Source organism: Thalassophryne amazonica, chromosome 14 (genome assembly GCF_902500255.1).
Source record: "Thalassophryne amazonica chromosome 14, fThaAma1.1, whole genome shotgun sequence".
NCBI lineage: Eukaryota > Metazoa > Chordata > Actinopteri > Batrachoidiformes > Batrachoididae > Thalassophryne > Thalassophryne amazonica.
The window spans coordinates 7,952,800-8,024,888 of record NC_047116.1 but is presented as its reverse complement, the minus strand read 5'-3'; the positions used below and the strand labels follow the sequence as shown (position 1 = coordinate 8,024,888).

The 72,089-nt window shown below is 43.1% G+C and overlaps 2 pseudogenes; both read right to left on the bottom strand.

The window, feature by feature from the left end:
- Positions 1–39,035: 39,035 nt before the first annotated feature.
- On the bottom strand, positions 39,036–52,190 carry LOC117525313 (annotated as a pseudogene).
- Positions 52,191–57,804: 5,614 nt separating this feature from the next.
- Positions 57,805–58,725, bottom strand: LOC117525312 (annotated as a pseudogene).
- Positions 58,726–72,089: the final 13,364 nt, after the last annotated feature.

Below are 72,089 nucleotides of genomic sequence, written 5' to 3'. Positions count from 1 at the left end.
TTTAGAAATACTTCTGTAACCATTGCCATCAGTAGATTCTTGAGAGAGTTTGTTGCTACCCATCATGAGATGTTTCTTGTGTCACACCAATATAATGAGACGTTTTATAGGTCATCAGTTAGGTCTGAACCAGCTGATATTAATTTGCACTGACAAAGGGAAAGATAGCTTTCAAATTACTGATAGATTTCAGTTGCTGTGTTGCCTTTCCATGTCTTTTTGCATCTCCCTTTCTTCAGGGGTTCAACTCTTTTTTTTTTTTTTTTTTTTTTTTTTTTTTCCTATCTCATGTCACATTATTACAGATAACTTAATTTCTAGACATTATAGTTTGATTTCTTGGTGTGTGTCGAATACTTGGGTTATTACCGACATGACATCTGGTGAAGATTTTGTCAGTTGCACCTTTAAAAATATATTTACTGAGAAAAATGGTGACGTGTTAAATACTTATTTTACTGTGTGTGTGTGTGTGTGTGTGTGTGTATATACGAGGTCTGTTAGAAAAGTATCTGACCTTATTTAAAAAAAAAAAACATGGATTTGAATCACGTGTGCTTGCGTGAGCCAACCTTGAACCTTCATGCGCATTCGTGATTTTTTTTTCACGCCTGTCGGTTGCATCATTCGCCTGTGAGCAGGCTTTGAGTGAGGTGTGGTCCACCCTCTCGGCGGATTTTTATTGCGAATAAATGTCTGAACGATTTGGAGCTTTGCTGCATCAATTTTTTTTTTTAGAAACTGAGGCACATCCATGTGGACACCTTTCGAGAAATTCATGTGGTTATTGGTGAAAATTTTATGGGCTTCAAAGACATTAAGGGATGTTGCTGTCGCTTTAAGGACGCCCACAGCAGCTGTGGGGCGCGCCGCACTCCAGCTGCCATTGACAGTCTGAACGACCATTTCATTTCTAAACGGATGGCTCTGTGGATCCCTGACCATCGTGTGCACTTTCTCTGGTTATCACATGAGCTGGACATCACCCATTTTCCTGCAGATTTCACTTTTAACAAGAGATTTTGTCATGGAAAGCCGAGTGGACGCTTCGCGCGTCACGACAGCAAGCGAGACAAAGAACACCTCCGTTTCGGAGTGCCAGAAGGACAAGCTGGGACATGTCCAGCTCTCCCCAATTTCTGATACTCACTCGACTGGTAAGCACTGAAAGACATGTCCCAGCTTGTCCTTCTGGCACTCCGAACCGGAGGTGTTCTTTGTCTCGCTTGCCGTCGTGACGCGCGAAGTGTCCGCTCGGCTTTTCATGACAAAAACTCCTCGTAACAGTGGAATGTGCCATTCATTTCCAAACTGGACGCTGTGTTTTATCCGGGACGTCGTCTGGACTAGCACAGGAATTGTGAAAAGACATTGACATCAGCACTTTTTCGGCAAATTGAGACAGACGTGCGGAGGAATTCTGCGCCGCACGGTGCCGCGACGCACAAAGCAACGCCGTGATGAAGCGTCACAGACCATGTTCTGGCATGTCCAGGCTCGTCCACAATTTCTTGGATAATCACTCGACTGAAAAACCACCGACAGCTGTCTGAACGCCATCTCAAAGCATCCTGTGAGACCAAAACGGAGGTGGTTTTGTCTCGCTCCAGCAGCGAATCCATCATGACGCGCGAAGCATCCGCTCGGCTTTCCATGACAAAATCTCTTGTTAAAAGTGAAAATGGGTGATGTCCAGCTCTTGTGATAACCAGAGAAAGTCCACACGATGGTCACGGATCCACAGAGCAATCCGTTTAGAAATGAAATGGTCGTTCAGCCTGTCGATGGCAGCTGGAGCGCGGCGCGCCCCACAGCTGCTGTGGGCATCCTTAAAGCGATAGCAACATCCCTTAATGTCTTTGAAGCCCATAAAATTTTCACCAAAAACCACATGAATTTCTCGAAAGGTGTCCACATGGATGTGCCTCACAGTTTCTAAAAAAAATTTGATCAAGCAAAGCAGCAGTCTCTCAGTTATTTCCCTGACAATGAATATCCGCCGAGGGGGTCGACCACTCCTCACTCAAAGCCTGCTCACAGGCGAATGACGCAACCGACAGGCGTGGAAAAAAATCACGCATGCGCATGAAGGTTCAAGGTTGGCTCACGCAAGCACAAGTGATTCAAATCCATATGTTTTTTTTTTTTTTAAATAAGGTCGGATACTTTTCTAACAGACCTCGTATATATACGTGCGTGTGTTACAGACTGGAGGCCAAGACATCATACATTTCTGTGGGCATGTAACAGAAAGCAGTAGTTAAGTCATTGACTACACTGGGTAGACGAGCCCTAAAAGAATTTGCAGACATTTTCATTGAGTACTATTTAAATCAACGTTCTTTTATTATATACACTGAATGTGTGAAGTACATGCACATAAACATGCAGGTAGTATTCACTAGTACAACTTGGCCCAGTACCTCATATTTCAAAGCATCAGTATTTTCAGGACTTTAGCCAGAAATCATGACTTCATGTGAGTTTCTGTGAATTTTTTTAATTCTTAAGTCTCTCTCAGCTCTCCTACATCACAAAATATAAACAAGAGCAATCAGAGATTGCCACTCTGACAGGCCCTATACCTTTATGGCCCCGTCACACTAGAGCAGGAATGCTGTACAAATTACACAAATTGGAAAAACGAGCAGAATTCGAGCTGCATTTGTACAGGACAGACATTCATACAGCTGTGTACGAATGCTGTTTGAATACCCAGAAAGTGGTTCGAAGCTGACTCGAATGATTTGTGCACAGTCAGAAAGCATCAGCTCCCGAACCCAGGTGGACTACCCAGAGTGCAGGCCGAATGCCGAAACAACACAAATCGTAACACAAAAAAATTAAATCAGAATAAAACAAGAACAATCAGAGATTTCTGATGTCTGCTAATCTGGATCCGGATCACATCCAAAATTCAGTGGAGCCTTCCATGCCCTGATATCTGTCTGTGGTGCAGGTGAGAATCTGTGAAGTAGTTTTGACATTATCCTCAAAAGCGTATAAAGTCAAACTTGACTTGCGTTAGACGGCTCCTGACAGACTGGCTGTTAGGCAGAGCGCTACAGCCTCCCATCAAGCTGGTTGTTCTGGATCTTTCCTTGCCACCAGAGTCCTTGTTGGGTGGTCAAGTTAGTGGGCTGGGGTGAGCGCACCCCCCTCCCACTTAAAGCTTCCTTTGTGCATGTTTCCATGCAACCTTGTATTTTCCGTAATTAAATCCTACAGTGATGGAAGAGATAGCAACAGGGTAGGCCCTGGATGGTGTTGTAAGCCCCTAGTTATCTCTCTGCATGTAGGCGGCCATGGGTAAATGGTTGTCGAAGGCTGGGATTGGAGCAGCAACCCTCCGTGGCAGCGCCCACAGTGACTGAGCAGCCCTTTTGAGGATCACACTGCTCACCTCACATGAGGCAGAACCTAGAAAAAATGGTCCAAAAATTGCCTGCTCCGTTCTCCCCTGGGTGGAAAACCGCATCCACCAGGGCATCCCACTTTGTGGTCAAAATCATAAGAAGTTTTCTTATCGACCCCTAGAGGTCGCAACCTGGAACATCTCTACTCTTCAAGATACTGATAACAGTAGCCATCTCCGCAGGTGGACCGCTCTCATTGCTGCTGAGTTTCAGCGCTACAGAATCGATGTTGCTGCACTCAGTGAAACCAGATTCGCAGATGAAGGCTCTCTGAATGAGGATGGTGAAGGTTATACCTTCTTCTGGAAAGGGGTCCCTGCTGATGCCAGATGCATCCATGGTATTGGCTTTCCAATCAGAACTTCTCTTCTCCATTCACTTCCTGAGTCTCCTGTTTGTATTGATGAACATCTTCTGACTCTTTGACTCCCTGTAGCTAGAAGTCACTATGTCACCCTTGTGAGCACCTTATCACCCACTATGACCTCTGTGGATGACTCCAAGGATCAATTTTATGAATCCTTAAGCTCCATCCTTTGTAACATCCCCCGCAGTGACAACATCATACTAATGGGTGACTTCAATGTCAGGGTGGCTCGAGTCATGATGTCTGGGGTGGTGTCATTGGGTGCCACAGTGTGGGCAGAGTTAACAGCAACAGTCACTGCCTTCTGACCCTCTGCTCTGAGTTTGGCTTGATCATTACCAACACCATGTTCTGCCTCCACAAGCTCTATCAGACCACCTGGATGGACCCTAGGTCCAAACATTGGCACCTCATTGACTACATCATTGTTCGGCAGGCAGATCTTCATAATGTGCTCATCTCAATCAATCAATCAATCAATTTTATTTATATAGCGCCAAATCACAACAAACAGTTGCCCCAAGGCACTTTATATTGTAAGGCAAGGCCATACAATAATTACGTAAAAACCCCAATGGTCAAAACGACCCCCTGTGAGCAAGCACTTGGCGACACTGGGAAGGAAAAACTCCCTTTTAACAGGAAGAAACCTCCAGCAGAACCAGGCTCAGGGAGGGGCAGTCTTCTGCTGGGACTGGTTGGGGCTGAGGGAGAGAACCAGGAAAAAGACATGCTGTGGAGGGGAGCAGAGATCAATCACTAATGATTAAATGCAGAGTGGTGCATACAGAGCAAAAAGAGAAAGAAACACTCAGTGCATCATGGGAACCCCCCAGCAGTCTAGGTCTATAGCAGCATAACTAAGGGATGGTTCAGGGTCACCTGATCCAGCCCTAACTATAAGCTTTAGCAAAAAGGAAAGTTTTAAGCCTAATCTTAAAAGTAGAGAGGGTGTCTGTCTCCCTGATCCGAATTGGGAGCTGGTTCCACAGGAGAGGAGCCTGAAAGCTGAAGGCCCTGCCTCCCATTCTACTCTTACAAACCCTAGGAACTACAAGTAAGCCTGCAGTCTGAGAGCGAAGCGCTCTATTGGGGTGATATGGTACTATGAGGTCCCTAAGATAAGAAGGGACCTGATTATTCAAAACCTTATAAGTAAGAAGAAGAATTTTAAATTCTATTCTAGAATTAACAGGAAGCCAATGAAGAGAGGCCAATATGGGTGAGATATGCTCTCTCCTTCTAGTCCCCATCAGTACTCTAGCTGCAGCATTTTGAATTAACTGAAGGCTTTTCAGGGAACTTTTAGGACAACCTGATAATAATGAATTACAATAGTCCAGCCTAGAGGAAATAAATGCATGAATTAGTTTTTCAGCATCACTCTGAGACAAGACCTTTCTAATTTTAGAGATATTGCGTAAATGCAAAAAAGCAGTCTTACATATTTGTTTAATATGCGCTTTGAATGACATATCCTGATCAAAAATGACTCCAAGATTTGTCACAGTATTACTAGAGGTCAGGGTAATGCCATCCAGAGTAAGGATCTGGTTAGACACCATGTTTCTAAGATTTGTGGGGCCAAGTACAATAACTTCAGTTTTATCTGAGTTTAAAAGCAGGAAATTAGAGGTCATCCATGTCCTCATGTCTGTAAGACAATCCTGCAGTTAGCTAATTGGTGTGTGTCCTCTGGCTTCATGGATAGATAAAGCTGGGTATCATCTGCGTAACAATGAAAATTTAAGCAATGCCGTCTAATAATACTTGCCTAAGGGAAGCATGTATAAAGTGAATAAAATTGGTCCTAGCACAGAACCTTGTGGAATTCCATAATTAACCTTAGTCTGTGAAGAAGATTCCCCATTTACATGAACAAATTGTAATCTATTTAGATAAATATGATTCAAACCACCGCAGCACAGTGCCTTTAATACCTATGGCATGCTCTAATCTCTGTAATAAAATTTTATGGTCAACAGTATCAAAAGCAGCACTGAGGTCTAACAGAAGAGCACAGAGATGAGTCCACTGTCTGAGGCCATAAGAAGATCATTTGTAACCTTCACTAATGCTGTTTCTGTACTATGATGAATTCTAAAACCTGACTGAAACTCTTCAAATAGACCATTCCTCTGCAGATGATCAGTTAGCTGTTTTACAACTACCCTTTCAAGAATTTTTGAGAGAAAAGGAAGGTTGGAGATTGGCCTATAATTAGCTAAGATAGCTGGGTCAAGTGATGGCTTTTAAAGTAATGGTTTAATTACTGCCACCTTAAAAGCCTGTGGTACATAGCCAACTAATAAAGATAGATTGATCATATTTAAGATCGAAGCATTAAATAATGGTAGGGCTTCCTTGAGCAGCCTGGTAGGAATGGGGTCTAATAGACATGTTGATGGTTTGGATGAAGTAACTAATGAAAATAACTCAGACAGAACAATCGGAGAGAAAGAGTCTAACCAAATACCGGCATCACTGAAAGCAGCGAAAGATAACGATACGTCTTTGGGATGGTTATGAGTCATTTTTTCTCTAATAGTTAAAATTTTATTAGCAAAGAAAGTCATGAAGTCATTACTAGTTAAAGTTAAAGGAATACTCGGCTCAATAGAGCTCTGACTCTTTGTCAGCCTGGCTACAGTGCTGAAAAGAAACCTGGGGTTGTTCTTATTTTCTTCAATTAGTGATGAGTAGTAAGATGTCCTAGCTTTACGGAGGGCTTTTTTATAGAGCAACAGACTCTTTTTCCAAGCTAAGTGAAGATCTTCTAAATTACTGAGACGCCATTTCCTCTCCAACTTGTTGTGTGGGCCGCTGAAGAGGAGGTACTGCTGGCCCACCACCACTAGAGGGCGCCCTGCTTGGAGTGCGGGCTCCAGGCACCAGAGGGCGCTGCCGCCTCACAGGAGCAGCCAGGACGACAGCTGTCATCCATCACTAGAGACAGCTGATCCCAATCAATACGGAGGTATATCAGCAGGACGGCATCTCCACCTCATTTGCCGAGATATCGCCATACCTAAGAGGTAACGACTCTCAGCCGTTCGTGAGTATTGTTCTGTACGTGTTTTTGCAGGAGTACCTGTTTAATCTCTGGACCGCAGGAGCTGGTGACTGGGAGCTAGGACTGCACTCCTTTTCCCCCTGAGAGATAATTGCTTACTCTGCACATTCTTGATTGTTGTTGCCGAGAGGTGGAGGTGGACTCTCCACCCTCCGTGTTGCTGGGTGCAGCCGCATCCACACCTGACTGTTTCTGTTTCCTGCCAGCAGTACCGGATCCGGCGAGCGGAGGCAGTGGCCACCTGGGAATTCGGGACTTGGCGGCTCCAGTATCCCCGGGGTCCGGTGGCGGAGGAGATCGGGTTGGTTCCGTCGAGCCTGCCCACACGACACCTTTGAATTAGACTTAATCTCTCTATTGTTATCAGTTGTATTTGTTGTGCCCTTTTTTCACAACAGTAAAAACAGTGTTATTTGATTCCTCCATTGTCCGTTCATTGTCGCCCCCTGTTGTGGGTCCGTGTTCCTACACTTTCACAACACAACTTACGGGTTATCTGCTTTAAGCTGCGAGTTTGTGAGTTATACCACGGAGTCAGGCACTTCTGATTTAAAGCTCTCTTTTTCAGAGGAGCTACAGCATCCAAAGTTGTCTTCAATGAGGATGGAAAACTATTGACAAGATACTCTATCTCACTTACAGAGTTTAGGTAGCCACTCTGCACTGTGTTGGTATATGGCATTAGAGAACATAAAGAAGGAATCATATCCTTAAACCTAGCTACAGTTCTTTCTGAAAGACTTCTAGTGTAATGAAACTTATTCCCCACTGCTGGGTAGTCCATCAGAGTAAATGTAAATGTTATTAAGAAATGATCAGACAGAAGGGAGTTTTCAGGGAATACTGTTAAGTCTTCAATTTCCATACCATAAGTCAGAACAAGATCTAAGATATGATTAAAGTGGTGGGTGGACTCATTTACATTTTGAGCAAAGCCAATTGTGTCTAATAATAGATTAAATGCAGTGTTGAGGCTGTCATTCTCAGCATCTGTGTGGATGTTAAAATCGCCCACTATAATTATCTTATCTGAGCTAAGCACTAAGTCAGACAAAAGTTCTGAAAATTCACAGAGAAACTCACAGTAACGACCAGGAGGACAATAGATAACAACAAATAAAACTGTTTTTTGGGACTTCCAATTTGGATGGACAAGACTAAGAGTCAAGCTTTCAAATGAATTAAAGCTCTGTCTGGGTTTTTGATTAATTAATAAGCTGGAATGGAAGATTGCTGCTAATCCGCCGCCTCGGCCCGTGCTACGAGCATTCTGACAGTTAGTGTGACTCGGGGGTGTTGACTCATTTAAACTAACATATTCATCCTGCTGTAACCAGGTTTCTGTAAGGCAGAATAAATCAATATGTTGATCAATTATTATATCATTTACTAACAGGGACTTAGAAGAGAGAGACCTAATGTTTAATAGACCACATTTAACTGTTTTAGTCTGTGGTGCAGTTGAAGGTGCTATATTATTTATTATTTTTTTCTTTTTGAATTTTTATGCTTAAATAGATTTTTGCTGGTTATTGGTGGTCTGGGAGCAGGCACCGTCTCTACGGGGATGGGGTAATGAGGGGATGGCAGGGGGAGAGAAGCTGCAGAGAGGTGTGTAAGACTACAACTCTGCTTCCTGGTCCCAACCCTGGATAGTCACGGTTTGGAGGATTTAAGAAAATTGGCCAGATTTCTAGAAATGATTGCTGCTCCATCCAAAGTGGGATGGATGCCGTCTCTCCTAACAAGACCAGGTTTTCCCCAGAAGCTTTGCCAATTATCTATGAAGCCCACCTCATTTTTTGGACACCACTCAGACAGCCAGCAATTCAAGGCCATGCGTGGGGCTGAATGCTGGACCTACCACCACCTCATTAGAAACAACACTACGACTCCATGTGTGGCTTCCTTTTCAGAAACAGCAACCGAAGAGGAGACTCAGTTTTCATGTCCTCAATGATCCTAGCACCAATGAAATGTTTTGTGATGCCATCTCCCACTCCTTGTCGTCCGAGTCCATTTGGGAGCCAGTGATGTCCTCTGGTGATTTAACAGAAGAATGGAAAGAGCTTTGTGATCTTTTGCTCACTATCTCCCAATCTACCCTTGGCTTCAACCTGAAACAAATTAGATTAATAATAAGCCATTCTAAAAAAGTCGACTCCACCGTGTCAGACTACCTGATAACTGCAGGTAGATTGTTCCAAAGAGTCGAACCACAGCAGGAGAAGGCTCTATACCCCACAGACTTCTTGTTCACCCTCAAAACACACAGAAGCCCTGCACCCTGTGAACGCAAGGGTTACACAGGGCTATCACCAATCTGGATCTCCCACTGACCTTTCTGGAGGTTGAGAAGCGATTGGGTCTAAAAACAACAAGGCTGCTGGCCCATATGGCATTCCTGCTGAGGTCTTTAAGTTTGGCAGACAACCACTACTGCAGTGTCTGCATAGTTTCATTACAGACATCTGGTTCTGCAGCTGTCTCCCACAGCAATGGAAAGATGCCAACATTGTCACAGTCTTTAAGCTTTAAGGTGATGAGGCTGACTGCGACAATAGTTGTGGCATATCTCTCTTCTCTGCAACTGGCAAGGTTTTTGCAAGACTCATGCTCGCCCCTCTTCTTGACCACTTCGTCGACAAAGTTCTCCCCGAGTCTCAGTGTGCGTTTTGGCAGAAGCGAAGCACTAATGACATGTTTTTATCACTCGACCGCTTCAAGAAAAATGTAGAGAACAACATCAAGATTTCTACTTGGCCTTCATTGACCTCACAAAGGCCTTCAACACTGTCAGCTGTGACCTCCTGTGGAACATTTTGTGCAAGGTTGGCTGCCCTCCCACTTTTCTGCCCATGCTAAAAGTTTTCCACACAGGGATGTCAGTGTTGCTGTTGGTAAGGCACAGTCCTCCAGCTTCAGTGTCAGTGTCGGTGTCAAGCAAGGCTGCGTCCTTGCCCCTGTGATCTTCAACCTGTTCCTCGTGTTGGTGACCCTTATTTCTCACCACCATATTTATCCTGCGGGTGGAGTTAGTATCAAGTACCTACTGGATGGAAGCCTCTTCAACCTTCGTCGCCTTCAGACGAAAAGGCTGATCTTCGGAGCCGATTATTGATTGACAGTACACAGATGATCCAGCCCTCCCCAGCTATTCAGCTGTTGGCTTACAGAGGTCCCTTGACATTATTACAGAGCCCTCTCATCGTGTCAGCCTTGTTGTCAACTCCAGGACTGACTGAGGTTCTACCTAGTGTCCCTGCAACAGCTGCTCCAAGCTTCTGCATCAGTGATGCCCGCCTCAACAATGTTGAGAGCTTCACTTGTCTAGGTTCCATCCTTACCTTCACTGGATGATCTCACGGATGAGATTCAGCATCGTATTCACCTGGCCTCTTCACCTTTTGGTCAGCTTAAGGAGCGTGTTTTTTCAAAGAGCTCTTGCTGTTCATACCAAGATCGCTGTGTATTATGCAGTCATTATTTCCATGATACTCAAGTCCTTCCACATTCGCCACCTTCAGTAGATCCTCGGCCTCCGGTGGTGGGACAGGCTGCCGCACTCTATAATTAGGAAAAGGGCTGGTGTAATCTCCCTGTAGTCTGTGCTTCTCCACCGGCAGTTAAAATTGGTAGGCCATGTAATTAGGATGCCTGCCAACTGATTGCCTCGCAAAGATTTGTACGGCCAGCTTACTGAAGGCAATCACTCCGTGGGTGGCCAGAAAAGAGATTGAAAGACCACGTCAAATCTACACTCAAAAATGGGCTATTCCCCCTGAGAGCTTAGAGGAACTAGCAGCTGACCGAAACACCTGGCATTCCACTTGTAATGCTGCAGCTACATGCTTTGACGAGGCCTATGACCGGGCCAACAACGACCAGCAGGCTCATTGACACCTTCGCAACACTGAGCCTCCGGCTCCACCCAGTTCTGCTCTCCAGTGCCCTGTGTGTAGTCGGCAAAGTCTGTCATGCCTTGGACTCCACAGCCACATGGAACTCAACCTGCCTGAATGAGTCTGCACGGCGTCATCGTCATCTGCGAGGGACAACCGAGAGATATAAAGTGAATCTTGATCCATAATTTGCATCTGGATCTCCTCCAAAATTTAATGGAGTCTTCCATGGCCTAATATCTATCTGTGGTGAAATCCAGGCAGTAGTTTTGACATAATCTTACAGTTCAGTTCAATTTTTCATTTATACATCAGCAAATCACAGCAAAGCTGCCTCAAGGCGCTTCACACGAGCAAGGTCTAACCTTACCAATCCCTATCTCAAGCACACAGGCGATAGTGGTAAGGAAAAACTCCCTCTGATGATTTGAGGTGGAAACCTCAAGCAGACCAGACTCAAAGGGATGAGCCTCTGCTTGGGTCACGCTACCAACACACTTGACAATACAAATATGTAGGAAATTTTGGGAGTCCATGCTGGTGTCCAGGATGGGAGGGCTACAGAATACACCCACTCCCACTTCTGGATGGAGCTGCACCGAAAACAGAGAGGAAAAAAAAACAATCATGCGGCAGAAAGATGACAAATAAGGCATAATTTGTCAGCATTAAGCAACAAGAAAAACAAGAGAAATTTTTATTCTTCTGACCTTGGCAATGTGTAATATCCTGAGCAGAGCGGAGAATTATCTGCTCAAACAAATTATATTTGTGACCCCCAACACTTAATAAGCTAAACTGAGATTTATAAATAAGAGCAACATCCCGCCTTGCTTCGCATCACGAGGGACGTGACTAAATGTATATGCTGGTGGGCAGGCTTCATTTAAAGGGAGGACAGCTGTAGGTTTAAGCCAGGTTTTACATAACCCAATCATTTCTAAGTGGTGATCAATAAGAGCAAGATAATATGAGCATTAATCAACAAAGATTTTGAGGATAGTGAATTTATGTTAATGAGACCCAGACTAAGGACCTCAGTGGGGTTGACATTTGAACTGTTTGTGTTTAGGTGTGGTTCCAGAGTAGCATATATAAGATCCCAAGAAGTAGGTTTGGGTTTGAGACATTCCACACACGTTGTAGGTAGCAGACACAAAATCTTTGATATTGTTGGAACAGCCACTGGGCCATCCTCAATTTCAACATCATCCAATGTAGTAAGGGGCATTAAGTTTGCAAAGAATGTCCCTCTATGATTTTTATGGACACATCTACGGAAGCAGGCCACAGTCTCAACTTGTTGAATTTCCCTCCCTGGCAGATAAACTGCACTATCACCATAGTGGATTTTCTGCACTAATTTCCCAGCTCAACTAATGGATTCCACACCCACATTTGTCATAAGCCTTGCAGGGTCTCTAATCACCTGCTCTGTGGCCTGCTTTAAGTTTCTATTGTTATTATAAAAATAGAACATTGCAGTAGTCCAATCTAGAAGTGACAAATGCATGAATCAGAGTCTCAGCATCAGCCATTGACATGATTGGATAAATCTTCGCTATATTTCGCAGCTGGAAGAAAGCAGTCCTTGTAATATCTTTAATATGGAGGTCAGAGGACAATGTAGGATCAAAAATTACCCCAAGGTTCCTCACTTTGTTAGTGTGATCTATGACACACGAGTCTAAGCTACGTGTTAGCCGGTCAAATTGATGCTGATGTCTCACTGGACAAAGAAACATCATTTCAGTCTTGTCAGAGATTAAAAGTAGGCAATTGCTAGACATCCAGCTTTTCACCGATGCAAGGCCATCTTGTAAGGATTTTATGTTGATGAGATTACCAGCAGTTTTCGGCATGTATAATTGAGTATCACGAGCATAGCAATGAAAAGGTAATCCCACAACGCCGCAATATGTTCCCAAGGGTTGGTATATAAAAGGAGAAAAACAGTGGGCCTAAGACAGACCACTGTGGAACCACAAATTTCATGTCATTAAGGTTAGAGGTAGGGTTATTGTCCAAAACACAGTGAGAACAACTGGTCAGGTATGATGTCAACCTTGCAAGGGCACTCCCAGTAATCCCAAGATGATTCTCCAGCCTATCAAGTATGATTATCCACGGTGTCAGGAGCAGTACTAAGATCTAACAGCACTAGAACTGTAGTGGTGTCCGAATCCATTGCAAGCAGAAGATCATTCACCACTTTAGTGAGAGCTGTCTCACTGAAGTGCCTGGATTACTTTAAGAAAATAGAAGACATTAGGTTAAACATATCCCAGCATGCCTCAACCCAGCCACTACACCCTGCTTTGAGGTGGGCACCATTACTGAGGTATTACCTAGGTTTACAGAATTTGAGAGTAACTCTCTTGGCATGCTGACGAAACATGTAACATCAACAAAAAGCACTACCTGTTTATTTGATTCTGTGACAACAAAACTTTTTAAGGACCTGTTGCCCGCTCTTGGCGACTATGCTGGAAATTATTAATCTTTCTTTAACTTCTGGATCTGTTCCTAAATATTTCAAAGCTGCAGTGATTAAACCATTATTTAAGAAACGTAATCTTGACCCTAGTGTATTGAAAAACTATCTGCCGATATCCAGTCTATCATTTTGCTCTAAAATTCTGGAAAAAGTGTCACGGCAGCTCGTGGACTATCTAACTGAGAATAATCTCTTTGAGCCACTGCAGTCTGCTTTTAGAAAATATTATTCCACATAGATGGCTCTCACTAAAGTGGTGAATTATCTTTTGCTTACAATGGATTCGGACGCCACTACAGTTCTGGTGCTGCTAGATCTCAGTGCTGCATTTGACACCATGAATCATCATATTCTACTTGATAGGCTGGAAAATCACTTTGGAATTAATGGGAGTGCTCTTGCATGGTTGACGTCATACTTAACCAGTCGTTCTCACTGTGTTTTGTACAATAACACTAACTTTAACCTTATTGACATGAAATTTGCGGTTCCACAGGGGTCCGTTTTAGGCCCTCTGCTTGTGTCCCTTTATACAGCACCCCTTGGGCACATATTGTGGCGTTTTGGGATTACCTTTCACTGCTGTGCTGATGATACTCAGTTATACATGCCGATAACTGCTGGTAATCTCATCCACATAAAATCCTTAGAAGATTGCCTTGCATCAATGAGAAGTTGGATGTCTACAACCCCTGGCAATAATTATGGAATCACCAGCCTTGGAGGATGTTCATTCAGTTGTTTAATTTTGTAGAAAAAAAAAAAGCAGATCACAGACATGACACAAAAGTAAAGTCATTTCAAATGGCAACTTTCTGGCTTTAAGAAACACTATAAGAAATCAAGAAAAAAAATTGTGGCAGTCAGTAACGGTTACTTTTTTTAGACCAAGCAGAGGGAAAAAAAATATGGACTCACTCAATTCTGAGGAATAAATTATGGAATCTCCCTGTAAATTTTCATTCCCAGAGCTGACACCTGCATCAAATTAGATCTGCTCGTTAGTCTGCATCTAAAAAGCAGTGATCACACCTTGGAGAGCTGTTGCACCAAGTGGACTGACATGAATCATGGCTCCAACACGAGAGATGTCAATTGAAACAAAGGAGAGGATTATCAAACTCTTAAAAGAGGGTAAATCATCTCGCAACGTTGCAAAAGATGTTGGTTGTTCACAGTCAGCTGTGTCTAAACTCTGGACCAAATACAAACAACATGGGAAGGTTGTTAAAGGCAAACATACTGGTAGACCAAGGAAGACATCAAAGCGTCAAGACAGAAAACTTAAAGCAATATGTCTCAAAAATTTAAAATGCACAACAAAACAAATGAAAGAATGGGAGGAAACTGGAGTCAACGTCTGTGACCGAACTGTAAGAAACCGCCTAAAGGAAATGGAATTTACATACAGAAAAGCTAAACGAAAGCCATCCTTAACACCTAAACAGAAAAAACAAGGTTACAATGGGCTAAGGAAAAGCAATCGTGGACTGTGGATGACTGGATGAAAGTCATATTCAGTGATTAATCTCGTATCTGCATTGGGCAAGGTGATGATGCTGGAACTTTTGTTTGGTGCCGTTCCAATAAGATTTATAAAGACGACTGCCTGAAGAGAACATGTAAATTTCCACAGTCATTGATGATATGGGGCTGCATGTCAGGTAAAGGCACTGGGGAGATGGCTGTCATTACATCATCAATAAATGCACAAGTTTACGTTAATATTTTGGACACTTTTCTTATCCCATCAATTGAAAGGATGTTTGGGGATGATGAAATCATTTTTCAAGATGATAATGCATCTTGCCATAGAGCAAAAACTGTGAAAACATTCCTTGCAAAGAGACACATAGGGTCAATGTCATGGCCTGCAAATAGTCCGTATCTTAATCCAATTGAAAATCTTTGAAGTTGAAGAAATTGGTCCATGACAAGGCCCCAACCTGCAAAACTGATCTGGCAACAGCAATCAGAGAAAGTTGGAGCCAGATTGATGAAGAGTACTGTTTGTCACTCATTAAGTCCATGCCTCAGAGACTGCAAGCTGTTATAAAAGCCAGAGGTGGTGCAACAAAATACTAGTGATGTGTTGGAGCGTTCTTTTGTTTTTCATGATTCCATAATTTTTTCCTCAGAATTGAGTGATTCCATATTTTTTTCCCTCTGCTTGGTCTAAAAAAGTAACCGTTACTGACTGCCACAATTTTTTTTCCTGATTTCGTATAGTGTTTCTTAAAGCCAGAAAGTTGCTATTTGAAATGACTTTAGTTTTGTGTCATGTCTGTGATCTGCAAAATTAAACAACTGAATGAACATCCTCCGAGGCCAGTGATTCCATAATTTTTGCCAGTGGTTGTATAAACTTCCTACTTTTAACCTCTGATAAGACTGAAATGATGTTTCTTGGTCCAGTGAGACATCGACATCAATTTGAGCCTAGGCTCGTCTGTCATATCACATTGAAAAAGTGAGGAACCTTGGGGTAATTTTTGATCCTTCATTGTCGTTTGACCTCCACATTAGAAATATTACGAGGACTGCTTTCTTCCAGCAGAAATATAGTGAAGATTCGTCCCATCCTGTCTATGGCTGATGCTGAGACCCTGATCCATGCATTTATCTCTTCTAGATTGGACTACTGCAATGTTCTATTTTCTGGTTTAACCGCAGTCGAGCATTAGGGGTCTCCAATTGGTTCAAAATGCTGCAGCCAGACTTTTGAAACGAAGCAGAAAGTTTGACCACATTACACCCATTTTGGCATCCCTTCGCTGGCTTCCATTCCCAGTGAGATCAGATTTTAAGGTTCTGCTACTAGTCTATATCATTTTTCACAGACTGGCACCTCCCTACCTAGCTGACCTAATCAAACCTTATGTACTGGCCCGGGCTTTGCCTTCTCGTAAGACTACTTTGTGTCCCTCAGGTGAATAAGAAGTCTGCGGGTCATCGAGCTTTCTCTTATCGTGCCCCTGTTCTGTGGAATGAATTCCTTGCTTCAATAATCAATCAATCAATAAACATTTATTTATAAAGCACTTTACAGCACCGACTGGTGTCCAAAGTGCTTAACATTAAAAACACAAATTCACAAAAATAAAACACATGGAATAAAATTTTAAAACAGCACATAAAAAAAACAGAGCATGTCACCTCCCCACTAAGTGTTAAAAGCCAGTTTAAATAAATAAGTCTTTAACTTAGATTTAAAAAGTGCTAGGTCAGGAATAGTACGTAACTCAAGAGGTAGCTCGTTCCACAGCTTGGGGCCAGCTACCGTGAAAGCATGGTCACCCCAGCGTTTATATTTTGACCTTGGAACATCTAAGTAAAGCTGGCCAGATGCCCTTAATGTCCTACTGTAGGTGCGCAAAGTTAAAATTTCAGACAAGTAGGGAGGTGCAAGGCAATAAATAGCTTTAAAAACAAACATTAAAATTTTAAAATGAATTCTATAATGAACTGGAAGCCAGTGGAGTGAGTACAGGATGGGCGTAATATGCTCACGTCTAAAAGTGTTTGTTAAAGACGAGCAGCAGCACTCTGCACCAATTGGAGACGTGCAAGAGACCACTGATTAATGCCCGAATAAATTGCATTACAATAATCAAGTCTGGAGCTGATGAAAGCATGAATCGCTGTCTCAAGATCACGTCTAATGAGAAAGTGCTTTATTTTAGCCAAAAGGCGAAGTTGGAAAAAACTACCTTTGACAACAGAGTTTATCTGTTGATCAGATCTCAAACAGCTGTCAAATATCACTCCCAAATTCTTGACAGCTGGTTTTACATAGTTAGCCAAAGCACCAAAATTTGGTGTTACCACATTTGGTATGCCAGAGCGCTCAAACACCATGATCTCCGTTTTACCATCATTCAGGTAAAGGAAGTTTTAGGACAGCCTTTACATCGCGAATACAATTAAATAATGATGACAAAGCATCACTCCCATTAGTCCTCCCAGGCAAACAGATTTGCAGATCTGCATAACAGTGAAAGGACAGATTGTGCTGGGTTATAATTGACCCCAATGGTAGAATGTACAAAGAAAATAGAATCGGCCCAAGGACAGAACCCTGCGGCACTCCACAAGACAGATGAGCAGTTGATGAGGAGAGGTCCCCAATCATGACAGAAAAGCTCCTTTCAGCCAAATATGATCTAAACCACTTAAGTGCAGTACCATGAATGCCAATAAAATGTTCTAACCGGGAGACAAGTACTGTGTGATCCACAGTATCAAAGGCTGCTGTGAGGTCCAACAGAACCAGCACAGCAGGATTCCCTGCATCCACTGACAAAGTGATGTCATTATCAACTTTTAAAAGTGCTGACTCAGTGCTGTGTCGCGATCTAAACCCAGATTGGAATTTTTCAAGGATGAGATTGTCTTCTAAAAATGATTGTAACTGTAAAAAGACAACCTTTTCTAAAACCTTAGACAGAAATGGCAGATGAGACACAGGTCTAAAATTGGATAAAACTGATGAGTCCAGGTGAGGTTTTTTAAGAAGAGGTCAAACCACAGCATGTTTAAAAGCAGCTGGAACAGACCCTGATCTAAGGCAAGCATTGCTAAAAGTTAGGAGACCCGCCCCAACAGTATTAAAAACGTCCTTCAGCACCTTAGCTGGAACAACATCTGAAGGACAACTTGTAGGTTTTGTTGGGAAAGTGTAGGTACACGGACCCACAACAGGGGGCGCAAATGAACGGACAATGGAGTAGGTCAAATAACAACACTTTACTGTTGTGAATGTGCACAACAAATACAACAGATTACAACAATAGACAAGAGTCAATTCACAAAGGTGTCGTGTGGGCAAGCTCGAAGATAGGAGACGCCTGTCCAAAGCAGAACCGGAACCACACGATTTCCTCCGCCACCAGACCCCAGGAATACTGGAGCCGCCAAGTCCCAAACTCCCAGGTGGCCACTGCCTCCGCGTGTCGGACCTGGTACTGCTGGTGAGGAACAAAAAGCAATTAAATGAGGGCGCGTTTGCACCCAGGAATCCGTACGGCAGGAAAGCTACCTCCACCTCTCGTTGGAAAAGTAGTCCACAATACAACGCACAAAGTCACAAAAGAATACTGTCAAACAGTCAGCTGAGGTACGTTACCTTCCAGGTAGAACGATATCTCGGCAAAGAGGTGGAGATGACGTCTTGCTGATATACCGATGCTGATCCGATGAGTGGTGACAGCTGTCATGGGTGATGAGTGTCAGCTGTCACCCCGGCTGCTCCTGTGAGGCGGCAGCGCCCTCTGGTGCCTGGAGCCCGCACTCCAGGCAGGGTGCCCTCTGGTGGTGGTGGGCCAGCAGTACCTCCTCTTCAGCGGCCCACACAACAGGACCCCCCCCTCAACGGGCACCTCCTGGTGCCCGACCAGGCTTGTCCGGGTGGCGGCGGTAGAAATCGTCCAGGAGGGCCAGGTCCAGGATGAAGCTCCTCTTCACCCAGGAGCGTACCCCTCCCAGTCCACCAAATACTGGAAGCCCCGGCCCATCCTACGGACATCTAAGAGCCAGCGCACAGTCCAAGCCGGCTCGCCATCGATGATCCGGGCAGGAGGTGGTGTCGGACCCGGAGTACAGAGGGGTGAGGTGTGATGGGGCTTGATCCGGGACACGTGGAAAACGGGATGGATCCGCAGTGAGGCCGGAAGCTGAAGCCTCACTGCGGCTGGACTGAGTACCTTGATGATCTTAAACGGACCGATATACCGGTCCTGCAGTTTAGGGGAGTCCACTTGAAGGGGAATGTCCTTAGTAGACAACCACACTGCGTGCCCTGGCCCGTACGTAGGGGCCGGGGTCCGCCGACGGTCTGCATGGGCCTTCGTCCTCATCCGGGCCCTCAGCAAGGCAGAACGGGCGGCACGCCACACCCGACGGCACTTCCGTAGGTGGGCCTGGACCGAGGGCACACCGACCTCTCCCTCAACCACCGGAAACAAAGGAGGTTGGTACCCCAGACACACCTTGAAAGGGGAGAGGCCGGTGGCTGACGACACCTGGCTGTTATGGGCATACTCGATCCAGGCCAGATGGGTACTCCAGGCCGCCGGGTGCGCGGCTGTCACGCAACGCAGGGCCTGCTCCACCTCCTGATTGGCCCGTTCTGCTTGCCCGTTGGTCTGGGGATGATACCCGGATGAGAGACTCACCGTGGCCCCCAGTTCCCGGCAGAAGCTCCTCCTGACTTGCGAGGAGAACTGGGGGCCGCGATCGGAGATGATGTCTGTTGGGATCCCATGCAGCCGGACGACGTGGTGGACCAGGAAGTCCGCTGTCTCCTGGGCCATCGGGAGCTTCGGGAGGGCCACGAAGTGGGCCACCTTGGAGAATTGGTCCACTATCGTGAGGATGGTGGTGTTGCCCTGGGACGGCGGGAGGCCCGTGACAAAATCCAGGCCGATGGGGCACGGGCAGCGGCTGGAGCAGTCCCGAAGCCCTGCGATGGTCAGCCTTGCCCCTGGCGCAGGTGGTGCAGGCCTGGATATAATCCCGGACGTCGGCCTCTAGGGACGCCCACCAGTAGCGCTGCCGGACAACTGCCACGGTTCTTCGCACCCCTGGATGACAGGAGAGCTTAGAGCCATGACAGAAGTCCAGGACTGCAGCCCTAGCTTCTGGTGGGACGTAGAGTCTGTTCTTCGGCCCAGTTCCGGGGTCCGGGCTTCGTGCCAGGGCCTCCTGGACGGTTCTCTCTACGTCCCAGGTAAGGGTGGCCACGATAGTGGACTCCGGGATGATGGGTTCCGGTGGATCCGACAACTCCGCCTTGACTTCATCTTCATGTACCCGGGACAAGGCATCCGATCTCTGGTTTTTGGTCCCGGGACGGTAGGTGATCCGGAAGTCAAAACGGCCGAAGAACAGTGACCAGCAGGCTTGCCTGGGGTTCAGCCGCTTGGCGGTCCTGATATACTCCAGGTTCCGGTGGTCAGTGAAAACCGTGAATGGCACGGACGTTCCCTCCAACAGATGTCTCCACTCTTCAAGAGCCTCTTTCACCGCAAGGAGTTCTCGATTGCCGACGTCATAGTTCCGTTCGGCCATGGGTCAACCTGCGGGAAAAATAGTCACACGGGTGAAGGACCTTATCGGTCTTCCCGCTCTGGGAAAGCACAGCTCCTATCCCTGAGTCCGAGGCGTCCACTTCAACCACTAACTGGCGACTAGGATCGGGCTGCACCAGAACGGGTGCAGACGAGAAGCGCTGTTTCAACTCCTTGAACGCGGCATCGCAACGATCCGACCAGGTGAACGGGACTTTTGGTGAGGTCAGGGCTGTCAGGGGGCTAACTACCTGACTGTAGCCCTTAATGAACCTCCTGTAAAAATTAGCAAAGCCGAGGAACTGTTGCAGCTTCCTACGGCTGGTGGGTTGGGGCCAGTCTCTCACCGCCGCGACCTTGGCCGGATCAGGAGCGACGGAGTTAGGGGAGATGATAAACCCCAGGAAGGACAAAGAAGTGCGGTGAAACTCGCAGTTCTCGCCCTTCACAAACAGCCGGTTCTCTAATAACCGCTGCAGGACCTGACGTACATGCCGGACATGGGTCTCAGGATCCGGAGAAAAGATGAGTATGTCATCCAGATATACGAAGACGAATCGGTGCAGGAAATCCCGCAAGACATCATTAACCAATGCTTGGAACGTCGCGGGGGCGTTTGTAAGACCGAACGGCATGACCAGGTACTCAAAGTGACCTAACGGGGTGTTAAATGCCGTCTTCCACTCGTCTCCCTTCCGGATCCGAACCAGGTGATACGCATTCCTAAGATCGAGCTTGGTGAACATTTGGGCTCCATGCAGGGGCTTGAACACTGAATCCAACAAGCGCAATGGGTATCGGTTACGAACCGTGATTTCGTTCAGCCCCCTGTAATCAATGCATGGACGTAGTCCACCATCCTTTTTTCCCACAAAAAAGAAACCTGCACCTATCGGGGAAGTGGAATTCCGGATCAACCCGGCAGCTAAAGAGTCCCGGATGTAGGTCTCCATTGATTCGCGCTCAGGTCGTGAGAGGTTGTACAACCTGCTGGACGGGAACTCAACGCCTTGAACCAAATCAATGGCACAATCGTACGGACAGTGGGGGGGAAGGGTGAGCGCCAGATCCTTACTGAACACATCCACAAGGTCATGGTACTCCCGGCACCGTCCCTAGATTGGGCGGGACTCTGACCTCCTCCTTAGCCTGGGAACCGGGAGGAACCGAGGAACCTAAACATACCCGATGGCAGGTCTCGCTCCACTGAACCACTACCCCGGACGGCCAATCGATCCGGGGATTGTGTTTCAACATCCAGGGGAACCCTAAAATCACACGGGAGGTAGCAGGAGTCACAAAAAACTCGATCTCCTCCCGGTGATTTCCTGACACCACCAGAGTTACTGGTGGTGTCTTATGTGTGATTGGAGGGAGTAGGGAGCCATCTAGTGCCCGCACCTGCACAGGCGAGGTAAGCGCCACCAGAGGGAGCCCTATCTCCCTGGCCCATCTGCTGTCTAACAGATTCCCTTCAGAGCCCGTGTCCACCAGTGCTGGGGCCTTCAGGGTTAAATCCTCATAAAGGATTGTAACTGGGAGTCGTGTGGCAATGTGGGTGTGTCCCACGTGAATGTCTCGGCCCACCCCTAGCATAGTTTCTAGGGGTGGGCGTTGGTGTTTAACCGCTCGGGGCAGTCTCTTACCTGATGCTCTATCGAGCCACAAACAAAACACGCTCCGCGGGCCAGCCTCCTCTGTCTATCTGGTGCCCTAAATGTGGCCCTGCTCGTGTCCATAGCTTCGTCAGCAGGGGGAGCTGTAACCACACAGAGCGTAGTGGCCGTGGAGCGTGGGGAGGGCGGAACGCGGTCGGAACCGGAAGGGAGAGGGACGGCGCGTGCCCGGCCACGCCCTTCGTCTCGTTCCCGACGGCGTTCTTCTAACCGATTGTCTAACCGTATAACGAGATCAATAAGCCCATCTAAATCCCGCGGTTCGTCCTTAGCCACCAGGTGCTCCTTTAGGACCAACGACAGTCCGTTTACAAAGGCGGCGCGGAGGGCAGTGCTATTCCAGCCGGACCTCGCAGCCGCGATGCGGAAGTCGACTGCATAGGCAGCTGCGCTCCGGCGCCCCTGTCTCATTGATAGCAGCACGGCTGAAGCGGTCTCTCCTCTATTTGGGTGATCGAACACTGTTCTGAACTCCCTCACAAACCCATCATATGTCTGAAGGAGCCGTGAATTCTGCTCCCAGAGCGCTGTAGCCCAAGCGCGTGCCTCACCGCGAAGCAGGTTTATTACATAAGCTATGTTGCTGGCATCAGTCGCGTACATGACAGGACGTTGTGCGAAGACGAGCGAACACTGCATAAGGAAGTCTGCACACGTCTCCACACAACCTCCGTACGGCTCTGGAGGGCTTATGTATGCTTCCGGGGAAGGTGGGAGGGGTCGTTGAACGACCTGTGGAACGTCACTGTTACGCACAGGGTCGACAGGAGGGAGAGCCGCAGCAGCGCCCTGAGGGCACGCTTCCACCTGCGCGGCGAGAGCCTCCACCCTGCGGTTAAGGAGGACGTTCTGCTCGGTCATTAAATCCAACCGAGCCGTGAAAGCGGTGAGGATCCGCTGCAACTCACCGATCATTCCTCCTGCGGACGCCTGTGCGCCCTGTTCTTCCATTGGCCGTTCAACAGCCGGTTGACGCCCCTCGGGATCCATGACGGTGGCCGAGATATCCTGTTGGGAAAGTGTAGGTACACGGACCCACAACAGGGGGCGCAAATGAACGGACAATGGAGTAGGTCAAATAACAACACTTACTGTTGTGAATGTGCACAACAAATACAACAGATTACAACAATAGACAAGAGTCAATTCACAAAGGTGTCGTGTGGGCAGGCTCGAAGATAGGAGACGCCTGTCCAAAGCAGAACCGGAACCACACAATTTCCTCCGCCACCAGACCCCAGGAATACTGGAGCCGCCAAGTCCCGAACTCCCAGGTGGCCACTGCCTCCGCGTGTCGGACCTGGTACTGCTGGCGAGGAACAAAAAGCAATTAAATGTGGGCGCGTTTGCACCCAGGAATCCGTACGGCAGGAAAGCTACCTCCACCTCTCGTTGGAAAAGTAGTCCACAATACAACGCACAAAGTCACAAAAGAATACTGTCAAACAGTCAGCTGAGGTACGTTACCTTCCAGGTAGAACGATATCTCGGCAAAGAGGTGGAGATGACGTCTTGCTGATATACCGATGCTGATCCGATGAGTGGTGACAGCTGTCATGGGTGATGAGTGTCAGCTGTCACCCCGGCTGCTCCTGTGAGGCGGCAGCGCCCTCTGGTGCCTGGAGCCCGCACTCCAGGCAGGGTGCCCTCTGGTGGTGGTGGGCCAGCAGTACCTCCTCTTCAGCGGCCCACACAACAGGTTTTATGTGTTTTACAACATCAGCAAGAGATGCAAAAGAAATGGGCTCAAACTGCGCGAGCACAGCAGAATGTGCACGAGGAGCAGACAACTCAACATTACAGTTCTGATCAGCGTTCTGTCTGACTGAGGAAACCTTGTCAATAAAAAACTGAAGAAACTCCTCACAGGTTGCGGTTGTAGCGTCCATCAAAACAGAGGTGTCTAACCAGACCCCTCCTACCGAGAGGCAGACTGCTATTGGCTAGTGACTAAACAATTGCTTTAATTAGCACCTATTGTGTTCTAGTTAGCACCCTCCTATTAGCTGTCCCTCCTAACATTGGGACTGACGCCTCTCCTAACAGCTTTCCTGATGACGTGAATGACTCATTACCATGAACAAAAGACTGAAACTGCTTTGACCTGAGTACCCCATTGTAAACAGGGGACAAAGCGTGTCTCAGACCCCCTCCCCCCTTCATGGTTCATGAATAATTTTATAAACTAATAGTAGTACCTTAAAATCTGATCCTGCAGCGACTGGGAGCCAGTGTCGGGATGCCAAAATGGACGTAATGTGGTCAAATTTTCTGCTTTGTGTCAAAAGTCTGGCAGCAGCATTTTGAAACAGTTGAAGACCCCTAATACTGGACTGTGGTAAATCAGAAAATAGAGCATTACAATTGTCCAATGTAGTAGAGGTAAATGCATGAATCAAAGTGTCAGCATCAGCCATAGACAGGATGGGACGAATCTTCGCTATATTTCGTAAATGGAAGAAGCAGTCCTTGTAATGTCTCTGATGTGGAGGTCAAAAGGCAGCGTAGGATCAAAAGTGAACCCAAGATTCCTCACTTTGTCCGTATGATGTGTCACACATGAACCTAAGCTAAGCACAAGCTGATCAAATTGATGCCGATACTTTGCTGGACCAAGTACCATAATTTCAGTGTTATCAGAACTTAGAAGTAGGAAGTTACTAGACATCCAGCCTCTCACTGATGCAAGGTTAATCTTACAAAGATTTTATGTGAATGAGAATACCAGCAGTTATCGGTGTGTACAAGTGGGTGTCATCAGCATAGCAATGAAAGTCAATCTGAAAACGCTGCATTATATTCCCAAGGGGTGCTACATAAACGGAAAAAAGCAGGGGGCCTAAAATGGATCCCTGTGGAACACCAAACTTCACATTCCTAAGATCAGAGGAAATGCCATTGTACAACACACAGTAAACACAACTGGTCAATCATGCAAGGGCAGTTCCAGTAATCCCAAAATGGTTTTCCAGCCTATCGAGTAAAATATGATGATCCACGTTATCAAATACAGCACTAAGATTCAACAGCACCAAGACTGTAGTGGTATCCGAGTCCATTGCTCACAAAAGCGAAACCACTTTTTCCAGGATTTTAGAACAAAATGATAAATTTGATATCGACCTGTAATTTTTCAATGCAGTAGGGTCGAAATTGGATTTCTTAAGTAATGGTTTCATCACTGCAGACCTGAAACATTTAGGAACAGATCCAGAAGTTAGTGACAGATTTATAATTTCCAGCACAGTCGACCCAAGAATGGGTCATAGATCCTTAAACAGTTTTGTTGGTATAGGATCAAGTAAACAGGTTGTGCTTTTGTAGACATCACGAGCTTCATCAGTGCGCCTAGTGAGATACCATCAAAATCTCTAAATCTGGGTAACACCTCAGTGGTAGCATCCACCTCCATAGAAGGATGTGGTGGTTGGACCAAGGCCTGCTGAGATATGCTCAACCTAATATCCTTCATTTTCTTCTCAAAATAGTCCAAGAAGTTCTGTGCTGAAAAGGGAGAGTGAATAATAGGTGAAATAATAATGTGAAATGCTACTGTTTCAAACAAAATTTTGAGTTATTCTTGTTTTTATTGATCAAATCAGAATAATAGGCCTGCTTTGTAGCCAGTAGTGCATGCTTATAATCTAAGATAGCATCAGGCCATGCAAGGTGGAACACCTCTAATTTGGAGCTACGCCATTTCAGTTCCAAACCTCTAGCCTTCTGCCTAAGGTCATGCAAGTAACCATTGAACCAAGGCGGCTGTGCCTTAGGAAGGCGTGGCCTTAAAAGAGGAGGTGCAACCTTATCCAGTGTAGCCTTGAGTGCTGAATTCAAGCCATCCACAAGACTATCCACTGACTGATCATTCTCCAAACCTGAAGCCAAAATGTCAGGCAGTCTAGCTTCGAGTTCAGTCATAGTTGAGGGTTTAATGCATCGCTGAAGTAAATGTAAACCTAATAAATGGGTTGTTAGAGACCACTGAGGCAAGAGGCAAAATATCGATGTTCGTGACAGCAAGACCACGTGCGACAACCAAATCCAGGGTATTCCTGCTAATGTGCGTCAAATCCTGAATGCATCGCTGGAATCCTAATGCATCCACAAGTTCCATAAATGATTTGCAAAGGGGATCTGAGGGCTTATTTAATGCTAAAGTCACCAATAATCAAAATGTTGTCAGCACTATCTGACAGGCTAGAGATGAATGCACCAAATTCATCCAAGAACTCTGAATATGGACCAGGAGGCCTATAAACAGTGACAAAATTACATGTCTGATTTCCATACTTCTGACTCTGACAGTACATAGCATTGTGGGCAGAGCGGAGAATCAGATGCTCAAATGAGTTATATTTATGACCTCTAACAGTCAGTAATGTAAACCTAGATTTATAAATAAAAGCAATACCCCCGCCTTGCTTCACACCACAAGACATATGACTAAATGTATACGCCGGTGGGCAGGCCTCATTCAAAGGAAGAACAGCTGTGGGCTTGAGCCACGTTTCACATAACCCATAACCTTACTTGTGTGAAGCATCTTGAGGCAACTCAGTTGTGATTTGGCGCTATTCAGGAAGTCAGGGTGGGCGGCGTCATTTTGTCAAGCAACTTCCGGTTTGCCACTGCGTCAATGATTATCTCAGTGGAAACACAGTACACTAGAAGTGTCCGAACATGAGCAACATTAATTGTTCAGTTTGTAGGTGCCACAACAACTGGAGGAAGAGGAAACTATCACTTTCAGAACGATGTTTTGAACATGGAAAGCAGAGATCTGAGTGCTGTGGACCAGCATTTAACTTGTTCCCTCCTCCATTGAATACGAGGATCTCCAGTGCTGGCTAAAGGCGCTGAATTTGAAAAATCCACCCAGACGTCCCTGTCTGTTCTTTACATTTTATGGAGAAAATAACCCCACACCACTGGATCTTTACCTAGAGAAATTATTGGACTATAACGCTCCGTTGAATAAGCCACGGAGGATGCTAGTGAGACAAATGGGTAAGCTGTGTTTGTAGCATTAGCTGTTATCTTATTTACTAATTTTCTGGCGTTTGATACAACCAAACACTGCATGAAATAACACCATACGTATATTAATAAAAAGTAAGTCCCTTCGGCTGCTCCCTTGTTTGCACTCGAGGTCGCCACAGCAAATCCAAGGTGGATCTGCATCTTGAATTGGCACAAGTTTTACGCCGGATGCCCTTCCTGACGCAACTCCACATTACATGGAGAAATGTGGCAGGGGTGGGATTTGAACCCGGAGCCTTCTGAACTGAAACCAAGCGCATAATGTTACGTTAAAAAAAAAAAAAATAATAATAAAAAACAGTGACTGCAAGGCTGCATGTTCAACCTCTAGCTGAAAATGAAATGCATAGGCTGAATCGAAGAGAGTGTTAAAAAGAAATTCATGCAGGGACCCAGTCCACCACCTTAATAAATAAATAAATGAATAAAAATGGTTAGATTTTACAAGTTGGGGAAAACAAAAAACAGAAAGCCACAACCCACCGCCATTTCAGCAAAATGTCAAGACCGTGGCCCGACTTTGGCTGAGCTCCTGACACCAGGAAAGATCCAAAACTTGTAATGATATGAAAAAATAATTACCCATGAAAACAGAAAGGGATACACTAAATTTGACAGTCTCCGTGATGACGCAGTGACATTGTGCCATTACTTAGGGAGAGCCCTGGACTGTTAATGTTTTAAAAGAATCTTTTTGTAGGACAGTCTGTGCCACGGCTGTGCGCTGCAGCCTCCCACAGCAGCCACTACCCACCGCTCCTGCGCTGCCATTTTGATGTACACACTTTATTTCTATACATTTAGTAAACACATTCACCAATTTAGAGACGGGGTCACTAGGCGGTGGTGGGTTTGCAGGGCAGGCTGTGGTGCACCAGTTTACCGCGGCCTCCCATGGCAGTCTGCCACCTGCCATTCCTGCCCTGGTTTTAATGCAGCACTTTATCCTTGCTCATTCAGGGGGTCGCACACATCAAGGAAGAGTAATTATAATAACAAGAGTGGGTTTGTTTGGGTGAGTGCGACGTGTGGTTGGCCCCGGATGGCTGGGGATGTCTGGTATGCTGGGGTGGGGTCTCATGGCCCTACTCTGGTACTTGTGGGGCCCAGCATGCCGTGGCCCATTGGGTGGGTGGGTGTTGTGGTGGGACAGGTGACACTGGGGTGGTGGATGGCTGCTGAGCAATTGGTTGCCATGATCTCCGTGGATTTGGGTGCTGTCCCGCTCTCGCTTGGATGGTCTCCTGATCTTGGGCTTTGGTGTTTGTGGTGGTGACGGCTGGATGGATGAGGGGCTGGGGGTTCTTGGGGGAGTCCTGCTGTAGTAGTGCTGCTAGTAATGGTAAAAGCCATACTGGCAGAACCATCTGTATACATAAATAGCAAGAAAGATAGTATGTAGTGGATGAGTGAACGTGGTGTGCATGTGTGACCGCCATCCGCCCTTCCCAATCATCCTACAACAATCTACTCGGGGCCAAGAGATAACGTCTATCAGGAAGGGCCAACCCCCCCCCCCCAAAAAAAAGGAAGATAGAGAAGAACGAAAGACAAGTGGCAAGTGCAACAACCATGAAGTGATAAAAAGTGAGACACCAAGGAGATGGAACCCCAACCATACAACATACTAGGACAAACAACCACACATGAACAAGCAGTGACAGCAACAGTCTTTTGTCTAGTTAGTGAGCATCCATACCCTAATCTAGGACACCAAAGTCTTGATTGATGGGGGGGTGATGATCTAGTGGTTAAGGTGTTGGGCTTGAGTCCAGAAGATCATGGGTTCATATCCCCGCCTGACTGGAAAATCACTAAGGGCCCTTGGGCAAGGCCTTTAATCCCCTATTGCTCCCGGTGTGTAGTGAGCGCCTTGTATGGCAGCACCTGGACATCGGGGTGAATGTGAGGCATGATTGTAAAGCGCTTTGAGCGTCTGATGCAGATGGAAAAGCGCTATATAACTGCAGTCCATTTACCATTTGATCCGCTTGAGAACACCGAAAACTGAATTGTGGTGATGGTCACAAACACCAAACCATCCACACACAGAGACCCAGACCACAGCAAAATATCAGATCACTAGTGTGGCTGGTGTGTTAGGCCAAGAAAAAAATGCAGAACCTTACGATATGATGTGGACCACTCTGGCATGTCAGGAGCTATACGGTCGACTGCATGCAACAGATGGAAATGGGTCTAGGATGCAGGGCCCCGGGAGAAACAAGGAGAAAAAGGACAGCAGAAGGGCATAAGGACCAGAAAGGGCACCCACCAGAGCCAGCGAGGCAGCCCAACGAAAATAAATAAAAGAAAGGAAAAAGTACGAATAAGTACAAATCAGGGCGAATCACGGTGGAACACAAAAACATCGAGCCAATGGGCAGGTGTGAGTGAACCCACTGCGATGGTGTCGTGCACGCGACGGTGTTGTGCAAGCAGGAAAACAGTGCGAGCAGCTGGGAAGTGTTGCACTACATTGCGCTGCCGATGTGGAGAACAATAAAATTAATATAATTATAAATTAGTGAATATCATTGCGTTGATATAAATAATAAATAAAAGGTGATGCAATACAGAACCCCGCGGTTAAATAAAAAATAAATGCCACTCACGGGATTTGATCCTGCAGTTTACAAAAGCTCTGAATACAAGAGGTAAACTTTACCACTGCGCTACAATCACTCTCTTATAAGAGGAGTGTGAAATGGCTAAAATCAACAAGCAAATAAACATATTTTTTGAAAAAGAGAAAAAAGCACAGTGGTAACTGACCAAACGGTGTTTATTACATTGTATTTCTGCTGATACGTGACTGAAAGTGGCATATTTGTTGCACTATTGGCCAGTCATATAGTCCTGCACCACTCACAGGACATGCCTGTTGGCCGGGCCCGTGCGTGTGTCCTGTCTGACAGATGTGACATTCAGATCACCTGCTGTGTGTCCACATGAATTGATATTGTGTTTCTGCAGCCTGTTGCAAAAGCAATATGTTTTTATGTATTTCCATGTGAGGACAGCAAGCACACACACGTGCACCCGTCAAAACGCAGTACGTGTTCTGCAGCTGTGACGTGATCGTCTGCTGACTGTTTTTGTGCGAATGGCAACACATTTTCTAAGTGCCAAGCGAGCGGTGTAGATGTTCGTGTGTCACCTACAATTTGGCTGACACCTGCTGTGAGAGGGATCGAATGGGCTTGCACAGCACACACTCTGTCTTTCGGCTGCCGGTGAGCGCAAATAGTTGTAGCAACAGGTGTACAAGGCATTGGAGGCAGCTACGATTTTTACACGTATTGCCTTCGATTCCTGCTTCATGTGCAATTTGACCACATTAGTACTATGTGTGAAGGGGCCCTGAAGAAGGGTCACTTGTTGATGCGGCTGCCATTCATACACTTTCCACCTGCATGTGGAGAAACATTCCTCAATGGGATTAAGGAAAGGAGAGTATGGGGGCAAATTCACAGTGAGGAACTGTGGATTGGTCTGCACCAGAGGAGCATCGTGGAACCTGACGTTGTCCCACAGAATGACATAAATAACACCAGCAGCTCTACATACTAGATAGAGTAAGCTCATCAATAAAGTCTGAAGTCTGCCTCATCAAATCAATTTTATTTATATAGCGCCAAATCACAACAAACAGTTGCCCCAAGGCGCTTTATATTGTAAGGCAAAAGCCATACAATAATTACAGAAAAACCCCAACGGTCAAAATGACCTCCTATGAGCAAGCACATGGCGACAGTGGGAAGGAAAAACTCACTTTTAACAGGAAGAAACCTTCAGCAGAACCAGGCTCAGGGAGGGGCAGTCTTCTGCTGGGACTGGTTGGGGCTGAGGGGAGAGAATCGGGAAAAAGACATGCTGCGGAAGAGAGCAGAGATCAATCACCAATGATTAAAAGCAAAGTGGTGCATACAGAGCAAAAAGAAGAGAATAAAAAGAAAGACTCAGTGCATCATGGGAACCCCCCAGCAGTCTAAGTCTATAGCCGCATAACTAAGGGATGGTTCAGGGTCACCTGATCCAGCCCTAACTATAAGCTTTAGCAAAAAGGAAAGTTTTAAGCCTAATCTTAAAAGTAGAGAGGGTGTCTGTCATCCGAATTGGGAGCTGGTTCCAGAGGAGAGTAGCCTGAAAGCTGAAGGCTCTGCCTCCCATTCTACTCTTACAAACCCTAGGAAGTACAAGTAAGCCTGCAGTCTGAGAGTGAAGCGCTCTGTTGGGGTGATATGGTACTATGAGGTCCCTAAGATAAGATGGGACTTGATTATTCAAAACCTTATAAGTAAGAAGAATAATTTTAAATTCTATTCTGGAATTAACAGGAAGCCAATGAAGAGAAGCCAATATGGGTGAAATATGCTCTCTCCTAGTCCCTGTCAGTACTCTAGCTGCAGCATTTTGAATTAACTGAAGGCTTTTCAGGGAGCTTTTAGGACAACCTGATAATAATGAATTACAGTAGTCAAGCCTAGAAGAAATAAATGCATGAATTAGCTTTTCAACCCATGTAATCATCCACAAAAACAAATTTGTAATTATTTTCATCCGCATCCAGGGCCATCACCCTCTATGTACAAAAAGACATGTTGGAAAGAGAATGACTGTACAGTATTGATTACCGTACAATGATGGAGAATTTTTCACAACCAGGCGTCATGAAACTGAGCATACCTGAACATACTCAATCCTGAGTTGCTTCACTCTGTCTGCATTTCTTTCAAAAGGCACATGATACAACTGGTTTAGGGACACCTGGTGCCTTTTCAGAACACATGCAATGTTTTGCAAACTTATGGCTTCCACATTCCTGAAGAGATCTTCATCGTCCAGGATGTTCTGTCTGATTTCTCTAAGCCGAATGTCATTTCTGGCCCGGACCATGTTGACCACAGCCCATTCCTGTTCTTCAGTGAGGAGTCCGCCTCTTCCTCTACTATTGGGTACAGTCTAGGGATGGGTATTGACTTTATTGATATCGATGACATTATCGATTCAATTTCTTATTGATTAACTTATCAATACCTCTTATGAATTTTCTGTGTACTAAAATTAGGCTTTACAGGTTTTCTATGTCAACATTTTAAATTTGTTACTGGATCCTTGATCTGTGGACATAAATAAAAATAAATAAAATCTGTTGTTTTTGTCAAAAGCATTTCCTTTCAGACATTTTGGCATGAATGTCTCTCCATACCGCTGAGCTCAGCTAGCTGCTGCACGTCGGCGCCGGGCATCTCATTTTTGGAGGAAAAAACATTTTGTTCGATTGCAGTTTGTTTGTATTAGTGTTTGAAAAGAGGTGTCATTTGATTTAAACGGCGTTTCACTTTGAAATGATTAATTACGACTGGACTCCATCATTCTAACTTGACTTGGCAGAGAGCCGCTTAGCGTTTGTAGCTGTGTGAACAGAACGGAGGACGATTCTTGTTTCTTTCTTGCAACAAGACAGGAGTCCCAGTTAGTGATGTTAATCTGCACAAAAGTGACTCATGATTGACATATTCAGGGATGAAAATGGTGAAAAACAAACAAACAAAAAAAGCTGTAACCCAAAATTACCCCCCAACACCACCCGCATGAAAATGTTTGAATTCTCGAAGCTCTGAATTGTGGACGAGCTGGACATGCCACAACATGTCCTTTGAGGCTTCATCACGGCGTTGCTTTTTGTCCCACGCCATTAGCGGCTCCATCCCGACGAGCGAATTCCTCTGCACGTCTTTTCATGACAACATGCAACATGTACACCAAATGGCTTTTAAATATTAAATTTTATAGTTCACAAACTATAAATTAAAAATTTATTAGTAGGTTTATCCAGAGGTGTAGCAATAAAAGAAACACTGGCTGAATTGAACAACGTTTATGAAGAATTTCTTTAGTTGACCTGTGACCTTGGAATACAGAATTGGATATTCAAGGTAAGACAGGATCTCAGACTCAGATAGACCTCAGGGGAGTCTGCAGGAAAACACCAGCAATTTCTTGAAATGGAAGTCGCCCACTGCTGTCTCAGCATCACTGAGATGGACAAGGTGGTCCAAGGTAGCAATGATCGGCTGGTTTCAGAGTCCAGCCTTGATCCTGTTGCTGCAGCTGAACTCTCTCTGCTTCAGCAACTGAAGTGAAATTTTGGTGAACAGTAATGTGTCTTGCGCCATGTGAGTTTGGGTCACTCTTCTTCAGCCCTGGAATGCTCATGTATTAGACAGTCCCTGGTTCTGTTATGGATTGGATCCAAATCATGCTATACTTTAACCACAGGTGTGATGTGACTTTTTATTTGATATTTTAAAAAAACTCAGTGAGATCTGTTATGAATTAATAGGAATATTTTGTTTACAGAGTTTTACAAACTGCACAGTGAAGCTCTGAAATGCAATCTGGGGCTATTCCAGACAATACGAGGTCTGTTAGATAACTATCTGACCTTTTTATTTTTTGCAAAAACTATATGGATTTGAATCATGTGCACTTGCATCAGCCAAGCTTGAACCTTCGTGTGCATGTGTGAATTTTTTCCACACCTGTCGGTTGCGTCATTCGCCTGTGAGCACGCTTTGAGTGAGCAGTGGTCCACCCCCCTTGTAAAATTTTCAGTGCGAGGAAAATGTCTCAATGATTTGGAGCTTTGCTGCATCAAATGTTTCCAGAAACTGTGAGAGACAGCCAGGTGGAAACTATTCGGAAGATTCTGACGGCTTTCAGGGACGATTCTATGGGGATCACACAAATTAAGGAGTGTTACAACCGGTTTAAAGATGGTGCACAATGGCGGACGGCGCGCCACGCTCTGAGCGGCGATCGACAGGCTGAAACGACCAGATCATTTCCAAACTGAATGCTGGGTTGATTCCGAACGTCGTCTGACTACCAGAGAAATGGCAGAAGATGTGCACGTAGCACTTTTTCGCCACATTACACTGCTACAGGAGTTTTTGTCATGGAAAAAGGAGCGGAGGAATTCTCCACGGAGCCGGGACAAAAGCACCTCCGTGTTGGTCTCAACAGGACATGTTGTAACATGCCCAGCTCTTGCACCATTCGGAAGATTCAGACGGTTTTCGGTGGCTTTTCAGTCGTGTGACTATCCAAGAAATTGTGGACGAGCTGGACATGCCACAACATGTCCTTTGAGGCTTCATCACGGCGTTGCTTTTTGTCCCACGCCATTAGCGGCTCCATCCCGACGAGCGAATTCCTCTGCACGTCTTTTCATGACAACATGCAACATGTACACCAAATGGCTTTTAAATATTAAATTTTATAGTTCACAAACTATAAATTAAAAATTTCATAATGACATATGACAAAATGTGGCTTCCAGGCTGTTCACTAACAAACAAGGTCAAAAACATTCGTTGGCACAGGTAATAAACCCTGGAATTTAATTCTTCAGGGGGACGTAGCATTGTGGTCATCACATGTCTCTTAACTCCTCTTGTTCGCTTCGTATGTGCAATTGTCTGCGATACTGCATGCACACGGGAGACCGGGGTTGGTAGTCACACGGGTTGGCTATCACAGTAATTATTTATTTTCGATTTTCTTTCAGACGTGGTGGTGTCCTTCGGTGTAGTTTCCATCTGGAAGGTCAGAGAGGTTGACTTCTAAACATATGTATCTCTATTGTCTTGAGTGTTGAACCGTTCCATGAGCATGAGGGTTGTGTCTGTTACACCTGGAGTACAATCAAAGAGCCCGTTTGACACAGGATGGTAAGTACAATGTTCATTGTTCACCGTGTGCCAAAAACAGTGGTCAGGCTGCATCCCAGCTAAACCTGTGATGGTCAAAACACTGACGCTGGTCCATTATATGTACGGAGGTTCAAAGACACAAAAATCAGGGTTTACAGCAACCAGAGTTCAAAGAGGCAGGCTGAACAGAAAAATCAGGGTCTGGCAACAAAAGGAAGGCAGTCAGACGCTGGAAAGCTCGGCATAACAAACAAGACAATCTAGCAAAGCGAAAGTGAAAAGAGGGCCAATCTATGTACTGGAGAGCAGTCAAGGAAACGAGAATCAGGTGAGGAACAGGCACAAAGGAAGCCACCAAAACACACAAAGCAGGAGAATTATTAAAATTAAAGTGTCTCCTCCTTGGGGAATATCACTCCGAATCATCTAAGCATTTCATTGGCTGTTTAACATGCTGTGACTGATCATTATCAGATGAAGCTGAAGTTAGTAGGTTTATCCAGAGGTGTAGCAATAAAAGAAACACTGGCTGAATTGAACAACGTTTATGAAGAATTTCTTTAGTTGACCTGTGACCTTGGAATACAGAATTGGATATTCAAGGTAAGACAGGATCTCAGACTCAGATAGACCTCAGGGGAGTCTGCAGGAAAAACACCAGCAATTTCTTGAAATGGAAGTCGCCCACTGCTGTCTCAGCATCACTGAGATGGACAAGGTGGTCCAAGGTAGCAATGATCGGCTGGTTTCAGAGTCCAGCCTTGATCCTGTTGCTGCAGCTGAACTCTCTCTGCTTCAGCAACTGAAGTGAAATTTTGGTGAACAGTAATGTGTCTTGCGCCATGTGAGTTTGGGTCACTCTTCTTCAGCCCTGGAATGCTCATGTATTAGACAGTCCCTGGTTCTGTTATGGATTGGATGCAAATCATGCTATACTTTAACCACAGGTGTGATGTGACTTTTTATTTGATATTTTAAAAAAACTCAGTGAGATCTGTTATGAATTAATAGGAATATTTTGTTTACAGAGTTTTACAAACTGCACAGCGGCTAAAAGTGCTCTGCATCCACAGCTTCTATGTGCACAGAGAACTGATCACATCAGCACCCATCCTCACAACCAGGTGTGTGTGTGTGTGTTTTGCTGCAGGCAAAGTGTGACACATACAAAAGTAATTAATTTGACTTTGATGTATGGTTTATTTTTATTTTCCCATGCAGTCGTCCTGCCACGAAGCTGTGAAACAGTTCGGAATGTTGAAATACTCTGTCCTCAAATGAAAGTGACTGAATCGTAAATAATAATAAGAGCTTGCGCCGGTCACTCGATCATGGTACAGGGGTCCCAAAGTGCCAAATTTTGAGTCCACAGTGAAACAGGACATGTCAAATGGTGAACACTTCCTGGATCTGCACTTTCTGGGTTGACAGTAGAGGAGGTCTTGTGGGATCTCACGGGAGTTTCAGTGGCAAGTTGACACTGAAACAGGAAGTGCCAAATTTTGTGCCCACAAAATGTTTAACACTTCCTGGAGCTACAGCAGAGGATATTATCTGTTTTTCATTATTATTCTTGCGCCGGTATGTTTATCCTCTGGAAGGCTTTTGTGTAGCATTTTGTTTGTCTCAATAAAAAAGAAAAAGAAAATAAAAATTAAAAAAAAAAAGAGAAAGAGGAGATCTCGCATAAATAGAGGAGATCTCGTTGGAAATGCTAAATGTTGAGTTGACATTGAATCTGGGAATGCTAAAGTGAGAGGCACCATGCACTTTGACTTTATTGGGGGTGGGGGGAGCGAAGCCCCCAGAAGCTGAAGCTTTTTTGCTATGCTAATGCTCCCCAGAAGCATTTACTGAAAATAAAGTGTGAGACCTAAATGAAATGGTGAGGACTTTCCAGGCATGTGAGATGCAAATCAAGAAAAAATGCTTAAAGTGGCGGGGGGTTAAGAAGGCTGTAGTTGGGGGGGGGGGGGGGGGGGGGGGAGTGTTTGGGGTGCAACACCCCCAGAAGGTGAAGGTTTTTAGCCATGCTAATGCTCCCCAGAAGCAAAAATGTCTGAAGGACCTAAATGACATGGTGAGATGCTGAAGAGCTTTGCTCGTTCATGTCTGCACCATATACATTTTAAATGGACTGCATTTATATGGCGCTTTTCCATCTGCGCCAGTAGCTCAAAGCGCTTTACACATCAATGTCTCACATTCACCCCGATGTGAGGCTGCTGCCATACAAGGCACCCACTACTCACAGGGAGCAACTAGGGATTACGGACGTTGCCCAAGGGCCCTTAGTGATTTTCCAGGTCAGGCTGGGATTCAAACCCAGGATCCTTTGGTCAAAAGCCCACTGCTTAACCACTAGACCATCACCTACCATATTAATGCTCTAATAATAAAAATAATGGAATTTAGAGTGCAGCACATTTGGTGCTGGTGGTGCTGGTGGAATCAGTGGCTGCACAGAAAACCTGCACCCACTTGGCCCTTTCTGGAACAAGTTGCCCACCTCTGAGCTACATTGTCTCAGTCCACGAAGCTGTAATTGGGTACCGGTGTCGCAGACCCAATGGTCCCCTCCCCCCCCCAAAAAAAATTGGTCCGCCCTGCTTCCACTGCGCATGCATCATTTCAGACCTCAGAAGCTCTCTTTCACCCCAAAATGATCAAATGGATTAATGGGATTAGTAACCAACAGACGACAAGGTAAAACTTCTTAAATCATTCTAAAGTCATTTTTATGCAAAATTATGCCGTTTTAAGCAGAAAACAAGGCGATAATCCGTGACGCATTGAAATGATGGCCATGCAGTGACGCAACAGTTAGCGGCTCGTGTAACTGCAGCGCTCTGATCGCTTCTTCTGTCTTTTCTGATGAAATAATGCTGAATTATGTGGAAATGAGGGTTGTACAAAAGTTTCAGATTTCCGTCACTGAGATAGATGATGACTGGATTGCAGTTTGAAGCAGAAGAAACGAGGGGATAATCTGTGAACCGCGGCTGATGTTGCATGCGCAATGAAGTCAGGGTGGACCAATTTTTCGGTGGGACCGTTCGGTCTGCAACACTGGCATCAGCTGGGGAAGTAACCTGCAGACAGAATCAAGAAATGAGCACAGACCACCAATGGGCCTCGGGGCCAATGCTGGACTTACATACTTTGCTTGAAACAGATTTACTGTACCATACCGTTCTGTTTCTTAAAAATTGATCTAAATGAAATTTAAAGCATATTACTGAGAATATGACTGAGAAATGTTCATGTAATCATCCTCGACTTTTCAAAAGAAACCTGGCTGTTAAAATTGTGATTTAGTTCTGTTAACTTCAAGGTGTATGTACTTATGTGCACCATTGTTTTGACTTTTCTATTCTTATTTTATTATTGTATGATTTAGAGATTACTTTGACTGAAAGTTTAAAGGGCATCATTTTCGGAATTTTAATATAAAGAAGTCTGAATTGTTTTTTTTAAGTTAACATTATCAGTCATCACAGTTTACAATTACTGCTCTTTTTTACGGGAGATAAAATAAATAATAACTTTAATAATAAATAATTTTTTTTAATTTGATATCAAAGTTCCAGCGTTAAAAAAAATTGAAGGGTTCACAAACTCATGAGCACCACTGTATCTAAAAATGAACATTTAAATTAGTATATACTTTATGAAAACATTGTCAAACATGCTTATATGTTTTTTTTTTATTTAAACAGTTATTACATTCTTGAACTTTATCACATTTTATGTTAAAGTGGTGATTTCTAACATTACTTATTAATACAATTTTTCTTCTGGCCTTTCTCTTGAAGAGGAAATGACATCTTTAAGTGTCTGTAGATTTACATGTTTGTAGTTGTTATATCTGTTTTTCAACAGTACATATGGATCTGCGGTTGTGTATTTGTCAAAGAAACATGTGGATGTTTCCCAGAAATCAGATGAAATAAATGTTAAAACGTTCAATGTAATCATGAATTCACTTTTTTGGAGAGAAAAAGTTTGTGATTTTTTTTAAGCTTCTTTCATTTTTAGACTAAATTCACATATATGAATTTAAGCATTATTTGTTTTAAACAAAACAAATCAGTTCTTTACGAATCCCTTCCCTTTTACTTGACAGAACAGCTTCTTAAAGTGTTTTGAAATTTCTTTCATTTTCAGTCCATATATAAGTGGATTAAACAGAGGATGACAGACAATAACTTGTAAAGACATTATTAAACAAACAATTTTTGGAATATTTGATTCCAGTCGGACCATAATAACATCAGTTATAATCATACATGAAAAGGTGATTAAAACCAGCAGGTGGGGGTAAACAGGTCTCTGCAGCTTTTTTCCTCACATCTGCACTACTTTGGTAACAGATTCTAAGAATCTTTGTGTATGTAAAAAGTATGAAGAGCACAGGTAAAATTTCAACATTGAACAAAACCCACAACACCATATAGAGTTAGTATTGTTGATCTCACACACCGGAGTTTTTGCACTGAATTATTACAAAAAATTCCTTTCAAAGTAAAGTCACAAAGCTTCCTGTTGGCACTCAGTGCAACTGCGATCAGAACATGACAAGCTGGCACAAGCCAAGCTGAAACCAGAGCAATAATGATGTTTGTTTTTGTCATAATGGTGTGATACTGCAGAGGTTTACATATAGACACAAACCTGTCATAAGCCATGGCTGCTAAGAGTAAAAACTCAGAACATCCTAAAGAGTAAAACAGAAAACACTGAGACACACAGCCTACATATGATATCATCTGTTTTTTCAGATAAAAATCAATTAAAAGCTTTGGGTAGAATGCAGTACTAAAAAGAACTGCATTCACTATAAAGCTGCAATGAAAATGTACATTGGCTCATGGAGGTCGTTATGAAGGTAGATCAGACAAACAATAGTAGAATTGCAGCAGATTATTAGAATATAAACTGCAAACAAGATCATAAAATAAAGATATCTGTATTTGTATAATTCCACATGACCACCAAGAGTTATATATGTCAGGTTTAGTTCCTTCATTTTTTAAAATATTCATTCATATGACCATGACTGGATTGTTTGTTTTAGCAATAGTTACCCATCATTCAACACATTTCATCTGTAGATTAGTAAGTGTAGCCTGTTGATAGAAAGATTTTTATAGAGCTTGTATCATCCTTTGTGGATCTAATTAAAGTCTTCACCAAGAGCAGCAAACGTAAACAACTTCAGCAAACTGTGGAGGCCTGGGGTCATGACACAGTGACATCCTGACCCCTGTGAGCCTTGAACTGCAACAACATAACAGTGAGTAATTTAGTCAACTACTTTGGAAAATATAAGAGAAACTGTCGGGTACACATTTACAATTGTTCCTCAAACCCAATAAATCAGGCCCATTTGAAATATATTAAAGGTTTAGGGCATACCCAAGCCTTTTAATTCACCACAGTTTTGGTTGTCACATGGAAAGAAGAATGATTACGTTTTTGATCATTATTCATAAGAATGTATTATTATTATTGGGCAGGGGTCATGTTCAAGCAGTTAAGTGTGGAAGCTTCCCAGGTCAAGGCTGCCCCTTCCTGTCCTTAATGTAACACAGAAGGGCATCAAATGTAAAACACATAGGTGTCAAACTGATTCCAGAAAGGGTCAAGATGGTGCAGGTTTTCTTTGGAACCACCAACTCCAGCAGGTGATTTCACTGAGTAACATCACTTGAGCAGATGGGATGAGTTCATCACTGAAATCACCTTGTGTAGTGGTGTACGAGGTCTGTCCATAAAGTATAGGTCCTTTTATTTTTTTGAAAAAAACTATATGGATTTCATTCATATGTTTTTACGTCAGACATGCTTGAACCCTCGTGCGCATGCGTGAGTTTTTCCACGCCTGTCGGTGACGTCATTCGCCTGTGAGCACTCCTTGTGGGAGGAGTCGTCCAGCCCCTCGTCGGAATTCCTTTGTCTGAGAAGTTGCTGAGAGACTGGCGCGTTGTTTGATCAAAATTTTTTCTAAACTGTGAGACACATCGAAGTGGACATGGTTCGAAAAATTAAGGTGGTTTTCAGTGAAACTTTTTAACGGCTGATGAGAGATTTTGAGGTGACACTGTCGCTTTTAAGGACTTCCCACGGTGCAAGACGTTGCGCAGCGCTCTCAGGCAGCGTCATCAGCCTGTTTCAAGCTGAAAACCTCCACATTTCAGGCTCTATTGATCCAGGACGTCGTGGAGAGAACAGAGAGTTTCAGAAGGAGTCGGTTTTCAGCATTTTATCCGGACATTCCACTGTTAAAGGAGATTTTTTTAATGAAAGACGTGCAGACGGGTCCGCGCGCCCCGCCACAGGAAAAACACCTCTGTTGGAAGCCTTAAGGACAAGTTGGAAGTTGGTTACTAGTGCAAGCTTTGCATTTTGTATCACCTGTGTAACTGGGTGATACAGCTTCATGATGAAGTGGTATAGTAGAAGACCTGAAAGTTTAGCTACAAATTGCCAGCAGGTACATCTGAGATGCAAGCCGAGATTTGATCTGTTTGGTGAAGGAATATCCTTCTAAGCTCTATTCCACTCTGAAGTGAGAGTGGTGATGCAAAATGCAAAATTTGCACTGTGCACAATTTCTCCAGTCACAGCCACATAAGCCTATAACTTCTTCTGGGTTGGATGGGTATCTTGGTGGATTCCTCGCTCTTCTTGCACAGTCAGTTTTGAGAACTGTCTACTCCATGCAGATTTACCATGGAGTGACATTCTGTTTGTATTTCATCGTAATGATGTAAATAAAGTCCAGGACATATTCACTGGCAGCTTTACCATCAGAGAGCCTCGTCCCACAAATGACAACAAAAGACTTCAAGTTGTGATTACTGTTGAAAGGGCCAATACACAGTATTAACACAGTTGTTTGACAATAAATGGATTCACCCTACATGACTCAGCCCAACCATGAGTGGTTATTCATATTCTCATATTCTCTTAAAATGGCCAAAAACCTAAAATTCTGCCATTGTATGTAAACTTTTGAGCACAGCTGTACATGCATCTATGTACAACCCCAATTCCAATGAAGTTGGGACGTTGTGTAAAATGTAAATACAAACCGAATACAATTATTTTAAAATTCTCTTCAACTATAGATTCAATTGAATACACCACAAAGACAAGATAGAGATAGAGAGAGATTGTAATTCACGTCGGCAGTAATGACACCCGGTTACGCCAATCGGAGGTCACTAAAATTAACATTAAATTGGTGTGTAACTTTGCAAAAACAATGTCGGACTCTGTAGTTTTCTCTGGGCCCTCCCCAATCAGACCGGGAGTGACATGTTTAGCCGCATGTTCTCCTTGAATTGCTGGCTGTCTGAGTGGTGTCCAAAAATGAGGTGGGCTTCATAGATAATTGGCAAGCTTCTGGGGAAACCTGGTCTTGTTAGGAGAGACGGCATCATCCCACTTTGGATGGAGCAGCTCTCATTCTAGAGATCTGGCCAATTTTCTTAAATCCTCCAACCGTGACTATCCAGGGTTGGGACCAGGAAGCAGAGTTGTAGTCTTACACACCTCTCTGCAGCTTCTCTCCCCCTGCCATCCCCTCATTACCCCATCCCCGTAGAGCCGGTGCCTGCTCCCAGACTACCAATAACCAGCAAAAATCTATTTAAGCATAAAAATTCAAAAAGAAAAAATAATATAGCACCTTCAACTGCACCACAGACTAAAACAGTTAAATGTGGTCTATTAAACATTAGGTCTCTCTCTTCTAAGTCCCTGTTGGTAAATGATATAATAATTGATCAACATATTGATTTATTCTGCCTAACAGAAAACCTGGTTACAGCAGGATGAATATGTTAGTTTAATGAGTCACACCCCCGAGTCACACTAACTGTCCAGAATGCTCGTAGCACGGGCCGGGGCGGAGGATTAGCAGCAATCTTCCATTCAGCTTATTAATTAATCAAAAACCCAGGACAGAGCTTTAATTCATTGAAAGCTTGTCTCTTAGTCTTGTCATCCAAATTGGAAGTCCCAAAAACCAGTTTTATTTGTTATTATCTATCGTCCACCTGGTCGTTACTGTGAGTTTCTCTGTGAATTTCAGACCTTTTGTCTGACTTAGTGCTTAGCTCAGATAAGATAATTATAGTGGGCGATTTTAACATCCACACAGATGCTGAGAATGACAGCTCACACTGCATTTAATCTATTATTAGACTCTATTGGCTTTGCTCAAAAAGTAAATGAGTTCCACCCACCACTTTAATCATATCTTAGATCTTGTTCTGACTTATGGTATGGAAATAGAAGACTTAACAGTATTCCCTGAAAACTCCCTTCTGTCTGATCATTTCTTAATAACATTTACATTTACTCTGATGGACTACCCAGTAGGGAATAAGTTTCATTACACTAGAAGTCTTTCAGAAAGCGCTGTAACTAGGTTTAAGGATATGATTCCTTCTTTATGTTCTCTAATGCCATATAACAACACAGTGCAGAGTAGCTACCTAAACTCTGTAAGGGAGATAGAGTATCTCGTCAATAGTTTTCATCCTCATTGAAGACAACTTTGGATGCTGTAGCTCCTCTGAAAAAGAGAGCTTTAAATCAGAAGTGTCTGACTCCGTGGTATAACTCACAAACTCGTAGCTTAAAGCGATAACCCGTAAGTTGGAGAGGAAATGGCGTCTCACTAATTTAGAAGATCTTCACTTAGCCTGGAAAAAGAGTCTGTTGCTCTATAAAAAAGCCCTCCGTAAAGCTAGGACATCTTTCTACTCATCACTAATTGAAGAAAATAAGAACAACCCAGGTTTCTTTTCAGCACTGTAGCCAGGCTGACAAAGAGTCAGAGCTCTATTGAGCTGAGTATTCCATTAACTTTAACTAGTAATGACTTCATGACTTTCTTTGCTAACAAAATTTTAACTATTAGAGAAAAATTACTCATAACCATCCCAAAGATGTATCGTTATCTTGGCTGCTTTCAGTGATGCTGGTATTTGGTTAGACTCTTTCTCTCCGATTGTTCTGTCTGAGTTATTTTCATTAGTTACTTCATCCAAACCATCAACATGTTTATTAGACCCCATTCCTACCAGGCTGCTCAAGGAAGCCCTACCATTATTTAATGCTTCGATCTTAAATATGATCAATCTATCTTTGTTAGTTGGCTATGTACCACAGGCTTTTAAGGTGGCAGTAATTAAACCATTACTTAAAAAGCCATCACTTGACCCAGCTATCTTAGCTAATTATAGGCCAATCTCCAACCTTCCTTTTCTCTCAAAAATTCTTGAAAGGGTAGTTGTAAAACAGCTAACTGATCATCTGCAGAGGAATGGTCTATTTGAAGAGTTTCAGTCAGGTTTTAGAATTCATCATAGTACAGAAACAGCATTAGTGAAGGTTACAAATGATCTTCTTATGGCCTCGGACAGTGGACTCATCTCTGTGCTTGTTCTGTTAGACCTCAGTGCTGCTTTTGATACTGTTGACCATAAAATTTTATTACAGAGATTAGAGCATGCCATAGGTATTAAAGGCACTGCGCTGCGGTGGTTTGAATCATATTTGTCTAATAGATTACAATTTGTTCATGTAAATGGGGAATCTTCTTCACAGACTAAAGTTAATTATGGAGTTCCACAAGGTTCTGTGCTAGGACCAATTTTATTCACTTTATATATGCTTCCCTTAGGCAGTATTATTAGACGGTGTTGCTTAAATTTTCATTGTTACGCAGATGATACCCAGCTTTATCTATCCATGAAGCCAGAGGACACACACACCAATTAGCTAAACTGCAGGATTGTCTTACAGACATAAAGACATGGATGACCTCTAATTTCCTGCTTTTAAACTCATAAAACTAAAGTTATTGTACTTGGCCCCAAATCTTAGAAACATGGTGTCTAACCAGATCCTTACTCTGGATGGCATTACCCTGACCTCTAGTAATACTGTGAGAAATCTTGGAGTCATTTTTGATCAGGATATGTCATTCAAAGCGCATATTAAACAAATATGTAGGACTGCTTTTTTGCATTTACGCAATATCTCTAAAATCAGAAAGGTCTTGTCTCAGAGTGATGCTGAAAAACTAATTCATGCATTTATTTCCTCTAGGCTGGACTATTGTAATTCATTATTATCAGGTTGTCCTAAAAGTTCCCTAAAAAGCCTTCAGTTAATTCAAAATGCTGCAGCTAGAGTACTGACGGGGACTAGAGGAGAGAGCATATCTCACCCATATTGGCCTCTCTTCATTGGCTTCCTGTTAATTCTAGAATAGAATTTAAAATTCTTCTTCTTACTTATAAGGTTTTGAATAATCAGGTCCCATCTTATCTTAGGGACCTCGTAGTACCATATCACCCCAAGAGCGCTTCGCTCTCAGACTGCAGGCTTACTTGTAGTTCCTAGGGTTTGTAAGAGTAGAATGGGAGGCAGAGCCTTCAGCTTTCAGGCTCCTCTCCTGTGGAACCAGCTCCCAATTCAGATCAGGGAGACAGACACCCTCTCTACTTTAAGATTAGGCTTAAAACTTTCCTTTTTGCTAAAGCTTATAGTTAGGGCTGGATCAGGTGACCCTGAACCATCCCTTAGTTATGCTGCTATAGACTTAGACTGCTGGGGGGTTCCCATGATGCACTGTTTCTTTCTCTTTTTGCTCTGTATGCACCACTCTGCATTTAATCATTAGTGATCGATCTCTGCTCCCCTCCACAGCATGTCTTTTTCCTGGTTCTCTCCCTCAGCCCCAACCAGTCCCAGCAGAAGACTGCCCCTCCCTGAGCCTGGTTCTGCTGGAGGTTTCTTCCTGTTAAAAGGGAGTTTTTCCTTCCCACTGTAGCCAAGTGCTTGCTCACAGGGGGTCGTTTTGACCGTTGGGGTTTTACATAATTATTTATGGCCTTGCCTTACATTATAAAGCGCCTTGGGGCAACTGTTTGTTGTGATTTGGCGCTATATAAAAAAAATTGATTGATTGATTGATACACCACAAAGATAGAGTCAGAGCTTTATTGAGCCGAGTATTCCTTTAACTTTAACTAGTAATGACTTCATGACTTTCTTTGCTAATAAAATTTTAACTATTAGAGAAAAAATTACTCATAACCATCCCAAAGACATATCGTTATCTTTGGCTGCTTTCAGTAATGCTGGTATTTGGTTAGACTCTTTCTCTCGATTGTTCTGTCTGAGTTATTTTCATTACTTACTTCCTCCAAACCATCAACATGTCTTTTAGACCCCATTCCTACCAGGCTGCTCAAGGAAGCCCTACCATTTTAATGCTTCGATCTTAAATATGATCAATTTGTCTTTATTTTGGCTATGTACCACAGGCTTTTAAGGTGGCAGTAATTAAACCATTACTTAAAAAGCCATCACTTGACCCAGCTATCTTAGCTAATTATAGGCCAATCTCCAACCTTCCTTTTCTCTCAAAAATTCTTGAAAGGGTAGTTGTAAAACAGCTAACTGATCATCTGCAGAGGATGGTCTATTTGAAGAGTTTCAGTCAGGGTTTAGAATTCATCATACTACAGAAACAGCATTAGTGAAGGTTACAAATGATCTTCTTATGGACTCAGACAGTGGACTCATCTCTGTGCTTGTCCTGTTAAACCTCAGTGCAGCTTTTGATACTGTTGACCATAAAATTTTATTACAGAGATTAGAGCATGCCATAGGTATTAAAGGCACTGCGCTGCAGTGGTGTGAATCATATTTATCTAATAGATTACAATTTGTTCATGTAAATGGGGAGTCTTCTTCACAAACTAAAGTTAATTATGGAGTTCCACAAGGTTCTGTGCTAGGACCAATTTTATTCACTTTATACATGCTTCCCTTAGGCAGTATTATTAGGAAACATTGCTTAAATTTTCATTGTTACGCAGATGATACCCAGCTTTATCTATCCATGAAGCCAGAGGACACCACCAATTAGTTAAACTGCAGGAATGTCTTACAGACATAAAGACATGGATGACCTCTAATTTCCTGCATTTAAATTCAGATAAAACTGAAGTTATTGTACTTGGCCCCACAAATCTTAGAAACATGGTGTCTAACCAGATCCTTACTCTGGATGGCATTACCCTGACCTCTAGTAATACTGTGAGAAATCTTGGAGTCATTTTTGATCAGGATATGTCCTTCAGTGCGCATATTAAGCAAATATGTAGGACTGCTTTTTTGTATTTGTGCAATATCTCTAAAATTAGAAAGGTCTTGTCTCAGAGTGATGCTGAAAAACTAATTCATGCATTTATTTCCTCTAGGCTGGACTATTGTAATTCATTATTATCAGGTTGTCCTAAAAGTTCCCTGAAAGGCCTTCAGTTAATTCAAAATGCTGCAGCTAGAGTACTGACGGGGACTAGAAGAGAGCATATTTCGGATCAGGGAGACAGACACCCTCTCTACTTTTAAGATTAGGCTTAAAACTTTCCTTTTTGCTAAATCTTATAGTTAGGGCTGGATCAGGTGACCCTGAACCATCCCTTAGTTATGCTGCTATAGACTTAGACTGCTGGGGGGTTCCCATGATGCACTGAGTGTTTCTTTCTCTTTTGCTCTGTATGCACCACTCTGCATTTAATCATTAGTGATTGATCTCTGCTCTCTTCCACAGCATGTCTTTTTCCTGATTCTCTCCCCTCAGCCCCAACCAGTCCCATCAGAAGACTGCCCCTCCCTGAGCCTGGATCTGCTGGAGGTTTCTTCCTGTTAAAGGGAGTTTTCCTTCCCACTGTCGCCAAGTGCTTGCTCACAGGGGGTCGTTTTGACCGTTGGGGTTTTTCTGTAATTATTGTATGGCTTTTGCCTTACAATATAAAGCGCCTTGGGGCAACTGTTTATTGTGAATTGGCGCTATATAAATAAAATTGATTTGATTTGATATTTAATGTTCAAACTGATGAACTTGTTTTTGTGCAAATATTTGCTCATTTTGAAATGGATGCCTGCAGCATGTTTCAAAAAGCTGGGACAGTGGTATGTTTACCACTGTGTTACATCACCTTTCCTTTTAACAACACTCAATAAGCGTTTGGGAACAGAGGACACTAATTGTTGAAGCTTTGTAGGTGGAATGTTACAACCACGTGCAGAATGTGGCTTGGCATTGTCTTGCTGAAATAAGCAGGGACGTCCCTGAAAAAGACGTTGCTTGGATGGCAGCATGTGTTGCTCCAAAACCTGAATGTATCTTTCAGCATTGATGGTGCCATCACAGATGTGTAAGTTGCCCATGCCATGGGCACTAACACATCACAGATGGTACCATCACAGATGCTGGCTTTTGAACTTTGAGCTGGGAACAATCTGGATTGTCTTTTCCTCTTTTGTCCGGAGGACACGACTTGGTTTTTGGCCTTGCCGCTTACATGTAGAAAGTTCTCCAGATTCTCTGAATCTTCTGATTATATTATGGGCTGTAGATGATGGAATGCGGCAGTGATCACCTTCTGCATGCACTTACTATTTATAACAATATGAGTGACAATCCAGTACTTCTTTACATGTAGAAACAGGTAGATGATTCACATGATTATATAACAGATCGTCTGGAAGGCAAAATTTCCATTGTGTATCACCAGCAGCTGCACCTGGTGGAAATTCCAGGGGTGGGCAACGAGGGCCGAGATGCTGCAGATTTTCCTTGCAACCAATCAAATCAGCAGGTGGGTTGCTGATCAGCTTCTCCTCTGATCAGAAACACCTGATCATCAATGAAATCACCTGCTGAGGTGATTGGTAGTAAGGAAAACCTGCAGTGTCTCGGCCCTTCATGGCACATGATTGCCCACCCATGAAATAACCGCATATTGGGAGTCAATGCGCAACGTTGTATAGTAGATGAAAATGAGGAATTTTGTTTATTTTTTATTTCTTGCAAGACATTTTCATCTTTTTATTTGTCAACAGCAATGCACATTTACACAGTTTTAGTCAGTGTTTTTAGAACATTGGTTCTGTCTCTTCATCGTCTCGTCTTAGTCATGGGGAAAAAGGGTTGTGGACAAACATATTTCATCTCATTTCGTCTGATGAAATTAACAGTAGTCTACATATAGGGTCCCACAACTGACAGTGCATGTCACAGCACAAACCAAGCATGATGCCAAAGGAATTGTCTGGAGACCTCCGAGGATTGTCTTGAGGCACAAATCTGGGGAAGGGTACAGAAACATTTCTGGTCCTTTGAAGGTCCCAGTGAGCACAGTGTCCTCCACCATCATTTATGAAAAGTTCAGATCCACCAGGACTTTTCCTAGAGCTGGCCGCCTGTCTAAACTGAGCATTCGGGGGAGAAGGGCCATAGCCAGGGAAGTGACCAAGAACCCATTGGTCACTCTGTCAGAGCTCCAGCATTTCTCTGTCTAGAGAGGAGAACCTTCCAGAAGGACAACCATCTCTGCAGCAATCCACCAATCAGGCCTGTATGGTAGAGTGGCCAGACGGAAACCACTCCTTAGTAAAGGCACATGGCAGCCCACCTGGAGTTTCCCAAAAGGCACCTAAAGGATTCTCAGTCCATCAGAAACAAAATTCTGTTCTGATGAGACAAAGTTTGAGCTCTTTGGTGTGAATGTCAGATGTCATGTTTGGAGGAAACCAGGCACCATCCCTACAGTGAAGAATGGTGGTGGCAGCATCATGCTGTGCGGGTGATATTCTGCGGAAGGAACTGGGAGACTAGTCAGGTTTGATGGAAAGATGAATGCAGCAATGTACAGACACATTCTGGATGAAAACCTGCTCCAGATTGTTCTTGACCTCAGACTGGGACGACTGTCTGACATAGACCCTACACACAGCCAAGATATCAAAGGAGTGTCTTCAGGACAACTCTGTGAATGTCCTTGAGTGGCCCAGCCAGAGCCCAGACCTGAATCGGATTAAACATCTCTGGAGAGATCTGAAATGGCTGTGCACTGATGCTCCCCATCCAACTTGATGGAGCTTGAGAAGTGCTGCAAAGGGGAATGGACAAACTCCCCAAAGATAAGTGCGCCAAGCTTGTTGCATCATATTCAAAAGACTTGAGGCTTTAATAGCTGCATTCTAAGATCCATGGGGTGCTGCGGTAGGTTGGTTGTGCTCATGTGCGGCTTTTGCGATGCCCAGATTTAAAAACTGACCCGGTCAGTTTTTGGCTATGGGACATTTCTGCCAGTGAAATCTTAAATTTGATGAATCTTTCGAGACTTAGATTGTAGACATGCTTGTGTATAACTGTTGGGCATCTGACTGCAAGTCGGACACAAGGGGAAAAAAAAAAGAAACACTCAACAAGAAAATAAACCTCCGTAAGCACAGATGGCTTCAAGGTGTTACATTTCACCCATTTCCACAAAAAACTCAAAGCTAAATTCAGATGTGTCATCGGGGCAACAAACAGAGCCAACTTGCATGCAAATGCCCTGTCATTGCTCTATGTCGTTAACATACCTGTTTATCGTCCTCTTGCCAGCAGGCCAATCTCATCTGCTGTCTTTGACAAATCTAACAGCTCCCTGCTTTCTGTATCCCATCGTTGAAATGTTCCTATCTTTTAAATATTCCCTGATTTTACACATCCGTTTCCCACCTATGGTGTTATTTTTACTCCCTAAAAATAGATTCAAAATGGCATTGCAGTTTGTTTGTGCCGAGCCACACTTGTTGCTAGGTTGGTGGTGCATGCACACAAGTGACCTACTGCAGCGCCCATATATATTGAATGTGGCTATGGCTGCCAAAGGTGCATCAATAAAGCATTAAACAAATGGTGTGAATACTTGTGTATGTGTGATTTCTTTGCTGTTTTATTTTTTACTAGATTTGCAAAAAAAAAGTTTTTTATGTTGTCACTATAGGCTGTTGTGAGCAGAATTTTGAGGGGAAAAATGAATTCACTCTATTTTGGAATAAGGGTTTAACATAAAATGTGGAAAAAGTAAAATGTTGTGAATACTTTACAGATGTGCGGTATGTACGTATGTATGTATACATGTGTGTGCAGGGTTTTCCACAGAAAGTTTTATTGTATCTGTAATGTCAACTATCACCCGAAGCGACGTGCACCACTTCCATTCAGGGTCCTATCCGACTTCATGTTCTGAAGTCCTAAGACAAAATGAAAATCTTTTAGTACTCTTTCTGGTCTGACTCTGTGCTGAATTGTCTCACCTTATCTTCAACCGCTTCACTGTGATCCGGTCGCTGGGGCCACAGCTCCAGTAGGGGTCCCCAGACTTCCCTTTCTGATGTGCCGCATTGCCCACCTCTTACTGGGGGATCCCAAGGAGTTCCCAGGCCAGTATGGAGATATAATCTCTCCACCTAGTCCTGGGTCTTCCCATGGTCTCCTCCCAGATGGATGTGCCTGTAACACTTCCGTACGGAGGTACCCAGGGGGCATTCTTACCAGATTCCCGAACCACCTCAGCTGGCTCCTTTCAATGCGAAGGAGCAGCGGTTCAACTCTGAGCTCCTCACAGATGACTGAGCTTCTCTACACTTGGGTGAAGAGAGGGGCAGAGCTGTCAACTGATCACCGTCTGGTGCTGAATTAGATCAGAGTGTGGGGGAGGACTTTGGACAGACCTGGTAAGCCCAAACAGATAGTGTGGTTGAACTGAGAATGTCCAGAGGAGTCCACTGTTCAACAGATCTTCAACTCACACCTCCGGCGGAGCTTTTCTAGCATCCCTGTGGAGTTTGGGGACATTGAACCTGAATGGGCAATGTTCAAAGCTTCCATGCATTGGGGAGCTGTGGCCTGAAGGTCTTAGGTTCCTCAAGGAGCAGCAACCCTCGAACACCATGGTGAACACCGGTGGTCAGGGAAGCCGTCCAACTTTTGAAGGAATCCTTCCGGGATATGTTGTCTCTCAGGACTCCGGAGGCAGTTACAAGGTACTGACAGGCCTGAAGGGCTACAGCCTCTGTAGTGGGGGATGCAAAGCCACAGGTGTGGGAGGAGTTTGGAGCAACTATGGAGAAGGACTTTTGCTTGGCACCACGGTGCTTCTGCCGGAGTGTGAGGCACCACATAAGGAGAAAACGGGGACACATCCAAGCTGTCTATAGTCTCTAGTAAGGATGGGATTCTGTTGACCTTAACTGAGGATGTAATCCGCCGCTGGAAGGAACACTTTGAAGAACTCCTGCATCAGACCGGAACACCCGCTATAGTAGGAGCAGAGCTGGCAGCTGATGGAGGATTATCATTAATTTCCCTGGTGGAAGTCACTGAGGTAGTGAAACAACTCTGCAGCGGCAAGGCCTCAGAGGTTGATGAGATCTGTCCAGAAATTCTGAAGGCTTTGGGTGTGGAGGGACTGTCTTGGATGAGACGTCTCTTCAACGTTGCTTTGCGGTCTGGGACGGTGCCTAAGGAGTTGCAAATTGGAGTGGTGCTCCCCATATTTTAAAAATGGGACCAGAGAGTGTGTGCGAATTACAGGGGTATTACACTACTCGTCCTCCCTGTTAAAGTCTACTCCAGGGTGCTGGAGTCAATAGTCAAACCTCTGATTGAAGATAAACAATGTGGTTTCCATCCTGGTTGTGGAACAACTAACCAGCTCTTCACTGTCACAAGGATCCTGGAGAGTTCCTGGGAGTATGCCTATCCAGTCTACATGTGTTTTGTGGACGTGGAAAAGGTGTATGATCAGGTACCCCTGGAGATGCTGTTGGAGGTCCTCCGGGAGTATGGAGTGAGGGGGTCCATTCTCAGGGCCATCCAATCTGTTGTGTCACAAAGCCAGAGCTGTGTTTGGGTGCTTGGCAGTAAGTCGGGCTCGTTTCCAGTGGGGGTGACAAGGCACGACCACACCACCGTGACAAGGTGCAGCCCTGGCCTCCGATATCGGTGCGCCTTGTCACCAATCTTGTTTGTGATATTATGGACAGGATATTGCGGCATAGTCAGGGAGGAGGGTTTCCAGTTTGGTGAGCTCAGGGTCTTATCATTGCTTTTTGCAGATGATGTGTTCCTGTTGGCTTCATTGGCCGGCGACCTCCAACACTCACTGGATTGAGGATCAGCACCTCTAAATCTGAGGCCATGGTTCTCAACAGGAAACCGATGGATTCCCCACTCCGGGTAGGGAATACGGACTTGCCCCAAGTGTAGGACTTCAAGTACCTTGGTGTCTTGTTCACGAGTGAGATGACAATGAAGCACGAGATTGGCCGGAGAATCGGTGCAGCAGGTGCAGTGGTTCCCCAAAAAGTGAAACTTCGGATTTACAGAGGCTGGACAGAGAGACAGGAGGCGACACACTGCAACCTGAAATGCTTAATTTTTTCAGAGTCTGTCTGATTTTGGATTTTAATGTGTGGTGATGCTGCTGTTTATGTTTCTTGACACGCTGAATGTCTACATTACTCTATTTTTTTTTACAGGCTGGACACAATTTCTTATATTGGACATAAGTTGGAATACATTATTTTCAGGAGATGATAGGCTTTCTATAACATGCCACAATCGTGAGTGAACTTTGTGAGTAGCTCAGCAACTACTGGCTGGCGGTTGCACACGTGATTACTCTTTGGTGAAATGGACTTGGAAATCTGTGTTTTTTAATGTTCATCTCAGTGGAGCTGATATTTTTAATTTTACTTTGAGAGTCTGTCTTGACGTGAGACATTTCTGTAACAGAGCAGCACACACTGTGTCACGCACCGCACCATACATGCGGACTTCTCTGCTGTTTTTCTGACTGTCTGTATGACACACAGCCTGCTCTCTGATCTGTCTGTTCACATAGATGTATTTATATTTTAGTTACATCTATGAGAACACTTAGTGTGCACAAAACTGAGCGTCTGCTAAACTGTTAACAGGCATCATTCATGATTAATGGATGTGCACGATCACTGTTTTCACACAGTGGAAAGTGGCTGGAAGTTTCTCACAGTAGATACTGGCTTCTGTTTTATACCGTGACTACATCAAAATGAGCAGTTATCACTTAACAAGTAATCATAACAACATCACACTGGAAACTTTGTAACTAATCTTTGTTTTTAACATTTGCAGCTACATTCCATTCAAGCACACACTGGGTCGTTTTCAGTTCGATTTAATTCAATTCAGTACACCCCCGGACGGGAGGGGTGGCGTGAGCGGTGAGCGGGATGGGGTGTGTGATGGGGCAGGAGGGGAGGTTGGGGGGAGGTGGAGCATGCTTTCAGTCTTTGTCCATGTATGAGTCAGTATCTGTCCTTGTGTTTGGAGTTCAAGAGATAAGGAGGCAGCCACTATTCCCCAAGGCCATAGAGATTCTTCTGGAGGTAACAATGGGGTATTTTGTCCTTCAAATGCTGATAAGCCTGCCGTGTTTGTGTTTGAGCATTGAAAACACTTTTACAGCTTCACATGAACAAACCAGATCCAAATTTATGAATTATTCCCGGTCTCTGAAATTTTTTACCTTCCCCTGCAAGGTGCGCATTTTCTCCAAGATGTTATCCAATTTGCGTCTGATTTCAAGGGTCAACGCAGTCTGAGAATGCATCACCTTGCCAAACTCATTAATCATGACGGACAATGAGGGGTCGTGGTTTGGCGGCAGCCATCTTGCCAATTTTCCGGTAGGTCAGGGCAGCACATAAGCCAATAAGTACCAGCCCTCTTACTATGAAACCAAATATGAATAAATCCTCCATGTCCTCCACAGAGAATGTCGCAAAGCATGTGAAACGCCACGTCTCCCAGGTGTCGAGAACATAGCCCACAGGGTAGATTCCATCTGGGCACGCAGGGTCCCCCGGCCCTGATCTTCATGTAGAAAAAATGGTGTCAATAGCATTCAGCATTGTTCCAAGTCATATTCTGTTATTGAAACATTCTCATTGACAGTTCAAATGAAAGCTTGAATCTAGGAAATCCCTCACTAATTAACTGATTTCTTCTGCTCAAAATGATGTTAATCAGTGAAATCATCTGGTGGAGTGAGTGGTTGCAAAGAAAGCCTGCACCCTCTTGGCTCTTTCTGGAATCAGTTCGAGATCTCTGATCTAGGATCATTTAAATATGTGCTTGTTTTGAGATTTTTTTGTATCATTAGATACAAAATTAATTTCTGGGGCTTGGCGTGCCCTAGACACTGGCTTGTGGAGGTTGCGCCCCCCAGACTTCCTGCACATTTTCCTCTGATTTCACAATTTTCATTTCACAGACTTGTAAAAGAGCAGGTTTGACAATCAAATCAGTCCAGGTTCAGCTCTTTTTCAAACAAGAATTAGGTAGGGTGACCAAACATCCTGTTTTTCCAGGACATGTCCTGTTTGCAGGTCCTATTGTTTTTAGAAAGTGCTGAAAATGTCCTGGTTTTCATTGTTTTTCATCTTTGAGCATGTTTGCGTAAACTTCGAGTATCCTTTGAGTATCTTATTGCCGGGCCGAGTGTCCTGGTTTTCTGTAATCAATATATGATCACCCTACAATTATGGGTTATATTGTGTTGTTTTGTTTTGTTTTTAAAAGTATTGCATTCCTACTTGAAAATGTTGGGAAAAAAAAACTAAACTGTCAACATGACAGAAAAACTCTGCCTGTTTCACTGGATTAAAGGTACAGTGTGTCATTTTTGAAGGAGAGAGCAAATGCTGTTCATCAAATATTAATGTTTTTAACCTTTTCAACGTTACTTATTTTATTAACTTAGACTTTGACAGAAACATGCAAAAAAGAACTTTGATATTACAAATATGACAACATAAATGTAATTTTTTGTCTATTATTCTTGCTTTCAATGCATCTTAAACCACTCAAAATGAGTTAAAATAGGGCTTGACAATAATGTTTTAGAGCTATAAAACCCTATAGCTTATCACCTGTAGCACTGGGTATCTATCAAAAATTTTCAATACTGTGACCAATACCGATTCCTTTACTTTGATACCAGTTCCTGAACGATACTTTTTTCTGTACCAATTTTATTTTATAATTTTATTATCAACAACATTTTATTGAGTAAATAAATATGAAATTTGTTACTGGATCCTTGATCTCTGGACTTAGATAAAGTCTACATGGTGGATCCTTGATCTCTGGACATACAGTCATTTGCAAAAGTTTAATGCCACCCATGCAAACTGGAGTTTTCCTCCACAAAATGGACCAATATATTATTACAACAAACAAAATTATTTTGGAAATCATTTTTTTAATTGAAATTCACCATGACCTGTACAGTTTTCTTTCGTATGGAGTGAAAATGGTCCATTCCTTTAGTATTTAGTGTGTCTGCCTTTGCTTTGGAGCACGACTTGGATGTGGGGAGGCATGCTGTGTATCAGGGAAGCATAATATTGTGGAGTCATTTCCTTCATCCAAACCTCCTTAATTGCTGTCCTCAATGCCTCAGCATTAGCTGGCTGCTTTTCTGCAACCTTATCTTTCATGCAGGTCCAAAGATTTTCTATAGGATTAAGATCCGGGCTGTTGCCTGGCCATTCCAATGTCTGCACTGCATTTTTTCTGAGGATGTCTGAAATGATCTTGGATCTGTGGCAAGGTGCACCATCATGCATGAAAATTTGAGTCTGACACACTTGTTGGGAAAAACCCAACAAGAGAAATCACACACAGACAAAACAAACCAAAACCTAACTAGGCAGAATAAAACAGAGGTCGCATGACACAAAAAGTCCAGATCATGACAATCTGGGTCTATTTGAAGTCAAGCTGCAGCAAAAAAGTGTTAGAAGAATTGATTAATTGAGAAGATAACTGACTGATTAATTGTTGAGACACTTGGCCTGTGACATGTCAAAATGATGAGGAATGTTGACCCATGTTTCCCAGAACCCAAGATGATGCCTTCAAGTGTCTTGTTTTGTCCACAATCTACAGTTGGTCAGTTTAATGCCATATGGGAGTCAAGAAAGTAGGAAAATTATTCAGAACGTATGCACTTTTTAGACAGCTGAAATCACAGAATCTGGATCTTCAAAAAACTCAAAACAATTAATTGGATTCCAAAATAATTGTCTGTGGTGTGTTTCTCTGCACATAAAGAACCCAGTGAATGGAAAAGGCCAAAGAATTGTGCACGGGAGCTGTTTGCCTGGTGGTTGGTTGCTATCCAGGACCAAAACTAGTTCCACAGTGTGGTTGATGTTGCCTGGGTCATTACACTCTTTATACTTTGGAGATGGAAACAAATCACAATATTTATGATCTTTGCATTTTGTCAGTGTTTGCTCTTGAAGAGTAATTGCTTATATTTACATATGCATGGTGCACCTAAAAAAAATTATGAAATATTGTGAATATGCCGAAAAACTTGACTTTTTTTTGCCTGGTATTTCAGAGAGTGAAACTTTACATTTTCTTGTTCAGTACATAGAAACTAAAATGTTTCAATCATTTTATTTATTAAAATTTTGATAAGTACAGCCTACAGCTCCAAAAAATAGAACATCCATATGTCAAAATATACAATATTTCAGAAGATCCCTTTAGAAAATATTTATCATCCAGAAGTATCTCACTTCTGAAAAGTATGTTCATTTTTGCTGTCTGTATTTGGTGGGTGGCTCCTTTTTTGAAGGAATTCCTGCATCAGTGTGGAGTGGAGGTGATCATCCTCTGGCACTGCTTAGGTTTTCTGGAAGTCCAGGTTGTACTGAAACTAGAATATGTCAAATTTTCACTCTCTGGAATACCTGTCCAAAAAAAAAAATATATTATATATTGAACTTTTTCACAATTTCACATTTTTTAACACACACCTGTGTTGGTATTGGTTTGGTCAGTATAGTACATGCATTTTTTTTGTTAAATATATTTGCGTCTGCTGTTGTGTCGTCATCCCAAAACACAAAATAACATGTTAATTGATTAAATTTGTTATTTAGTTCAGTTTGGTTTTTACGTGAACAACCTTTGTGGTGTTTTTGAAATTTCTTTAAAATGTGTCAGACATAAATTCACATAAATTCAATCTATGCATATTATTTCAGACCAAAATAAATATTATCATTGCAGGTGACTTTAAACATGAGCTAAACCTGTTGATATGTTATTTCCTTTTTCTTTGACAGAACAGTCTCTTGAGGTGTTTTGATATTTCTTTCATTTTGAGTCCATATATGAGTGGATTAAAGAGAGGATGATACACCAATAACTTGTAAAGACATTATTAAATGAATGGTTTGTGGGAATAAGTGATTCCAGTCGAATCACAATGAATAAAATATAATCATACATGAAAAGGTGATTAACACCAGCAGTGGGGTAAACAGGTCTCTGCAGCTTTTTTCCTCACATCTGCTCTGCTTTGGGAACAGATTCTAAGAATCTTTATGTATGTAAAATATAAACAACACAGGGAAAATTTCAAGATTCAGGAAAACAAAAATGCCGTATGTAGTATTACTGCTGATCTCCACATGGAAGTGTTAACACTATGTTATACAATAAACTGTTTTCAAAGTAAAGTTACAAAGTTTTCTGTTGGCACTCAGTGTTGCGCTACCAGGAAAATGGCACACTGGCACAATCCAAGCTGTAACCAGAAATATAATGATGTTGTTTGTCTCATGATGGTGTGATAGTTCAGAGGTTTACATATAGACAACATATCCTGTCATAAGCCATGGCTGCTAAGAGTAAAAACTCAGAACATCCTAAAGTATAAAACCAGAACGACTGAAACAAACAGCCTGGATATGAAATGATTGTTTATCAGATAAAAATCAAATAAAAGCTTTGGGTGGAAAGCAGAACTAAAAGATACAGAGTTCATCAACAGAGCTGCAATGAAAATGTACATTGGTTCATGGAGGTTTTTGTGAATGCAGATCAGGACAAACAATAGTAGAATTAAAGCAGATTATTAGAAGATATGCAATAAACATGATGGTACAGTAAAGGTACCTGTATTGTTGCAATTCACATGTCCACCAAGAGTTATATAAGTTACATTTGGTTCCTCATTCATCAGTGTTTGAAGCTGAAAAAGGTCTGACTATCACTGAGTGTTTGTTAAATCCAGTATCACCACCAAGATAATAGTCTGTCTGTGTCACTGCTGCCTGACAGAGAAATTCACACATTTCATCTGCAGAGTTCTTAAATGTAAACTGTTGGTTTTTATTGAGCCAGAATATCCTCTGTGGTTCCTAATTAAAGTCTTCACCAGGAGCAACAAACATGTAAAGTCATCAGACTTTGGAGGCCTGAAGTAATGACAGTGTGAATCATGACACAGTGTGATGGCTTTACCTTTTTATTGTTGCACCTTGAACTCCTACATTATGAATATCTGTCAGAATCATTGGTTTACCAAAATCTCTCCTCAAGTCTGGTAGCATGTGTCTGCACCCCAGAAACACCAATATTACAAAATCAGCAATTCTTGGTGAAAATTAGTGACTTGCCCATTTAGTTATTTCTGCTCCTGGTTTTTCACAGGAGATGTGGTTTGGATCTGTATCTGTAATTGGAAGATGTTTTCACCATGTGCCATTCCTGATGCACCTGCAGCTCTTCAGATAGAATGTACATATACAGTTGTGCTCAACATTTACATACACTGGCAGAATTTTTTTTGGGCCCTTTTTTCAGACAAAACAACTGTTGCCATCTAACCATGTCCTTTTATGTCCTTCAGACTTTTTTCAGTAAAATTGTTGTTGGTGAGCATTAGCATGACTAAAACCTTTCAGCAGAGCTGCTCCCCAGACCTCCACTTTTTTAAGCATTTTCCTTTTTTTGCTTTTAGCTGACCCCCTAATTCCAGCCCTCTAACCCCCCCCGCCACTTTAAGCATTTTTTTAATGTAGATGTAAATTCATATTCAAAGTTTTCAGCTAGCTGACAGTAGGGCTGTGCAATATGGCCAAATTATCGTATCTCACTATTGTCATATAAATGTCACTTATATACATGGTGTCCATATTCTTGAGGTGTTGTAGGTGGGTAGGGAGAGTTCCCATGGGATCAAAAGGCTTTTCAACCTCCCATCCCTGTTTCTCAAGACCATGCCCTCAGTGGCTCTACTCTTCTTTTTTTTTTAAATATATTTAGGTTTACCTTAGTAAACACTAGTAGAGTTCCACCTTAGATTTCAAATGTATAATAGAACATGACATACGATATGACTATGATTTGATACAAAGTGCAACAACAGTGAAAATTTAACATTCTTAAACAAAACAGTAATAATACCACACTCATTTTGCACTCATCATAAGGTTAGGATACTGTGCTCTCCAAAAGTACTGGAACACTTGGAATTTCACACATTTTAATTTGTTTATGTCATTTTAATACAGAAAGACAAAAAAAAAAAGAATAAAAATTTCTAAAATTATCTTCCTCAAACTCAGACTGAAAGCAAATCTCTAAAACTTTAAAAAAACCTGTAAATAATAATCAGTTTTATTGCCAGTTTTCTTTAGACAAGTCAGGGGATTGGAAACATGAACATTTCCAAGTCACTGAATATGTCATCATCACTCATCTTCAAACACTTTTCCAGGTTCAGGTCGCTAGGGCCATAGCCTGCAGCAGGGGACCCCCAGACTTCCTTTTCCCATGCCACATTGACCACCTCTGACTGGGGGATCCCTAGGCGTTCCCAGCCCAGTGTGGAGATATAATCTCTCCACCTAGTCCTGGGTCTTCTTTCGGGGTCTCCTCCCAGATGGTTGTGCCTTTAACACCTCTCTTGGGAGGCGCCCAGGAGGCTCCTACCAGTTGGCCCCGAACCACCTCAGCTGGCTCCTTTCAACGCGAAGGAGCAGCGACTCTACTCCGAGCCTCCCACGGATGACCGAACGTCTCACCCTATCTCTACGGGAGACACCAGTCACCCTCAGGAGGGTGGCTGGTGTCTCCCGTAGAGCAATACCGCCCCTGCTGCACCGAACCTCCGGCTAATCTCACGTGCCATCGTCCCCTCACTCGTGAGCAAGACCCCAAGGTACTTGAACTCCTTCACTTTGGGCAAGGCCGTATTCCATTCCTGGAGTAGGTAATCCATCGGTTTCTTGCTGAGAACCATGGCCTCAGATTTAGAGGTACTGATCCTCATCCCAGCCGCTTCACACTCGGCTGCGAACCAATCCAGTGAGTCTTGGAGGTCACCGGCCAGTGAAGCCAACAGACCACATCATCTGCAAAAAGCAGTGATGAGACCTTGAGCCCACTGAACCGGAAACCATCCCCCCCGACTGTCCATGAATATCACAAACAGGATTGGTGACAAGGCGCAGCCCTGGCGGAGGCCAGCCTCCACCAGAAATGAGTGTGAGTTACTGCCGAGTACCCGAACACGGCTATCGCTTTGCGAGTACAGAGATTGGATGGCCCTGGCACTGAATATGTCTTGGACTTTATTTACATCAATTATGAAGAAATACAAAGTTTCTTTCACCAAACCATCAAATCTAGGCTTTCATGGTCAAATGTACTTTCTGTGAAACTGTAGCTGACTTTCAGGTCTTCTTTTTAAGAAATCGTCCTCTACACCACTTCATCGGAAGCTGGATTTTATATTTTAATTAATTTATATCAAGTTGTAGAGATTTGCTTTCAGTTTGAGTTAAGGAAGATAATTTTAGAAAAAAAAATGTATTTGAAATGGAATAAACAAATTAAAATGTGTAAAAAACCAAGTGTTCCAATACTTTTGAGAAACATAATACAATTGAGAAACACTGAGGAGCAGCATCTTACATCTCATATATAGTGCAGCAGATAGAGTGCAATCCTGCAAATAGTGATACAAGCATCACAGTCGGCACAAATAATCCATAGACATGAAAAAAACTGATTGGCCACTTGAATTTTCAATAGGCAGCCAGGTAGGGGTCAATTGAAGAATACACAGGGGTCAAAATTAAAAGATGCTCCAATCATATAGAAAACTACACCACATTATTTGCCTGATCATAAAGATTCCAAAAAAGGTGTAGTTTGGACAATCTGTGACTGAATGTTACGGAGTTGTGAGGGTAAAAGCAGCAAGAAATGGTGATAAAGGTCAGTTTCAGTTTCAGACTCCTTAGAGACTTAGACTTTTCTTGTCATTAGTCAGAAACACAACAATGAATCTGGCAACAAAATGTTGTTGCTTGGCTACCGGAGTACACAGCAAAAAACTGGAATAAGTTATAAATACCTATTAATATCTGTCTATATAAATTAGTGCTCATAGAGCTGAATTTAAAAGCAGGCTAAAATAATTAAATATATAGTTAGCAGCAGTGTCTGGAGTATTGCACAGATAGTGTACACTGCGATGAAATGCCGGCAGGTCTGTATAGTGTGAAGATAAATGATCTCTTTTTTTCCGTGGTCACCAGGTCTCTTAGTGAGTGAAGGTTTATCTGAGACAGAAGCACTGCCTTGTTGTTGTGTCAGTAGCTGCCAGTGTACTGGAGTACTAAAAGTTATCAGTTTAGCTTTAGCTGTAACTTCCGCTAATTTTTTAGGGATTATCAGTTTAGCTTATAAAAGTTAACTTTTCAGTTAGCAGATTAACTGTTATCGAAGCTAACTTTTTTGGTTAGCCGTGCCCACCACTGTCCATCTTGTATAAAATGTGGTTATGCCAAATGTACACTTGCATTTCAATGTAAAATTTCAACCAACTCAAATACACATGTGCTCATATACTCTTGTCACCCGTAATAGTAAACTAGGCAGATGTGTTTCTTAATTCTAATCAAACACAGGATTTGCTGCCCTTCTTAGGCTGCTGGGAGATGTAGGAATGAAAGCCACAGGATGAATATAATAATGTGTTTGGGATATTGAAAATTATGACTTGTGGATAATTTTACCTTGAAAAAGGCACCACCTAGTTCTGATTAACATTCATTAATTGATTAGTCTCAATTTAATTACTCAGTCTCAATTTCTGAAGGATTGGCTCCGCAGGTCTGATCCGACACCCTCTGTTAAACCATACAAAAATCACAGACAACTTCACTCGTTTAAGGTATTTATTTAACTCTGGCAGGAGTTAAATAACAGGACATATTATTAATCTTTCTTTAACTTCTAGATCTCAGTGCTGCATTTGATACAGTAGATCATCATATCTACTTGATAGGCTGGAAAGTCATTTTGAGATTACTGGGAGTGCCCTTGCATGGCTGACGTCATACTTGACCAGTTGTTCTCACTGTGTTTTGTACAGTAACACTACCTCTAACCTTAGTGACATGAAGTTTGGGGTTCCACAGGGGTCTGTCTTAGTCCCCCTGCTTTTCTCCCTTTATATAGCACCCCTTGGGCACATATTGCGGCATTTTGGGATTACCTTTCACTGCTATGCAGCTGTTATACATGCCGATAACTGCTTTTTACTCTTTTAATTCATTTATCAGTAATTGGAGCGGCCTGCGGCCTCAACTTTACCTAAATTCTGCATCTTTTAGTGAATTTTAGGGCTAGTGGCCAGCGATCACCTTAGTATTTCTGTTTTTCTTGTTGTTTAATGCTGGCAAATTATACAGTATTTTTTTGTCTTTCTGATGCCTGATTCTGTTTTTTCTCTCTGTTTAAGGTGCAGCTCCATCCAGAGATGGGAGTTGTATTCGTGTTGGTGATCCTCCTGTCCTGTGCGCCAATACCATTTCTTGTATATTCGTCCGTGAACTGTTCTATGAATTGTTCTGAAATTTATGTTTGTATCATGGCCCAAGCAGAGGGTCACCCCTTTGAGTCTGGTCTGCTTGATGTTTCGTCCTCAGAGGGAGTTTTTCCTTACCACTGTTGCTCTGGGGGTTGGTAAGGTTAGACCTTACCTGTGTGAAGCGCTTTTGGGCAACTCTGTTGTGATTTGGCGCTATACAAATGAAAATAAATTGAAGAAAAAAAAAAAACATATCACAATGAACAATTTAATGATGACAACATTCAATGAGCAATGATTATATGACGTTCAGATAATTTGGTTTCGTAGCGGGAGTTTTAGGAGTAAGATTTGTCCTAATTTAACAGGTAATTTACTTTGGCCATGCTACCGACACAAATTGCAAAACAATTCACAAAAACGAATATACAGGAAATGTTGCCGGTGCACAGGACAGGAGGGTTTCAGAAACAGACACCACACCTGTCTCTGAATGGAGCTGCACCTCAAACAGAGACAAAAAAACGGAATCAGACAGGAGAAAGATGACAAAGACACTATAATTTGTCGGCATTAAGCAACAAGAAAAACAAAATAAATATTAAGGTGATCGCTGGCCACTCGCCCTAAGCTTCACTAAAAGCCCCAGAATTTAGATAAAGTTGAGGCCACGGCATGCTCAGTTTACTAATAAAATAAATTTTAAAAGAGTAAAAAGCATAGTAACATGCTATGCCAGTATGCTAGCCATACGAAAGGAAAAATAATTGCGTCTTAAGTCAAGACTTTAAACTCTCTACAGAATCTGACTGTTTTATTGATGCGGCGACTTCATTCCACAGACCAGGGGTATGATAAGAGAAAGCTCTGTGACCCTAGGGCTGCATCTATCGAACATTTTTGGAATCGAGTATTCTATCGATTATTTTATCGATTAATCGAGTCATAGGGTAAAAAGTACTTTCGTGTTTTTAAACAATATCAGTAAAGGCAGGGCTCTCCCTAACCAATGGCACAATGTCGCTGTGCCATCACGCAGATTTTTAATTTAAGGGTGTTTCCTTTTTCTCTCTGTTTTCCTGGATAATTATTTTTTTTTTGCATTATTAAGCGTTTTGGAGCTTTGCCAAACCATAAGCCCAGGTGGTCTCTGAAATATTCAGTCTATGGACAGAACATTTTTTTCCCTCTTATTGCACATTTCATTTGCACTTTTTATTGCTGTGATTTATTCAGTGTGTAGTGTATATTTATGCATGCTGTACAGAGTGCAGCTCAAACCAAAGTCAGATTCCTTGTTTTCCCAATTTGGATCAGAGAGACAGACACCCTCTCTACTTTTAAGATTAGGCTTAAAACTTTCCTTTTTGCTCAAGCTTATAGTTAGGGTTGGATCAGGTGACCCTGAACCATCCCTTAGTTATGCTGCTATAGACTTGGACTGCTGGGGGGTTCCCATGATGCACTGAGTGTTTCTTTCTCTTTTTGCTCTGTATACACCACTCTGCATTTAATCATTAGTGATTGATCTCTGCTCTCTTCCACAGCATGTCTTTTTCCTGGTTCTCTCCCTCAGCCCCAACCAGTCCCAGCAGAAGACTGCCCCTCCCTGAGCCTGGTTCTGCTGGAGGTTTCTTCCTGTTAAAAGGGAGTTTTTCCTTCCCACTGTCGCCAAGTGCTTGCTCACAGGGGGTCGTTTTGACCGTTGGGGTTTTTCTGTAAGTATTGTATGGCTTTTGCCTTACAATATAAAGAGCCTTGGGGCAACTGTTTGTTGTGATTTGGCGCTATATAAATAAAATTGATTTGATTTGTTTTCTATGGATACTTGGCGAATAACACGGCCTGTGATAAACGGCTGTGGAGTTCAGCATTTCCACAACAGCTGCACTGATAAATTAACTCTACAGCCTGTTGATTAAAAACTGTTATCAAATCTGAATATCGGCTTTTTGGCGGGGAATAGTTTAAACATGACTGTTTAACCCTCGAGAGTCTGGGGTATAACTTCACCTGTGTGACTTTACAGTTTTTCTTCCATTCTGACATTTTTTATGTAAAAACTGTAAAAACATGAAATTTGAATATGAAAAAGGTTGTTTTTTTTTTTTTACAGTGAAAACCACAAACATCCTTAACGAACCATTTTTATAACTTAGAATGCAAATATAAATTATAAATTTCAAAAATGTGTAAAAATATAGAAAAAACAAAGTTATATACTATATATTATACTATACTATATACTATCTATTTGCATTAAAATGCAAGAGTGCTTCAGTTGTTTTTTTGTACAGCAATTTACATTCAATGACATGCCACACAAATTATATTTGTGTCACTCAGATACACATTTCCTATCTAAAGCAAGATATCTCTGACGAGTATTGCTTGGCTTTGGAAATGGCCTGATACTTTGTCATTCCTGCTGCTGGTCACTTGGAGACATCGTTTGTCTCTGATGGCTTTTTTTTTTGTTCCTCAAGAACAATCCCACATGGGGTCCACCAACAATCCATGTGGAATCGGTGGTTTTGATTGGTTTATGTCGTGTTTTTCCACCAATGATAAAGGAGAATGTTTTTTTCCCCGGGCCACAGCAGAGGAATGAGGAAAAAATGTGCATGTGCACGTGGTGAATGCAGCGTCTCTGCAAATCAAAAACGGGGGTTATGATCAATTTTGGTTTAGAGTTTGCATTTAACACTAAATCAAAAGGGAAGTCATAGAGCTAGAAGACTGTTTGCGTGTGTTGGATGAGCGTGTGAACGGTGTACCGCTCCACACACATTCCATAATAATAACGCAGCAAAAAAACGGTAATGTGAATTTTAGACGCAGATCTGCGTCAATGACTCCAGAGGGTTAATTGACTGTGTTTATATTAAAACTTAAAACATGAACAGGTTGGTGTACTTATTTAATAAAACCACAAGTTTAGTACCTTACCTTTGTGTATTCTGTTTGAAGAGACGCTTTTCCTCGTCTGTCGTCATTCCTGACACTTCTGTACATGAATTGCGTCAGAACCGCATCTGCTTTTAAGTGTAACCACTTGGGCTTCGTGCCAGCAGCTCTTCCTGAATATCCCACAGGTAGCAGCTCATTGAAGTGGTCTTCACACACCACTGAACATAGACATCCCATAATAGACAGGTATTTGTTCATGTGACCTGGAGCACTGAGCCACCCATCTTGAAAGGTTGTAGTGCTGCGGCATTCTCGCACTGTCAGTGGAAAATGCATGCTCTGAGCTTGTAATCACTGTAGATTCTCTGGCCTACTTCTGTCTTGTTATTTACATTTAAGACATGAAAACACTTCACGCTCCATTTGCACGCCTTATAGTGTGAAAGGCTCAATGTTATGATAAATCTGACTTCAGAAATCAAATCTACATATCTGAATTGATCTAAAAAGTTTTCATGTCTTTTCATGATTTCCTTCTAACACATGTCATATGCTAATGCCCCTTTCACACCGGGGCCAACATAGAGTTGCGTATTGCACTTTACCAACGACGCCGAGTTTTGCTCCCCTACGCAGCAGTATGCTGAGGGGTACGCGATGCAGATGCAAGAAATTAAACATGTTTAATTTTTTTCTCCGTAGAGCAGTGGACGCAGAAAGTACGCAGTTTTTAAGCAAGTCTGTGCACCTGCATACAACTGCGCAACACTGTGCTACTGTATGCAAATCTACACAACACTGTGCAACTGTACACATCCAAACACTGAGTGCATGCATCCAGAGTGAATCAGCTGGAAGAGAAACAGGTGTAGTGTGTGTGTGTGGCTGCATGATCCACGCAGCACCTGCACATGCTCACAACAGGTGGTCGAACTGGCAGACCTGTGCATGTTCAGAACAGGTAATGTAATCTGCGTGCGAGTGTGTGGTGAAATGATCCGAGCAGCCCACAGCACCTGTGCATGTTTACGACAGCTGTTCGAACTGGCGGACATGTGCGTGCTCAGAACAGATGATCGAACAGGCGTGCGAGTGTGCGATGAATGATCCACGCAGCCAGCATGTCACGCCTGTGCGTGCTTACAACAGATGATCAAACTGGCTGCATGAGCCGGCCCACGGCAGGGATGCATCCATATTACATGCACTCAGCAATCAGATAATCAGAAAACATGGTTTCCGGAAACAGCCTGTCCTGAAAAAAAAGAGGAGAGAGGGAGAGAGCGCTCTCACTGTCTTAGAATGCTGAAACAACTGGATGTTTAGTGTGCTTGTGACTTTAAATGGCAATATTTTCATATTGTTTTTTGGGACACACCCTGGACTGTGAACTTGCAATCTCATGTAGGAGCCTTGACGAGGGCAGCAGCTTGTGTCCCGCTGTACATCTGCATATGTGTGTGACATTTGATTTCATGTACCGTTTTGAGAACAAAGCGCATTTCTAGGGATGTACCGATCAGATTTTTTTTTGGCCCCGATCCTATTCCGAATCATCTGATTTTAAGAATCTGCTGATACCGAGTCCCGATCCGATACTTTAAAAACCTGAATGAACAATGAACAAATGCTAAATATATAATATTTATTCACTTAAAACAGTGCACTTCTCCTTGAGGTAGCTTGAACAATCAAGTAATAATCCACCAGACTTAAAAAACTTACAAATTTCCATGTTATTTTATTGTCTAAAAATAAATGTCCAGTGTTTCCTTATGTTAAACAGAAATGATCTAATCTGAAATAACAGGTGGTTTTAATTTACAGATGAAAGGTTTCTAAGAACCATTTATTGATTTATTTAGCTATTTTAATTACAAGTGTTCTAAACTTTTTTAAACAGTAATCAGAAATTTTTGAGGCAACAAACAAACAACAAAAAACATTTCCAAGGATTTTTCTTCAGAAAACTGCTTTATAAATGAGCAGTCCTGTGACACGTTTCTGCCACTAGTCTTCCATGTTTTGGCCCAACGCGTCGTTCCTATTGGACAGCGCGAAGCTACATCACAGCTCAGAGTGTCGAAAGTTGAATTTGGTTGAACTTATGTTTTTCTTTGTTCAATAAAAAAAATCTGGATGGTCTTTTTCCTCTTTTGTCCGGACGACATGACGTCCATGATGTTGTGTGGGCCGCTGAAGAGGGGTACTGCTGGCCCACCACCACCAGATGGCACCCTGCTTGGAGTGTGGGCTTCAAGCACGAGAGGGCACCGGAGCCACTGGGAGTGACAGCTGTCCTCATCCTCAGCACCAGCTGTCACTCATTCATCTCATCACCATCACCATAAAGGCCGGTCTGCAACTCCACCCTCCTCGCCGAGAAATCAGCTACCATTCAGGTATTTTCTCTGCTGACTCAACACGTTGAGTAATAATCTGAACTTCTTTTGCAGGCCGTTATCCTGTGGTGTCTGCCTTATCTGTGGGATTGGCGTTTGGTTTGATCAGCGACGGCTTCGCTTCACACTCCAATCAAGATAAGTGGTTAGACAGGAGCTGCACGAGTGTGTGATTGGAGTGGAGGTTCTCCCTCCTTTACTGAACACTGACTGTGGGATTACTGAGTGTGCGAACTCACACTCATCAGGCCTGTTCTGTTATCTGCCAGCAGTACCGGGTCTGACTGCTGAAGACAGCGGCCACCTGGGGCGCAGGGCTTGGCGGCTCCGGTGTTCTTCAGCTCCGTTGGTGGTGGAAGCTGTGTGGGGATCCGGCTCTTCTCTCGCCAGGGCGTCTTCTTTCGTCGAGCCTGCCCACACGTCACCTGGTGTATGATTGACAGTCCACCATATTGTTATTGTCTGTACGTCGTTGTGCGATTCACAACATTAAATTGTTACTTTTGGCTTATCCATTGTCCGTTCATTACCGCCCCCTGTTGTGGGTCCGTGTCACGACACTTATACAACACATGATTTCCAAAAACAATTATGGAAACAAATGTTGACACACTTTCCACTTTGCGTCTGTCCATTTCAAATGAGCTCGTGCCCAGAGAAGGCGGCGGCGTTTCTAGATGTTGTTGATGGCTTTGGCTTTGCATGGGAGAAGTTTAACTTGCACTTGTAAACAACGAACTGTGTTAAGTGACAAAGGTTTTCTGAAGTGTTCCTGAGCCCAGATCCTTTACCACAATGATGTCAGTTTTTAATGCAGTGCTGCCTGAGGGATCGAAGGTCACGGGCATTCAGTGTTGGTTTTTCAGCCTTGCTGCTTATGTGTAGAAGTTTAAGTTCTCCAGATTCTCTGAATCTTCTGATTATATTAGGACTGTAGATGATGGAATCCTAAATTCCTTGCAATTGAACATTGAGAAACATTGTTCTTTAACTGATGGACTATTATTTCACACAGTTCACAAAGTAATGATCCTCCCCACATCTTTGCTTGTGAACGGCTGAGCCTTTTGGGGATGCTCCTTTTATACACAATCATGACACTCACCTGTTTCCAATTAACCTGTTCACCTGTGGAATGTTCCAAACAGGTGTTTTGGTGCATTCGTCAGCTTTCCCAGTCTTTGTTCCCGTCCCAGCTTTTTTGAAATGTGTTGAAGGCATCCATTTCAAAATGAGCAAATATTTGCACAAAACAATAAAGTTTATCAGTTTGAACATTAAATAGCTTGTCTTTGTGGTGTATTCAATTGAATCTAGGTTGAAGAGTATTTGCAAATCATTGTATTCTGTTTCTGTTTACATTTCACACAACATCCCAACTTCATTGGAGTTGGGGTTGTGTGTGTGTGTGTGTATATATATATATATATATATATAGACACAGTTGTATGCAATAGATTGGACTCCCCTGATGATTTCCATGATTTTCCTTTATAAATCATTCGTTGTCTGGATCAGAAATTTCAGTTAAATATATCATATATCAGACGAACACACTGATATTTGAGAAGTGAAATTAAGTTTCTAGTATTTACAGAAAGTGTGCAATAATTATTGAAACAAAAGTGGGCAGGTGCAGAAATTTTGGCACCCTTGTCATTTTATTGATTTAAATACATGTCGCACTAATTACTGGAACACAAATTTGGTTTGGTAAGCTCATTGACCCCAGACCACCTTACACAGGTGGCTCCAGTCATGAGAATTTAAGGTATTTAAGGTATTTAAGGTGCCCATTTGCAAATGTTTCCCTTCTTTGCATCTCTTCTCCTGATCGTCACCATGGCAGCCTCTAAACAACTCTCAATTGACCTGAAAACAAAGATTGTTCAACATCATGGTTTAGAGGAAGGATACAGAAAGCTATCTCAGAGATATCAGCTGCCAGTTTCCAATGTGAGGAACATAGTGAGGAAATGGAAGACCACAGGCACAGTACAAGTTAAGGCCCTAAGTGGCAGGCCAAGAAAAATCTCAGATAAGCTGAAGAGAAGGATGGTGAGAACAGTCATAGTCAACCCACAGACCTGCTCCAAAGACCTACAACATGATCTTGCTGCAGATAGTGTCTCTGTGCATCGTTCAACTATACAGCGCACTTTGCACAAAGAGATGCTGTATGATACCATAATGCAGAGGAAGCCTTTTCTGTGTACATGCCACAAACAGAGTCACTTGAGGTATGCTAAAGCACATTTGGACAAGCCAGCTTCATTTTGGAATAAGGTGCTGTGGACTGATGAAACTAAAATTGAGTTATTTGGACATAACAAGGGGCGGTATGCATGGCTGAAAAAGAACACAGCATTCCAAGAAAAACACCTGCTAACTACAGTAAAATTTGGAGGTGGTTCCATCATGCTGTGTGGCCAGTGCAGGTACTGGTAATCTTGTTAAAGTTGAGGGTCACATGGATTCCAGTCAATATCAGCAGATTCTTGAGAACAATATTCATGAATCAGTGACAATTTGAATGTGTGCCAGGGCTGGATCTTTCAACAAGACAACGACCCTAAACACTGCTCAAAATCAACTAAGGCATTCATGCAGAGGAACAAGTACAACATTCTGGAATGGCCATCTCAGTCCCCAGACCTGAATATTATTGAAAGTCTGTGGTGTGATTTTATGTGGGCTGTCCATGCTCAGAAACCAGCAAACCTGACTGAACTGGAGATGTTTAGTAAAGAAGAATGGTCCAAAGCATCCTTCAACCAGAATCCAGACTCTCACTGGAAGTTTAGGAAGCATTTAGAGACTGTTATTTCTGCAAAAAGAGGATCGACTAAATATTGATGTATTTTTTCTGTTGGGGTGCCCAAATTTATACACCTGCCTAATTTTGTTTAAATAATTATTGCACACTTTCTGTAAATCCTACAAACTTGATTTCACTTCTCAAATATTACTGTGTTCGCCTGCTATGTGATATATTTAACTGAAATTGCTGATCCAAACAACCAATGATTTATAAGGAAATCATGGAAATCATCAGGGGTGCACAAACTTACACGCAGCTTTGAGTTTAAGCATCGCGGATGCTTCTGAGTAAACGCAAAAGCAATCACAAACCCAACACATATGAGTCAGTGTTTCTGTCTTTGTGTGCCCTGCCCACTGCTGTAAGGAAGAGTCATTTACATTCAACATACAGTGCCCCAGACCTGTGGCAGGTGATATCAAAAGCAAAACAGTTTTCACTTATGATTTTGATTTATAAATGAAACATTCCGGACAGTTCATCGACATTAAGGTCAACGCTAACATTTTTACAAAGTGAAAATATCACAAATATCTTTTTCTTTTAAAGTAATAATTCTGAAAGTTTGAGCATTAAAACTCACA